This window comes from Falco punctatus, assembly GCF_963210335.1.
Source record: "Falco punctatus genome assembly, chromosome: 2".
In the NCBI taxonomy this organism is placed as follows: Eukaryota; Metazoa; Chordata; class Aves; order Falconiformes; family Falconidae; genus Falco; species Falco punctatus.
The window spans coordinates 29,073,174-29,145,262 of record NC_137581.1 but is presented as its reverse complement, the minus strand read 5'-3'; positions in this window follow the sequence as shown (position 1 = coordinate 29,145,262).

The following is a 72,089-nucleotide window of genomic DNA, read 5'->3' as shown; positions in this document are numbered from 1 at the left end:
AGAATTTTCTTTAGCTGCTGGTCTTGAAAAAATGAGAGAAATGGCAATGTTAGGAGGATGGGGAGTGGGAAGGCAGGCTATTTCTGGACCCTGCACAAGAGGTGGGCTGGTAATTGTTCGTATCTCAAAGATGTTTGAAATAAGCAAGGAAGTAAAAACTTCTGCCTCAGACCTGGATATGTGGTGAACATGAAAAGCTACGATTACAATATGCTTGGACACGCTGTAGGAAGCTCAGAATAAAAAGTGACCCTGAAAATGCTTCAGTAATCTGCCACTCCTTTGCTGCTGGCCTCGTCCCAACCATCTACGATTCTCTCTTGGCTGAACTGAAGCAGAACCTATTATAATCCACCCAAGACTAAATTGTCTGTAGATAATTGGACAGTAGAGAAAGTGAATTAGAAAGTACAAATGTATCCATGGGAGAATATAAAAAACACATTAAGGAGACCTGAACGTCTGTTCTATCTACCTTATTCAGCAGCATTTTAAAACTGTTTTTTTTGTTCTTCATTTCATATCATAGATTGTTGTGGGGAATATTTCTGAGCTGATAATATACATGGCCTGAAAGCACTATATTAAACCTTTCAGATTTATTTTTTTCTATTTCATACCAGTAGGCCAATGTTGACTGTGTATAAAGATGGATATGTGAAATTTAAAAAAAATATCTAGTTGTCTTTATAAGCTGAGAGAGAGAATAACAAGTGGTATGGACTACCAGAGCCCACTGGGGCTATTTCTAGGCTTTGTTTTGTTGATGTGAAATGTTTAGCCAGTCTGATGAGTAGTAGGGGGAGAAGGTATCCTGTAAACTCAAGGAACACCTTGCCATTCTATAAACATTCACTTATGAGCTCAAGAAGAAACCCTCCTTTGTCACCTTTTTCAAGTATTATCCTTTCCCACTAGCCTTGCTACAACATGCCAACTCTCCCAGACCAATAAATGTGAGAACAGTAGATGTGGTGAGGATAAAATTTCCTGTATTACTGGTGAGCACAAGGCTGAGCTGTTGCTTACAGCTGCCTTGTGTTCTCACCACAGGAGTAAATGCCAGACTGCAGGGCAGGCTGCAGCATGGCTCAAGGCTCCCAGTGCTGCTTCTTCTTGTATACAGTTTGTTTCTGACTGTTGACATTTTTCTGATCACACCCCTCTTTGGAAAAGAGTCATAGGGGATGTCTCCTTGGTGGACTTGTTTACCTGCTCTGCCCTGCTGCTGGGCACCTGTCTGTCCCTTTTGCTATTCCCCGAGTGACTGAAGCAATGCCCAGAAGGGGACTTGCCAGACTTTTCTGACAACTCTCTGAAAGCTTGCTTGTCTGTGCCTGCCTTTGTGGTAATTTATAGTGGCAATCTTTCGAGGTCTAACCCAAAGCCTACTGCAGCCAGTAGCAAGCCTGTGGGTCTATTCCTGCGGTTAAACTGAAGCATGTGCATGATGGGTCAGGGCCCAGATGTACCAGAGGGAGATGCCTGCAGGTCAGTAAGGATGGGATGCTGCGAGAGAAACAGTCAATGGGGAAGTTTAGATTGGTGTGAATTCGAATTCACTTCCCAGCTGATGGCAGTGGGACTTGATGGTGCGCTCATTGTACGTGCATGTGTAAGTGCTTCTCTGAACTGTGTCTTTTGTTGGTAGGGAAGGAAAAGCAGAGAGTAGAAAAAAGAGCATAATTTCCAGAAACTATTTTTGAAGCATTTTAAAACTAGCCTCCTTTTAAGCCCAAGAAGTTAAACTTCACAGACATATTTTGATGATTTACACTTGCGGATTGAGATTTATCATGTCAGCAACTTGCACTTCCTTAGTATTACTTTCCTAACTGTGCTGAGTCTCTATATCTTTAGGTTTTATTAGTCAGATCAAATTCCTGGTGCCTGGAGTAGGATTCGTGTAGGCAAAGAATGAGGAAGATTGAAGTCTGAATAATCATTATTATTTCAGCTCTGCTTTCATGCCTTCAGAGGTCATAAAAATCATCCCTTGCTGCAGATATTATTTTTCACACACTAAAAGGAAAGATTAAAGTAGGTTTTCTTTTTTTGTCCTGGACTTAGTGAAAGACTTCCAGGAAGTATATTTCCCTTTCTCAAGACAAAAACATGGGGTGATTGAAATGCAGGGAATCATTTTCATATTGTTCATTTCCCACTGCAGCTCAAATGATTGCACTTTGGAGCTCCCCAGATCATAGAGGTTTTGATAACGTTCAAGATATGCTCAAGATCCAGTCACCCTTGAGTTAAAAGGATGCAAACTGTCTAGCAAACATGGCATTTCCATAGGAGATTTAAATTGGTTTGCTTTTGTAGTGCTGTTGCAAAACAGGCACACAGAGCCACCTCACAAGCAAAACAGAGGCATCAAAAAGACAATATACCTTCCTTCCTGAGGCAGATATTTCAGGAGTTGGGGAAACACAGCTTCCTGTGTTCTCACACGGATTTAGATAATGAAACTCTTGACTGATTCAGAAAGAAGAGAGCATTACACAGTTGCTTGAAAATATTACTACATTATCGTACAATGTGCTGTAGCATTTAACTGCCAGATGTAGTGAAATCTTCTGTGTACATGTCCTAGAAAACAATCATAACCCCCAGGCTGCGACTGGTCTTTCCACAATGTACTTAGGCTGGGATGGGAGGAACCGAAGAAGAGTGGTAGATGGGGGGGGGGGGGGGGGGGAAGCGTAGCAATAATGAACTTAAAGAGGTTAGAAATGGCTGGTTCATTTCTGTTCTTTTAAAGATGTGATTATAGGTGGGGCTGGTAGCTTTGATTATCATTAGAGTCATGTGATACCTGGCAGCTCAAATATTCTGTTTTTAATTATTACTCACGTTCTCAGAGCTCGTGTGGGCTGAAGTTTTCAATGTGGTGTGCTCCCATAAGGTAGGCAGATGAGACCAGAATGACTTCCCCCCGTCCCCTCCCCGTCCCCCCGAAAGGATAGCTCAGGATAAAGTGTTTTGTTTTGTTTTGTTTTTAAATTACTATCACTTTGGTGATTTTTCCTTTTTTTCTCCTTTTATTTTTTTTAAATGCTGTCATTTCCATGCTTCCCTCTGTAGCACAGATTTAAAATACATAGGAAGTGGTTGCTTTTCTATCAAAGATGGCTCTTTTCCATCCCCCTGAAAATCTCTCCAGGCTTGATCAAGTTATAAGCCATGTGAAATCTGCATTTTGCACAAATTTGAGGTAGAAACTTGCAGATCTTTTTAGAGTTCAAATCTCCTGAAGATATCTTTCTCACCGGCCATCTTCCAGCCCTGGCAATGTCCTCATGTGCATGCTCCATCCCTGCAGAGCAGGGTGTATGGTGCACTGGAAAGCATCTCCTGTGGCTGTGTCTTGAACTGCTGTGGACTGAGCTGGGAAGAGCTGCTGGAAGTGAGATCAAGACGGAGAACAGCTCTCCTGTTCATGATATTTTCCTGGTGCCCCAGTAGTACGGAGGAGAAAGCTGTCTTACCCCAATATGGGGGAGTGAAATAAAGACCTCAGCAGGTAAAGGTGACAAGAAGGGAGAGGAACAATGTTGGGAGGTTGAATGGGGGCAAATTCAGTTTTGGTGGACGAAGAATTTAGCAAAGAGGGTGGTGGATGGGAAGGCAGCTGGCGTCAGATATATAGCTGAATAAAAGGGGAGGCTGGGACGGACAGAACAAGGAAAACTGGAAACAGTGAAGGAAGGGAAATGGTCTGGAATATAGACTAGGATCATTGGGATGCAGAGTCATGAAATGGCTAATGAGCATGATGTAGCTTGAGCTGGGGGTAAGGAAGTTGGCCAGGGACAGAGGCATTTTGGAAAGGTTTGGAGGAAATACTGGCCAATATATTCACACTCACCTTCAAATCCAGAATTCCTAAATTTGATCAGCTTTCATGCTATTGGTAGGTCATTTCTGTGCTATCCAGTCTGCATCATTTCCACCCTGTCACAGTTCTTTTAAACAAGGCTTATACTGTTCAAAAGGAAGAAAAGTTCTACAAAATTTTAGACTTCAGATATCTTGAATTCTAAATGATGATGATGTTATCTGAAAGCTTCTCTACCCAGCATATGTTATGCTGTACAGATGGATGAGTCCATCTCCAAATTTCTTTCAGTCCAAAAGCAAGATGAAGTGAGAGGCTAATGCAATGAAACAGCTTAGGAAGGTACATGGCAGGAGTGGCTACACACATGGTGATGGCAGTGGTTGCACAGGCCAAGTCTGTTTTCTATTCATAAAGAGACAAGCAGATATCTTTTCATTTCTCTCCCTCCTGAGTTTCTGCAAACCTTTTTATCCCTGTGAGGCAGAGCTGGAAGCAGCAAAGAGCACTCACAGGATGGCCATGACTCTTTGAGTTTGAGCAGAACTTAAAACTTCATATTTGAAGGCCATTTGGCCTGGTGCAATAGAAATATTCAGTGTCAGAGGCTGGATGCATTCTTTCCCACATGAATGAAGAGAAACACAAGAGACTTGTCTATTCAGACAGGACCCTGAGTTGGGAGATGTTAGCTCCTGCTCAGGGTCTGGGTGAAAAAGATCCACTAAACAGGTATGCTGTACTGCTTCTACTACGAAATAACCACTTTTTTTTCAAAGCATGTGAGAACATGGAGAACCATAACCACTCATGCTAATGTGGATTTGGCAGTATGATCTCTGAACACCTCAGGGCTTCCCAGTGCAAGATGGCAATATTGCAGTACTTTGGGAAAACAGCAGAAAAGGCAGGCTCTGACTGGAAATGAATTCCTAGACCTTCTGAAATACTTCTATTACTGCTGATACATATATGTAAGAGAAATGTGAACTTTTGCTTCATGTCAGAGCCTTGCTGGAAAGTGGAACACAACACAGCTGTTATCAAGAGACTTGAGTTCATATTCAGTTGAAACATTTGATATCCATGGTGGTGAGTGGTGCTGAGCAAGCATTGCATCGGTGACACTGCTTGTTGAGCTTGTCCGTTGCCCCTCAGCATCAGGCCTGAGACAGCTTTTTGGATAAACAATTTGTCCTGTCTTTGAGGGCATTACCATGTTGTGTTTCTACCTGAACAGAAACAAGACCTTGCTGAAAAACAACTATTGAACTTGGGTTAATGGCAAAATCATGGCACTTTAAAGCAATTGCAATTAAAAGATTGCCTCTGAACAAGCCATCCAAGGTAAGGTATGACAACATAGGTAGTTTGCTGGTGGGAATGTGAGTCTAAGGAGGATGGGGTACCTCTAATTTTAATGGGGGTTTCTGCTAGCTAATTCTGCTGTAGAATGAGGATCCCTGTTTAAATTTTCTTCTCCCATTTCCTTTTTCTCAGTTCAACAGAATTAGAACTGATGTGTAAAGTGCTTATATTACTAGGAACAACAGTAGGAAACCCTTTGTTAACCTTAATTTCCCATCTAATATTTCTCTGCAGCGTCAGCCAGTCTCCAAGGAGATAGGGTTGTTGACAATAACTCCAAATTGGTATGTAACTGTCAGGTTGTGCAGCTTCTAAAGAGCAATTTGTTAATTTTGCCCCTGCTCATTTGTTGGTGGTTGGTGCTTTTTTTTTGTTTCCCCAGAGGTTATGCAATATCCAGAACTCACATCTCTTGAATGTTAAGTAACTGACAGACCTGAGTTTCCTACCTAAGAAAGAGTGTATTTCTATAAGGCTAAATCCAGCAGGTTGCTGAGATCCTCCTGTAAAGGAGGAGTCTGCATTTTTTGAAGCCAAGAGAAGGTGAGAGCACTCAGTACCATAGGAGTTACACAGTTAGTTGCAGGATCTAGAATTTTTCTTTTAAGATTAAATTCTAAGATATGGAGAAACCCTACTTGCCAGCAAAAACCCCTGAAGATGTCTGGTATGATACACGGTCCTATTTCTGGACAGCATGGACGTGGGTTTGAGAGTCCACTTAGCTCCATGGAATGCACCCAGAAGTGCATATATTCTGTGTCTGTGAAACACTCTTGGTAATTACAACACCCCAAAATTTGTTCAGTTTTGCTGTTTTACGCAGTTGTGTTGATGAAAGAACCTCAGCAGTTCATGAAGGAAATGTTCAACTCAGTGAAAGTTGACTTTTCTAAACGTATTTAGTTGAACAATTGTAATCTTCCAACAGAGCCTGTGTCATTTTCTTCACCACCTTTCCCTCCTTCCTGTGGTGCCTGCTCTCCAGGGCTGTTGGTGTGACTTGCATTCTCCTGGCAGGAGAGAGTGTTAAGACTTCGAAACTATCATATATATTTTTCGTTCAAGAATGGTTAAGAAGGTGGTCTGCTTCAGATGTTTCACCCATTGCTGAGGTATGAAAGCAAAGCAGAGGCCCAAAATAAGAAGAGGTCTTATCTCTGGCAGAAGAGCTTTTCCACCGCCTGGAAAGTCGAAAGGTGAAAGAGGAGTAAAACATGGGTCTAAATTATCATTCAAGCTCCATCTAACTCCTTGAAAATAATGTAACTTCCCAGGAGACGCATTTCATGTAAATGAAAATGCAGTCAGGTTTAGCATTTTGGTATTTTGTCTACTCTTAACCATTAAACAGATTTCTGAAAGCTGAGAAATTCAGACATAGGTTTTGGAACATCAACATACTCTTGACAAGGAGAAATAAAATACATCAGAATGTGAAAAGAAGAAGTTGCAAGGTAAGGAAAAAACCAAGGTTGAAATATTCCTTTGCTTCACTCCTGAAGGAAAAAAGTGAGGCGATTCATAGAAACAGTGACTCAGAGCAGTAACGATTAGTGAAAGAAGTAATTAGTTTATGATTAGCCTTTTTTTCCTGTGTGTTCTCATGCTTGGGTAAAGCATATTGTTCTTGCAAATGTTGAGCGGACATTTATCACATCCTCTGTCATAATTATTAGTGACAAGTCAAATCTGAATGAAAACAAATGGAAGAAGTAAGTGTTTATCTCACTGTGAATTCTTTCTGATAATGTCTCATGAAATTCTTTCCATCTTGTACTTGCAGGAACTGAAAGAGTATTTTGGCCCTGGAACATACTGGGTGTATTCTCATTAACTGAAAAGATCATCCCCTTTAACTCCTCTAACAGCAGTAGAAAGAGGACAGTCTCATTCTTGGGAACTTTGCACTTCTATTGTTTTCACACATTTTTACCATTTGAGTTGCACTTAGATGAATTGTACAAGGTACCCATTTAGTCCCTTTGACCTGCTCATAGAACATCCAAAAGTGTCGCCTAGTTTTAGAATGGCAGAGTTAAGCCTGGATGAGTTTCCTCCCAGTATGAACTGATTTTCCAGAGAGAAAATTTTCCAGAGGAGCTAGGTTTCCCTCTGATGGATACTCGGTCTGGGAGGTGTGGGACCATGTTCTGAGGTGACCTAAAGGTGAAAAGAGATGAAGCCTCTGGCACTACTGCTCATTCACAACCTTTCCTAGTAGTGGTGCATTGCTGTTAGGAATTGTACTGGGTATCAGCAGAGGAAGGAAACAAACCCGTTCAACAGAGAACAGGATTAATGCTATTACCATGTGTTTGCTCCTCGAGACTAGACTGGACTAAGACAAAAAGTGCTCAGAGGGGGAGACCTTCAGAAGGACCTTGTAATGGTCACTCCTTTTGACCATTGAGGTAAAATGCCTGTGGATTTCAGAGACAGTTTTATTCTAAGGATCCTGAAGTGATTCCTTAATTTCTGAAGCCAGCTGGCCCTGCGGCAACCTGAATCTCACAGAAAATGGCTCCAAAATTATCTGAAAGAGAACTGCTTGTTTTTCTGAATGTTTAGAAAACATGCTTGTGGATTTTATTTTACTTTTTTTTTTTTATTTTAAATACTCTAAGAAGTTTTACTTTAGGTGCAGGCTGAATCAACTTTTCCCATGGGTTGAAGAAATGCAGTACATGAGCACTAGTAGCGTGTCTGATAATGAGGTGTGGGCTTGGTTGCTCTCCATGCTGTTTTGTGAGAACCACTGGAGATCACTGTCTGGAGCGCTGGGACATTGTAGGTGTTCAACTGTGGGGAGATTAGGTGAGTTCAAGGTGATCACGTGAGTTCTCCGGAGCTTTCATTACCTCTTTGTTGCAAGGCTTCTCTCCAGAACGCGCATGTTGGACTGGGGGGATACAGAGACAGGGGGAGATGAAGTAATTTCAGAGGAACAGCTCATGGTTTGGGCAACGAACCGCAGTGACTGGCTGTTAAAGGCAGCCTGCTTTGAAGGGGGAAGGACAATTTCATAGGCAGGCCCAAGAAAGCTGCTTTTCACCTGCAAAATGTGCCAAGAACATGAGCTATCTTTATCTGCTTTGAAACCTACCGATCAACATGAAACATATCACAAAATCAACATATTTCTGTGGCAATTGCTCTAAAGCCAAGTCCCTTAAACTCTCTGCAGTTTTAAAAGTCTCAGGAGCTTGTTTTGGGATCCTAAAAGTTGAACACACCAATGGTGAAGAAAGGTCTTTTCTCTCCTTAGCATGTTAAGAGACATCCTTGATGTCCTTTTAGATGCTAGTAAAGCTGACTTCTAGATGCCTTGTTATGGGGTGGAGTTGCTGAGATGTGGGGATGGGAGAGCTGAGACCCTGAGTGTAAAGTCTGAAACTTCAGGTAAATCAAGCCTACACTGCAAACCTGTGATTAGATGACAGTTTGAGCATGTTAGGTAGAGATTATGTACTCATAATGTGAACACAAAATCTGAATCCTGTCCAGCATAGTGGGCTGTTGTGTAGCCGTGAGATCGTGTATGTCAGGTAGTCTGTGGGTGATTATGGTTGGACCCCATCAACATGTCTGTGGTAAAAAGAAGCCAACTCTGGGACTTGGTTGCTTGTCTTGCTGCCTTGGGGCTTCTATATAACCCTATCCATAACATCGTTGTCTGATTTGGAGGGCACGCTGGTTTGCAGAAATCTGGTGCCAGCATTATGCAAAGGCATACTGACCTCGCTGGAGAGCAGCTCGGAGATTCCTCTCCCTGCATTTATTTACTCCCATATTCAGCGTCTTGAAGGTATGTTTATGTGACTGGTCATGCAGCTTTGCCAAGCCAAGGCCAAGGCTTGTCTCAGGGGGAAATGTACGGATGCGCCCCTGGATGCTACTGTGGAAAGGGGCCCTTAAGGCTGGCAGCCAGCAGTTAGACAGAGGTGCCAACCAAACTCCCAAATGGTCATGTGTGTTTGGGGATGAACAGAGGCTGAGAGGGAACCTTTCATTTGTAAAAGCCAGCTGCTATTTAGTTTGCTTGCTTTTGGAGAGGCTTCCTTAGCAGATGAACTGAATTGGGAAAAGAAAGCAAAGTCTTCTGGTTTTAGGTCACAACCACTCAGGAAAAAATAGGGGAGATAAAACTATTTGATGGTGAACTATGTGAGGCTGAAATCAAAGGAATTTGAGGAGCAATGAATTTGGCTGTAGCAGCAAGTGATCCTTGGTGAGTTTGTGGGATTGCACCAGTTTGAGATGGACAGATCCATATTTCAGATAATATATGACATAATGGCCCTTAATCAAACAACTTTCCAGAGGTGAATGAACTGAGATTGTTTTCAGGTCACACTGCTTTCTCTTTAATTTTGCAGTCCTTGCTGAGCTGAAAATACAGTAAAAAGTTTTTTCTCCCAGTATTTCAGTATTTCCCTCCTAGTCTGAGCAGAGGAAGCAGAGAAGAATGGGAAAATAAACAAAATGAAGTAAGTTTTTCTGGAAGATCAAAAGAGTTTAATTTGAGTTTTGGGGCAGAAGTTTGAATTGCTTTTTTTTTTCTATGAGTTTATTTTCCTTTCACCCTGGCTGTGAACACTGTGTACTTTCAAGATAACATTGTTCAAAATCATATAAAATTTACACATAAACTGTCTTAAATGAAAGGGAATATTTAAGTTTGGAGATAGTTGTAGAATGTCATGATCTAATTACAATAGCATTTTTGAAGGGTAACAAGCGTCAAAAGAAATAAACTGGATGTTATGGAAAATAAAAGTAAAGCCAAGAATCTAAGGCTAGCCAGAGAAATTAAACATTGAGGCTTTTCCTTTGGAAGGTTTAAAATCAATTTAGTGTTGGTGAAAAGTGCCAGATTCATAGCAGAGGAAAATGATGCCTTTTATTTATTTACAGGCGAGGCTGGCATGCGCTGGTGACAGCATCTCTTTAGACTATCGCTGTACTTTGATACTCAGCTGAACTGACCACCAGTAAAAGCAGCTGAAAAGTCTTTCTGTCTCTTCTGTCCTCTGCGTTTGCCAGCAGCCTGACTACACTTTACTTTTGAAAGTGGTTTTGATCATGTGGTTCTATCCATCAAGATCTATGCTGAGACAAACGACTCCTCGCATTCAAGTCCAGGAGCAGCTGTCAGATGGTTAAAAAAAAAATAATAGCATTTTATTTTTTTAATTTATTTTTTTATTTGCATGCAAATTTGAATGTCTGTGGATCAAGAGATGGACTGGGGCCAGAGTTTCTTTTTCTGGAGCACACACTCAATGCCTCAGTTTATTCACAATGTATTTCCACCATGCTTTGGGAATCGCAGGGAAGAAGACCCTCCACAAATATTAGCTGCCCTCCAGTGAGGCAACATGGTGAGGGGGCTAGTGAAAGAAAGTGGTGGTTTTCAAACCGCTCATGAAGAGTACAGATTTTTGATGGCAATAAACATGTCTTCTTAGCTCTTCAGAGCAGCTTTATTTCAGGGCTGAGCTTTCAAAACTGACTGATGAAGGAGGATCTGCAAACTTTGTACAGTGCCTGTGGGACTCCTTGCGGGAGTCCTCAGGAGGTAAGTTGGAAGACCAGGAACTGTTCCATAAAATATAATTTTTTTGCATGAGGCTTTGCCTCCTACTGAATGTAGAGCTGGGGCTGAATGAGGGAATTCAATTTTTGTTGGCTGTTCAGTGAGTAGCTGAAAAGAGGGTCCTTTCATAGGGCCCGGGGTTCAGTGGTGGGGCTCAGTCGCACGGTGAGGAACGCCTGGCTACCTGGAAGCCTCGTAAAGCCTGTCTCCTCTCTGAAACACACAGTTCAAAGCATCCTATGACTCATGCAGAAGGTGTTAAGGCATCAAACACGTCTCATTTTGCGAGAGATTCCCCAGCCTTGTAGGCTCAGACTCCACATTGCTGGCTGCTAAAGAAATCAGGCCAGAGATGCTTGATACCTTCATGCCATTTGGAGAGTTGCATGCAGTGGAGGGGAAAAAGGCAGTGCCTGTCTGCAGCTGTGGATGACACAGCTTTGAATCACCAGGGCTAATGGGATCCACTGACTAACTGGGTGTTTCCAGGAGGCAGCCACTTGCCAAGGAGGTGAGGGAAGGGAAGGTGTCTGTCAGGAGCTTGTGTCTCTTTCTCTCTCTAGCATGTGGTACCACAGGTGCTGTGAAATTTGGCCTGGAATCAGGCAAGGCAGTTGTGCAGAGCCAGTTTCAGGTCTGGGAGTCCAGGGCCTGGGTATTAAAACAAAGGCTGAAAAGGAAATGGTGATCTGGTTTGAAAATGAAACACAATAAGGCATTGCGAGGAAAGACCGGAGGGGAAACGAATGCTCAGAGGGCTGTTCTCAAGCATCTGAAATCAAATTCCTAGTGAAGGGACAAAAATAAAGAGCAGGGTGAGGGGGCTCTGGGAGCAGCTGTGGACGAAGGAGGGGAGGCTGGGGTCAGGTTTTGTGCTGCCCGCTGTAGCCGGTGGCAGGGGCTCCCTGCTCCCTCTGTGAGCCCCCTCGGGTCGCAGCCCCTTCCCAGAGAGTTTCTGTGCTGCAGCAGCATTGGCAGGCTCCTCGTGACTCACAGCTTCGGGGAACTGCTTCATTCTCCTGAGCAGAAAGATCTGCCGAGGGCAGCCCACAATTCCTGCGGGCGCTGTAGCTGGCTCGGGATGCTGGCCTGGGGTGGCTGGCCAGTAAGGGCTGGTGCCAGGAGTGGGAAGGGCCGATGGCTGGCAGCCTCCCATGAGGGGAGAGATTTCATGCAGAAATGTTGCTGCTGGGTCTTTCAGGAGAGACAGATGGCTCCCTGCAGAATTCAGGAGGAAAACGTGAAAATATTACCCCTGCCTCCAATAATAAACTTGAAATGGCCAAAGGAAGAAGTACTTAGCACTCACAAAAATGTTTGGATTATTGAAAACCCCCAGAGACAACATCACTTTGCTGGTTTGTATAGAAGCTCTGCACTGGTAAAGGACTTGCCAGCTTTTATGCACTGCCCCAGCAATCTAAATTAATTTGAGATCTTTGGGACTGACTCCAAAGGTGATAAAGTCGGTCAGCTTTCATTTCCTCTCATTCTTTGATCTCTCTCCTGAGGCTGCTTTCAATGGAACATAATGAATTGATTTTATTGTTATTCTTGATGATGAGATGACACAGACCCATTGGGAATGGAACAGAAATCATGAGGGTTTTATTCTTTTTTTTCTCTTTTTTCCTCCAAACAAGGTTTCAAGAAGTTCAATTTACTTGGGCTGTGTTTTAGGGAGGCTGCATTGCTCTCTGCTGCTCTCTCTCCATTTATGTGGAAGCTGGGGCTTCTTTGTGAGGTGTCTGTAGCTGGGTGGTATGAAACTGGACCTCTGAAATTCTGCAGCTGCCTTGTGATCCATCCCTCTTCTACTCTTGAAAGAAAAATGCAGAGAGTGATTATCAGACCCATATTTGTGTGTTTCTGTGATGGGCAAAATATGTATCTGTTGAGAAAAGAATGTATTTATGCACCGCCCATATACACCAAGTAATCAAATAATTTTAAACAATCTTTACATGCATTTTTTCCATGCACCTTATAGAAAACTTAAATTGCTTATTCGTATTTCATGTTTTAAGATTAATTAACAAGATCTACCTGTAGTCAGCTCTAAATCTTTATCCCCCTGGATGTTGGATTTTGGCTGGATGACTTTGGCACTAAAGCACAGCATTATAAGTAGTGTAACTAGACTGAATCTTCTGAGATCGTCAGTGACATTAAAAAGCCTGGCAGCTGTTTGACAGCCAAGGTAAACAGAGTTTTACTGGGCTGCTCTCACTCTTTTGAATCAGGGGTGCCATCTCTACTGGCAATTTAGTACGGAAGACTTCTGCTGTTCCTGCCTGTGATATAGGATCTCTGAGCATACGGAAACATCTCCTCCCAGTTTTCTGGCTTCCCAAGAGAAAAGAAATGTCTTAAAGTTGCCTTACACTTCTCTGAAGTGTGCCTGCATTATGCCAGGGTATACAATAATACCTTTGACTAGTTAACCTTCCAACACATATCCTCTAGTGTTTTGGTCACATATGGAGTGATAAGGAGGACAGTGAGTCTGAAGAGTTCTGGAGGCTCCCCCCACCTGCCCCTCCCTCACCTTTATGTGCTGGTAGTCTGAAGTTTTATAAATGCTAAGGCCAGTGAAAAAAAAATAATCAACCCTACCAAAAATCCCCTTATCCCAAACTAAAACAGTTTCTTCATCCATCCAGTTCCTAGTTCCCCGGTCCTTTTATCTGACCTATTATAAGCTCAGGTATTTGCAGTAATGGTTATTCCGAGATTGTCTACACAAGGAGCAATAAATGAGGGGTTTAGTCAATCCGTAAATAATTGCCTAAATGATTTAAGTATTGATTGATTTAAATCGTTAGGGATTATGTAACCTTCTCCTCCCACCACTTTGCTCTGCCACAGAAGGATTAATGTAGGTTTCTCCCTCCCCTGTACCTGCCTAAGCTAATTCTTCTTCTGGTAATGGCTCGTAACCCTAACCGGCAGCAAGCTTTACAGCCCGTCTTGCTGTTCCTCTGCTTTTGTTTCTTTGCTGATACTTTCAGTAGGTCTCTGGATGTCTGTGTGCAAAGAAATGTACTCCATCCTAAAAGGAAAGCAAGCAGCATCACCCTTGGGAAGGCCTGAATGGAACTGCAGAGGGAGTTGGTGTGAAGCACCTCATGTTATTGAATGCACACCTAGGTGGGGCCTTCCTGTGTTACATGTCTCCTGGTACTGCAGGCAACCACCCTTTCACAAGCTGGCTGTGCCCCATGTTGGAATTAATTTCATTTTTTTACCCCCTTTCTGCTGAGAGGCAGTTTCAGAGCCTCCCAGTCTCCAGCTTTCTTCTAATCACCAGTTTGAATATATCCAAGCCCGATTCACATTCAAACTCAATTTACATCTTTGTCCTAACACTGCTTTTCATCCCAAACAACTTTGCTCCTTGCCTGGTGCTTTCAGTGACAAGTACAGAGAGGAATTGTAGCTTTTCTTTTAAACTCAACTCATATGATGGACTCTTCATGTTGCTTATTGCTTTAGCCTGATTTTGTATTTCAGTATTCTTCAAGGTGAAGCTACTGTTTCTTGGGCACAGATGACTGAATTAAGCATGTAAATCAGAATTTATACTCACCAGAAAGCAAAAAAAAAAAAAAAAATCCCCATCCACATCAAATGTAGGAACTATTAGGAGTAGAATAGAGGACACAACATCTTTATGCCACTGTTTAAACCCATAACTGGACCATGCTTTGAATGTTCAGGGCAGTCCTGTTCTCCTTAGCTTAGAATGGGTGTATTGAAACTGAGAGCAGGGCAGCAGGGATGATCAGGGATATGGACTGACTGAATACATGGGGCCTGTTCAGCCTGGAAGAGAGGCCACTTGGGAAGATGTGATAAAGGTTTACAAAAAAATCCATTGTGGGTTGCTTAATAGTCAAACCACAAGTAGCGAAGGAAATCCCCTGAGCTGAAAATGTTTCGAGGCTGCGAGAGTACCAGAAGGAAGTCTTACATATGCTTGTCCTATTCTTATTCTTCCTGTTCTTACTCTGGCCACCGTTGAAGAAAGAGTAATGGGCTAGGAGGACCCTTGGTCTGAACTAGTACGGCCATTTGTATGTTACTACCGTTCCATGTTGCACCACTGCTTTATGGCGTGACAACAATTATCTGCCTCCTCTGGAAATACCTTGACTGACATATCCTAGGATCACATATGTTTTTTCTCGTAGTTGCATCACTTAGTAGCTTAAATCATCCTATAATTAACTAATGCTCCCTGCTACTTCTCCTCCTCAGTCATCCCCAGTTAATGAGCTCTAGGCTTATGGTAGCAGTTCTCAGTATTACTCCATGAATATATGATCTGTGTTGAGTAGCTTTGAATTTTGTTCCATTTTTGTGTCTCCAGTCACCTTGCTCCTCCAGCTCTCGGCTTTGCAAGCCTCCCCTTGGAAAATGGAACCTGTCTCCTTTATGCTATAAGCAAATATCAGCAGCACAATCACCTTGTATGTCAAGGTCACTTGCAGAAACATTAAACGAGATGGGGCTGAGGCTGCTCTCTGAGTAATTCTATTAGTGCTTCTCTATGGACTGACACTTCCCCTTTCATCAAAACTCACTGCTGTCTCTTCTTCACCTACTTCCTTCCCACTTTGAAGTTCTGCTATGCGGGGCCTGATTTTGCACAACCTGTGCATGTGGAGGACCTTCTGGGCTGGGTCTTCCAAGACAGGTAGCATTGGGTTGACCCTGCTCGACTGAAATCAGCAGTTTCCCCATGTCTTTGACTTCAGTGCTGGTGGTGATGGGCCAGCATTAATATTGAAAAAAAAAAAAAAAAAAAAAAAAAGCCAGGTCTTTTCTTTTTTGAAAGGGCAGATCTACTTTCATAGACAAGTATTTGGTTTCTTTCATGAAAAACATTGAAAACTACATTAGATTCAAATTATGATATTTGCTTCGCTCCCATTTAGAAAAATGACACAGTGGTATTTAGAACCTTTGCTTAAAACTTCATTTGCTTCTGAACTGTTTGCCTATGCAACATTAATTGCCAGGCTGTGGTTAAAACCAGAAGGCTTTGCTATCTCATGGGTTGCATGTAGTGGGAGGTAAATTACAGGGGCACTGCTATCTTCCTGCAAATTAAGAGACAATTTTAGGGACAACACACGACCCTTAAAAAAAGATGAGTAGAATCTGATTGTTTTGCAGATGAAAATGAGTACAGCACTTGTGATGATGTCATCCTCAGGAACTGAGGTTCATTTTGGATTGGAGTTGCGGAAGTATTTAGCATCTGAAGGTACCACTTGGGTGTTGGAGATGGTTCTGGGAACCTGATTTCACTGAGAAAGGAACCCCTCCTTTGCTTGGATACTCATTTCCTTCCTTCCAGCCTTTTCGGTACTTCTCTGTGTAGTGAGAGACATTTGAAATTGTCTAATTGATCTGTGTGTAGGTCCTGTGCACATGGAGTAGTGCTACTCAGGCACCAGCACTGCAGGGGTTTGTGTCAGAGGAACGTGGTAGTGTAGGCACTTCCAGGATTTTCTAGATGTTCACTTCCATGTGCCTCTTTTGTGGGATTGATCCCAGCTGAATTGAAACACATCTTTAAGACTTGGTTTCTTAATCTGCAAAACAGAACCAAGAAGTTATTTCAATATAAAGGAATCAGTCAGTGTTGCTCTTTGTCTCAGCAGAATGTTCCCTGTTTCTTGAAAAGTAGCACTTTGACAGAAGAAAGTTTGGCAGACCTGGGTTCTGCAGCCAGGTGCTCACTCCCCAAATGCTTTTTTTACAGGAACTGGCCAGAGAAAAACTAACTTTCTGTGGAAGTAACACAGGGCAGGACAAGTGCTGAAGTCAGAGAGCAAATAGAATTCTTTAAAATTTTGTCATGTGTCAGCTACTTTTTTGGCAGGAGTGTGTAACATAATTGTAGCATTAAAAAGTGAGTTCAGTGGAAGTGTGGTTAAGAAGGTGAATGTTCTAGAAACTCTGTTTGCATGCATGAGCAGAGCTGCTGGATGGCTTCCCTCCCAGCCAGCGCCTCGCTGTCCTGCCGGAGCTGCTTACTGTGTGGACTCAACCGTGTGGCCCCAGGGAAAACTAAATTACTTAGAACTTATCAAGAGGTTGCTCAGTTACTTAATCATTATAATGTCTCATTTGTAATTTCCTCCAACCTGTGGTATGTGTGTTTGCATTTTACAGAGACTTGAACAATGATATTCACGTTGGTTATAATTGGGTAGACTTTCTAGTGGCACAAATGGACAGAACGCCACAGGTCTTAGGATGTAGCAGTGCAGGGTCTGTAGTTTAAACCACCTGCTTGCAGAGAAAGGGAATTTTTCTACTGTGTATGCTCAGTAATTAATTGCCCTGTGGTTGTTCATTGATTGAATACAAACCTATTCCTTTGAGAACACTTGCATTTAATTTGCAGGAGTGTGATAAAAGCTGTTTAGTTATATTATCTGTCATTGCTGATGTGCATGGCAAGGGCTGTAATTTTACTGTCCCCAGTTTAAAAACAACTGTTTGGAGCATTTAGTGCTAGTGACACTGATTTCTAAACAACTTTAGAAACAGAATTTCTTCCTCACATGTCATCTGGTCAAGGGTGATTTACAATATGCTTTCAGTGACTGAATGAAAAGGAATTATGTTTTCCTCCTCTACTCATGGCAATGTTTTTCTTCATTGCTAAAGGAAGTTCCAGCATGGTGGCGATGTCTCTTCAAAGTGTTACAATCCCTCAGCTAATACTTAGCACTTATCTCATGCTTTTGTGTTTGTAGATTTCCAAAGAGGGTAAATATTTTCACCTCTGTAAATGAGGCCAACAGAGACCTAGTCAAGTTAAGTGATTTGTGCTGGAAAGAAAACACACTCTTCCTGATGTTTATGCACTTGCCATCACCTCCAACTCAACTTATTGTGAATCACAGCTCAACTCCTTCTAAGTGACTTAAAGTGGATGGAGCTCAGCACCTTCCTTCTGAGGTCCTTTATTCTTAGCTATCGTGAAGCAACAACTAATGGAAACAAGCTTTGCAAGGAGGCGCAAAACTAAATCTTACATGTAAGGCAATACCTAAGCTTTATGCACCAAGACAATTAGGAAATAAATGGGGAACTTCAGGAACAGATGCAGTCCATCAAAATGCTTGAGCTGTGATCAGGGACATGCACTGCACTGGCTAAGGTGTTCCCAAGGGCTGCCCCAATGCCTCGCCTGCCCTCCCCTCCCTTCTGGAATGGATGGCTCTAAGTGAGACCTTCTGAGTCCCCATGGCAGCCCCTCTGGTGAGGTCTGCTGAACTGTCAGAGGGCCTGGGTGGATCTGGGATCCTGCTTGTTAGTGGTCTGCTATGTGGATTTTGCCCTGTAATATCTGTCCCTCAGTGTTCCCTTTTATCTAACACAGTCCCTTCTTCCCTCTGTACCCCACTGTGACACGTGGGTAATCTCTGCAGCACCACGATTGTTTCCCAAACAAAAGGGCTTTCCCAAAACTGATCCTATATATATCCTTTTCAGGTGAAGAGGAAAGTATGGGATTTCTTGCAGGGCTATGTGACTCCCATAGGTTATGGGATGCCTTGGCATGATCTGAGCATCTTGCTAAGGGTCTGATATCAGGGACATGTGTGTCATGAGAAACACTCTAAGAGTTTCTGCAGGGATAAGACCAAAGGTAGGCAGGCAATTCTCCCCAGCAGGCTCATAGTGGGCACCTAAGGATAAGGACTCGAAGGGCGAGTGCACACATTCCTGGGGAAGCTTTCCCAACTGCCAACAGTTATCTGTCTAGGCACTTCCTCAGCTAGGAAGGAGGGGAGTTGCCTTGTACTTAGCTGTCAATAGATTATTTCTTTTTCCCAAGTTCTTAAAGTTTTCACAGGTTTTGTGAACTTGTTTGGTTGCTTTTTAAACTGTTTAGTGTAGCAGCCAATTATGAGTAGCACAGCTGAACTCGTGTGTGTGTGTGTGTGTTTGTGTGTGTGTGTGTGTGTGTATTGCCTTTCATTTGTTTGGAATTTGCCATCTGCTAGTTTTGTAAAATGCTCCCTAGTTCTTTGCATATGAGGGGACAAATGAAGAAAAATTCCCTGTTTTCTCCATACCACTCAGGATACTGTACATGCCATTATATATGATATCATATTCCCTCTCAGTCTCTGTTTTTCTGGACTGGAGTGTTCTTGTCTCCTTGGCAATTGCTTATACAGAAGTTGCCTATATTTTTTGCCTTTGTCTCAGTCCTTCACTGTACCCTTTCCAATTCTGCCTTATATCTTTTCAGATGGAAGAGCCAAAATATAGCACAATATTCAAGATGTAGCTACACCGTGATCAGGTCTTGCCTGGGCTAAAGATATTTTGCATAGGCCTGAAGGCATGAGATTCCAGGGCTACAAGATGTCCACACAACTGTGTGCACTATGCTGCACAGCTTTGCGTGGTCTCTGTTGGCTCTGCCTCTCTGTTGGAGATGCCTGTGCGAGGATAGATGTGACCAAAGAGCAAAAAACAAGAGAACAGTGCTTGCAAACTTTCCCACTTGGTGTAGCAAGAGACAAGTTCACTTGGTAGGCTGAGGAGTCTCCAGAGACTGGTTAAGTAGGTGGTAGTCAGGGAACAAGGTCTGGAAGGTGCTGCTGGGGCCACCATAACAGGGAAGTGCAGCACAGCCAGGGATACTTTCTTGCTCTGAGTAATCACGTCTGATACCATCAGCAGTCTGTAAATCACTGCGAGTGCTGCTCCTTTGCTTCCATGTAATCTGTTGGCTAAGACAGATGCTTAGAAACAGATAAATCGATTTCATCCTCTCCACTGATCCCCTTGTAATGAAGCCGAATTCTTTACTGTCAGTGAAATATACTGCCCATTGATGTGTCCTGCTATGGAACAACTTCCTTATTCTTTCAGCTAGTTAGAAAAGCATGCTGGGTTTGCTTTTCTTTTGAAAAAGAAGAGAAAGAAAACATTTCGTGCCCATGCACAATGCGCAAAGCTCATCTTGCTAGCTTAGATTTTGCTTAGTAAAGCAGACATTACTGTGCTCTGCAGCCCAGGGCTTAGAGATGGGGAACTGACCCACTGTGCCTTGATCTCATTAAAACACCATTTTCATGAATACTTGTAGTAATAACACAGGAGGCACACCATCTTTTTTGAAAAGCATAGTATTAGTCAAGGAAAAAAAGATTAGTGATTGAAAGTAAAGAATGAGCTCTGCAGTGAATCAGCTGAAACTATTCAAGGACATTTTTAGAATTATTGTTCCAGATTAGGTCTATGGCAAATAGTTGTCAGCCCGAGGGTTATTAATGCCTATTGGACCTATGCAGCAGGAAGTCTGTGTGTGCAAAAGAGAACGTGCCCTTCACGTTTCATAGTTATGCAAAGGAAATATTTTACAGAAAGCTTCATTTAATCAAGATTTCAGATCACTTAGCAGAGCCCATTTGGTAGAAAATCTGCAGTTTCAGGTGCTGCAAAATGTATGCCTGTATGCATTCACCCAAGAATAACTTCTGGCTGATGCTATTAAAATTGATTCTGCTGGTGTATTCCCTTGAAGGAATATCACGGGAGTGGATAGTACAAGCTCTTGGCCAGTTTGGCTGGGCGCTAGGTTTGACTCTAGGTCAGGTGGATCCCAGCCCTTTTCTGCTTCTTTGTTTCTTAATCTGTAAAATGGGACAAATAAATTTCTGTGCAGGAGAGAGTTAGTGCTGTTGCTCATATCAGCAGGAAACTACTTTTTTCTTGACAGTTAAATCCACCCAGCTGAGGCCGTTCTGGGATGATTCTCACAGAGCTGCTACGGTGAGCAGCTGGCTGAGGTGAAAAGCCTCCCTCAGTCCTGGGATCTCTGCTTCTGCGTGCCTGGGGCATGCAATGTCAGCTGTGCAAAGGCACTGTAGACAGATCTTCAAGGGTTATTTCCAGCAGTGCTGGAAACAGGGCTGTCCATTCCTCCATCGCTGCAAAGACTGGGGTTTTGTGTGTGTGTAACTTCAGTTGCGCTCTGCCTGTCGAAAACAATATGATGCTTCTTTTTCCTACTATCGTATGTGCTCTCTAGACATATATATTTCCATAGAAATACAATGTGGCTTCTTTCAATAGCACAAACCTTGAAAGTCAAAGCGGTAACTAGGAATAAGTCACTGGGAGCTGCACTTTATTTTTCACCCCAGATGACATCTGCGGACCATGCCCTTCCTGGGTAAGAGGCAGGAAGCCCTCATAACCCAGCTACATGCTCATCCGTTCTGCACACTATTTGTGTGACTTTCCTAAAAACACGTTGTATGGTTGTTTTGTATGGAGACAGTGGGGAGGCTCTGGCTGTTGGCTGCAAACAGCAGCCATGAGATAGGTTTGTCCACAGTGCTGAGGTTTGCACCAGTGAGATTAGCAGTCTTGCAGCCTCACCGCTAAGTTACAAAAGATTTTGTACAGTAACTTGTCATATGAGTTTGCATTGGAGCTGATATTCACAAAGATAGTGTACCGCATGTAGAAGCAGGTCCTTCACCTGACATACTTCTTTGGTAACAGCCTCATCTCTACTGCTTTTCCCAAGCATGGGATTGGTCTCAAAGCAGTTTTGTTTAAGCTTCACATCTTTTTCTGGCTAGATCTTTCAGTTTGACAGAATCAAACAGCTGAGGCCTTAATAGGGCCATTTCCTAATTTTGTCTTATTGCTGCATCTCTTTTTGCTCCTGACAGCAAAGGTGCTAACCTAGTGGGTTTCCCCTGATAGAAGTGGCTTATTTGTATTCTCAGGAGGTACAGACCCTCAACAACTCATCCAAATACATCTTTTAAGTGCCCCATGTGATGGTTCTTACAACACCCTGTGCAGGAGTTTCTGTTTCTATTACATGACCAGGGTAGCAAAATTTGCTGCTGCAGGCTGCTGTCATGCCCCCATTACCTAAAACCCTGAGGCAGCTGCTGGCAATTTGATGGGCTGGAGCAAGAACTGGGAACTGGGATCTGCACTAGGCTTCCTCTTTTGTTATTTCACAGGGATACAAAGCAGGAATAATTTGTCAGGGGGGGTAAGCCCAGTGCTGTCAAAGTTGCAAGAGCACAGACTGCTCTGGTAGAAACATTTTGGCTCATATGATCTCTCTCAGGAGGCTCTTGCATCAGGTGCAGATGCTGGACCTCTCTGTTGTGAAGAGGTTGCTTCCACAGCCCCTCCCAGCCCCGTGGTTTGTGGTTTTTCAGGTCTGCTGGTAGTGAGGGGAGGAAATGCACTTGCTGCTAAGCCTGCCTCCCTGGAGCTTGCAGACTTGGTCCTCGAACACAAAAAAGCGTGTGTGCTCAGGCAGCACATTAGTCGCTGGATCCTCCACAACTGGCCAAAGGACTTCCCCAGGCCCTCCACGGCTTCTCCTGCTCATGCAAGGGCTATGTTTCAGCTCCTTTTAGCTCTCTTAGCAGCACAGCTGTTTTTCAGAGACATGCCAATGAGAGTTCATGGTAGCAAGAGGAGAGCTTGTCTTTCCAGTAACTTCCCTTTGTGAGATAAAGCTGGTTTTATCATGCAGGGAGGGCTGGAAAATGCAGCCCAGACCATCCTGGTGACTGGCAGTGTTTGCTCCTGAACTCCTAGGATGCGCTGTCAGGAGAGGCAAAGGCGTGATCTTAATGTCAGCATAGTCTCCTGCTTCATTGCCAAGGTGCTGGGGAATCTGTATTTACAATGCATTTATACTCTGCTTTTCCACCTCCCTGAAAAAAAAAAAAGTAAGAAAGCTTACTGCTGCTGGGGAGCCTTTTGCTTTGCCTGTGGGGTTGCTGCAGGTTGGGGAACAGCAGTGGATGAGGGGTCCTGGACATCACAGAGATACAGGGTTGTGCCTTGACTACTGTTGGGTCACAGGGCTGCTCAGAGATAGGGCTTTTCTTCAAATGACCATGGCCTCCCACAGGTCCACAAGCACCACATTTGGGCTCAGGCTCCTGGTTTTACAAGTGGATAGGAGATGTGTTCCTTTTAGCTGTCCCTTACAGAAAGAACCCTTCTGTGACAAAATATATAATGTGCCAGGGTAAATTTCAATTTATATGCTACAATGCAGATATAGTTTCACCCACAATCGTTGGGTACCAAAAGGATTTGTTCACCTTTCATTTAATTTTTCACAATTTTAATGAATTAAAATTCATCACATGGGGCATTTAAATGAATTCACCATTCATTTAATTTTTGTGTGACATCAGTGTGCAGAATCAGACTACAAAGATCAAGGAAAGGAAGGAAGAGCAGCGGACAGGATTGGAGGTCTATTACGTTGCCTATCCCAATCATACTGAGGAAATCTGGCTCTTTGGTAACAAGTGGTGCCTTTAATCTGCCCTGGCAGAATAACCTGGTCATTAATTTTTATCTAACAGGGTGAATGGCGTGGGATCTGGGACAAAATGGGTCTTCAAACTGCCTGCCTCACAGCAGCAAAGAGAGAGCGTCACAAGTCAGAGGCAATAAAGGATGCTTTCCTAAAACCTGCTGATGTGAGGGACAGTGAGATCTCTCTGAGCTGGGAACAAACACCTGCAGCCGGTAGGATGGAAGAAAGGGAGGAGGTAGGCCATTTGACGAACATAGTATTTTGTACCAAGCAGATTGCTTCCAGGGGGGTACTATTTATTTGCCGTGATCACTAGGCTTTACCACACTCTTGCTGTAGGAATGAATGGGTATGTTTATGCTAAGATGCTTAGCATATTCTAGCAGCTTTTTATAAAGATCATTATCTATAATTAGGTAAGTGTGCATAACTGTTATTGCTCTTGTGCTAAAAATTGCTGCAAACGGAGCTGAGAAGGGAGAGGATTATAATTTAGATATCAGATAATTGGACTTAATTTGCTTAAGAGAACTACTCGTTGTGGCCACTTGAAACAGTAGGTCTTAAGTTCAGGAATGAAATGCTTTTCTAAAAGTATTTAGTGTTGCTGTTCATATCTGTGTCAATATTTCCTCTAGAGATAAATGGTTTTGTGACTGAAATGGCATATGAAAATGTCAGTCAGTGCACTGCTGAACATAATGGTCCTGATTTTGCCTTTTCTCACAGACACCTGAAAATAGAAACAGGCTGCCATTTCCTAAACTTTAGTCAGTTTTTCTGAACTATGGTGAAGTTCATTGGTCCTTTTCACACTGATCAGATTTTCAGGCAGGGTTTTGAGGTGCATTTGATGCTCCTGTGGAAACAAGTGTGGTAGTAATGGATTCAGATGTGGCTAATAAAGGTACCTATGAAGTTAGTGTCTGTTCCCTAAAGGCTGATCTTCACCTCTCTGCACAAGCCTGGCCCCTAGGTCTATATTTCACCAACTGTTTTATGAAAGGCTGTGCTGCCTTTACTTGATTTCAGAAAGGGATTGCTGAGCGCATGTAACCATCCACAGTACTGTCTCCTGCATTGTGTTGGTACCCAGCTGCCCTTACATTTCCTGAACCTGCTCTGGGACCAGCACTGCCCCTGTGTGGGGTGGCTACCTACATGTGCAGAGGGCTAGCATTACAATGTGTCTGACAGAGAGTCCTCAGGGCTACGTGGACTGTGGCCTCCAGTGCAGCCCAAACTTGCTGTGGACATCTGCATGCAGATGAATTTTGCCCTTACTCTCTGCATCCCAGGTCTGTAGCTTGTTCAAATGCTTTTTTGAGGATCCTGATACACTTCTTGCTTCCAGAAAGAATGGACTCAGCTCCCATGCTTTCAAAACAGTTATTTTTAAATGCCTGTACTGCATTCTTAGTTTTGTCACTGGAAAATTAGCTGGTGCTTTCTGTGCTCTGTTTTATTCTGAAAAGTCTGGAGTTAGAAATTGATTGCTTGTCTTAGGTGTTATGTGAAATACATAAAAAAAAAAAGCTATGCTGCTTATACAGAGCTGACAGTGTGTAATATTTGGGACTTTGCATTATCCTCTGGGTGTGGGTCAGTGCTGATTAAATAGTTGTTCATTTTCTTGGGTTCCTGTGCTGGAGCGTGTGGGCAGCGCGGGTTGATGGGCTTCATGGACAGGGCAGTGGCAGATGCCAGTGATCCCCAGGGATGCTGGCCTGCTGCAGGCTGAATGCTCTGCAAGCCTTGTGGCAAGGGCATGCTCCTAATGCCAGAATGAGTGAGAAATCCTGTGAACACAAACCCAGAGTTTTCACAGGAGATTATTCCAAGAAACGGGTCTATAGGAACCAAAGCTCTGTCACCAGATAAGCAAGCAAGGCATGGGCTGAAAGCCGTGGAGACAGGGGAGCAGTACTTGCCATGGTGCCTTTCCCACTATTACTGCAATTATGCATGAGGCCTTGAATCTAAAGGTATTTCAGCGAAGTTCTCTTGGTGTTAATCTTGCCAGTTGAACACTGTAAAAATGGGTTATGAGGAGGTTCTGATCCTCAATCTCTTGTATCTCTCTCAGATGAAAGCCCTGTTGAGCAGATTATAGAGTTGATCACAAATTGACATGGAATAAGGGGAGAAGAAGTGAAACATCTCTAGCCAGAAGCCCAGCCCAAAATGTCTGAAAGCTTAAGAGAAGATGTGTTTAGTCTGCCCCAGTTCAGGTAGGAGAATCTCCTACAACTCACCAGGTAAGTAACCAAAGAGACTTATGTGCAAAGACAGTTTTTAAAATACTGTCTTCTGAGAAAATTAACAAAAGTCTTCTGAGAATATATTATGCATGTACGTTCTTGCTAACTTGTTCCCCACCCCCCTATCAGTTTTAAATCCATTATCTAATTTCGGTCAAGTTCAGTAAATGGAAAGAAGTCTCAAAGATACCGGACTTCTTCAATAGGCCTTTACACCGTACAACCTGGAGGTGACGCGTGGCTCCTAGAGCCAGTCGTTTGCTCCACAGGAAGAGGCTGATAGGCTTGTTTGGAAAGTCATGACAGAGCAGTTGGACAGCTGGCGAGTGTGTGAGTGCTAACTGGCCAGCAGGTATGCACTGCTGATCCATTTAGCCTCTCAGGCTACGTCTGTCCTGCTATTACTGTGCTTGTGTTTTATCTTGTTGACCTTTACAAAAAAGATCCCAGGTATGAAGTAATATACATGCAGTATGGGTGGCGAGGGGACCAAGATGCAGGAGTAATTCTGGCAGCTGAAGCTATTAGACAATGGAAACAACCCTTATATACTTTAAGCACTGTCTCTTTCCTTTGTGTCTTTGTTAATTTAAGTGAATCCCAACTTGGCTGGTTTCCAGGACCTTTATCTTCAGACGATCCATACTCCTTGGGTATCACATGCGCCTGGGGATGAGTAGTCTGCCAGATACTGGGGTGCTGTGGGGTCAGACATTACAAAAATAAGCACGGAGTACCTCTGAGGACACAGTCCGACGTGAATGGTGGGATGAATTATGTGAACACAAACATTTAATCTAGAAAAAACGCTGCATACTCTTTTTTTCTTGCAGCAGTGGTTTCATAATGAGTCTTAACACACCGATTAGGTGTGGCTGTGGCACGGAAGGCTTCATCAGCCAATGTGAACTATTGCAGTCTAACAGAGAAATGACTGAAGATGTAAGATAACTGTCTACTCCAGAACCACTGTGTGTTACTATCACCTGTGGAGAAGGGAGATACAACTCGATATCCTTCTGCAATAGTCATTGTTGGCTTATCCACTTGACTATTCTCCTTGGATGTGTATTCACTCAACAGATCACAGCAACCCCAAAGAGATTAATTACGTATATTTTTAAATTCCCCAAGTGCACATTTGCATAACTAGCATTTTTAAATATTCATAAATACATATTTGCTTGATAGATTGTAGCGGCATCATTTGCAGCTTCAAAAGGGACCTTCACTTAATCAAACCAGAAATGTTAATCATTTCTTGAGACTCAGGCATATGATCAGCATATTGTAGCACAATAAATACATTGAGCATCAGCTGGGGCACGGTAATTGAGTGCATGCTCCTACCCTATGGCACATGGGAGGAAATCTGACCCAGCTTAACCCCCCTGTCACTGTGGTTTAGCCGGGCCCTCTTTGCATTTACTACAGACAGAAAGCAGACTCATACATAACTGCCATGGATCAGCTCATTTGGGTTAAGTGGATCCTACATCCTTGCTAGCTCCACTTTCCCAGTGACAAAAGCCTTGCAGGCATGCCACTGTGGGCATTCTCAGAGAGGGAGTGTGTCAGCACGGCACTTTCAGCTGCATAGGGTATGTCCATAGTGTTAAACAGAAAAGTCCAGGAAAGGATCCTGAGCACTTAAGCCATGACTGACTCTATGGCTTAACTCTTTCCCTGGCTCTCTTTTGAAGTCTTTCAGTGATCTGTCTCCAAGATACAGCACCGACAGAGTCCTGGGAAAGCTCATATTGCCCACCAGGAGGGCACCACGTGTGTGTGCCTTCATCCTCTGCAGTCATCCAGTGCCACCTCAGAGGGCTATGTGTCCTGAAACATGTCCACATGTCTTCTTGTCACCCCAGGAATATGCAACATAGACTCTTGGTGCCATGATGCTATGACATCCATCCCCTGGGCTGGAGCCAAGTCCTCATGACTTCAGACAGTTTCAGCTAAGAAAAGCATGAAAAATAATAATACTCACTGAAACAGGATCACCAGGGAAATGGGCATGGCACCAAGCCTGTAAGAGTTCAAGGAGCATCTGGACGATGCTTTTAGTGATACGGTTTAGTTTTAAGGTAGTCCTGCAGGGAGAAGGGAGTTGGACTCCATGATACTTATGGATCCCTTCCAATCTGAGATATTCTATGAGTCCATGGGTCTCTGATACTGATACGGGGCATCACAGTGACGGAGATCCAGGATATGTGCTGTGTAGTCCAGACATAGCTTGTCTGCCATCGAGGGACTAGTCCCAGAGCGTTGTGACTGTGGGTTGGTCTGTACATGCTTCCATTGCAGCAGTATAGACATTGCTGCTGAAGCTGATAGCAGCTGAGGGGGCTTGTATCTCAGGCTCTGGCTGATGTGCAGTTCCCCATTCCCCGCTCAGCTTGGCTGTATGCTTATTTAATTCTGGTTGCAGGGAAGTAGTCCTGATTGCCTTCAGCTCGAGAGAAAGGGGAGTATAATTTTTATTCATGTAAGCAGATCGTGACCAGGTGTTACAACCAGAAGGGTTCCCCCCCACCCCCCCTCCTTTTCCTTTGCGTCGCTGTATGAAGAGTTTTTGCAGTATCAAAGCAGGAAACCTCAAAGCAGGGTGACAAGGAAGTTAACTCCTTCTGGGCCTGCGTGCGAGGTGGTGAGTCAGACATGAAGGGTGGTCCCTTGGCAAGCAACTGAAAAGAAAGAAGAAAGATGACAGCTGTCCCCACCAGCTGAGTTTTGAGCTCAAGTTCAGCAAGAGAGGAGCAGGAATTCATAACACATAAGAAACGTCAAAGTTTGCACTTGCACGTAACAGCTCATGACTGGGAGGTGCGGGAAGTGGGGCCCTGAGAAAGGATTGAGAAGTGTCACTTGTGACGTGGGTCTGGTGGGAACGGGGTGCAGGGGGAGGGCAGAGGGGCCTTGGTTTTGGGGGAGGGAAGGAGTAACCCAGAAAGAGGGAAGGAGGATGAGTCATATGCGTCAGCTTCCCTGAGCTCACAAAGAGGGTCTCTGCTGTCTGGGCTGTTGGTCCCATACCGATGGGTTCATTCTGGGGGCAGCAGCGGCTGAGTGCCCGCACATCTGCTGTGCTGCCCTGGCGGTAGGCTACGTGGCACCCCCAGGAGCTGCCAGCTCAGAGAGTGTTTGCCTGGGAAGAGGGAGGCCACGAAGAGGGAACTGGTGACCTGAGCTTGTATGCGATCCCTCCTCACCAGATCACATCCCTGTCCTGCTGAGTCAGTGTGGGACACGTGCATTTTAGTTTTCTGCTGGGTGATATTGCATAAACTGTGACATCTACACCAAATCAGATCCTCCCTGCCTTGGCAAGTGGGAAGCAAGGCTCTGAAAGCAAAGCATGCTTGGCAGATTGCCCCAAAGCCAACGTTATGTCCCAGTGCTTGTATTTTGAAACACTTCATAACATCAGATCTTAGCAGAAATGATCTCCTGACTTTAATCCTTCAGGGCGAATTCATTTGGGGGTCCAAAGCTGTTTGGGGCTCAGTAGCTGACAGTTGAATTTCCTGTTGAGAAATTATTGTGCTTTGGTTCATTTCAAATAAGAGCCAAAATGCAATTGTTAAGTATATAATTTTATTTAAAAATGGGTACTGCTTTGTGGCTGGATACCAGCCCCTGCCCATTACAGTATCCCCTGTAGCCAGTCATTTATTTTGGAAACATGCAAATTCCAGGCAATCATAACAACAGACATAGAGAAATAAATAAACATTTTATATTAGCTGAAATCTTAATGGCTCAATCTGTGTTTGAGTGCATTTTTGTCAGGAATCTGCTGCCCTTTTGAACTTCTCAGCAGAGAATGGTGGAAGAACCTGAGGCATCAAAGTTTGTCATTTGTATTTCTTTGCCAACAGTTCCTTTTTAGAAGGATAAAACCACCTGTGTTTTTAATTGGAGCCATAAAGAAAACCTACCACTGCAGATTTGGATGAGTCAGGATTGTGGTGGCAATGAATGTTTAATATTAATTATTGCTTTAGTGGTACTGAAATAAGCACCTTACATCAAACAGAGAAAGCAGCCTCACATGGAAGAAGCTTATCTGAACTGCCTTCAGTGAGCAGCTAAAGGAGAAGGGAATACTGAAGCAGATTTTTGCTCTGTAAAGGTTTGGTATCTGCAGGAGAGGAATCTGGAGACTGAGAGTTACCACACCTGTTAATTAATCTTTGAGATCCCAGTTGACTGCCATTCTTTTGGATGTACCTTTTATAATTTGGATGTGGCTGAACTCACAGGGGACCACAGTGCTCTGACCCATCTCAAGTTGTCAGACCTGCAGCTGGGCTGGTTTTCACCAAGGATTTAGGAAAATAACTTAATGTTGGTTGTTCAGCATACTGTTTTGGGAAACTGGAGTTTTTTGGCCACTCTAAACCCTCCTAAGTTCCTGCCTGAACAGATCTATTGTTATCATTAGCAAGTTATCATGGTGCGAAGTGAAAGTGTGCATACTTACTCTCTCTAAAATGAGTTATTAACTCATTCTTGCTAGGATGAGGAACTGGCTCTGGATGACTTCATGGTGGAAAAGAAAAAGACAGACAACTTCAGTCTGTTAGTGCCAGGGCAATTTTTGCTGTTCCAATACATGGAAGACAGACCAATCGACAGCTCTAGGCTTACAATATTTAGTTATATTTTCAATCAATAAAAATTAATATCCCTGTCTAACCATAATATCCAGGTCTGTTTATCATCGAGAAATAGGATCTCGTGGCAATGTACAGATTGCTAATACAAAGCTTTTCTTAATTACTAGTCATGTGCAAGCTAAGATTAAATAATTCTAATTTCTTCCTTCTTACAGACTCAATGGTTTGGTCAAATTAACATCTGTGGAGAGGTGAGGACCTTCTGCTTTCCCTATGTTCACACCTGGTTGCTATCCCTTTTTGTGCTTAAAAGCAGTGGCTGGGATGGGATAAAGGATGGAGATGACAGGTAAGGTGTCTATGGGGCTGGGGCCACCCTGGTGCCCGGAGGGGAGAGCCCTTTGTCTTGGCTGGGTGCTGGGTCCCTAGCCAGGCAGGTTCAAGGCCAGGCTGCATGGCTGCAGCAGCAGAGCCCACTCACCCAGAGGGAAGCTCTCCTGCACCCAGGGCTGTGCTGCCTCCTGGGCCACGCTGCTCGGGGTGTGCTGTCCGCTGCCCTCTTGGCAGCCCTCTGTGAGGCAAACACCAGGGCTGCTGCAGCCTGAAATATCAGCCTTGGGCTGGGGACACTGAAAAAGGGGTAGTCTAACATGCAAGTGAAAAACCACAGGCTGAACCATACTGATACTGTGACTGTTTGTCCTTGGTAGCCTGGAACGGTTGAGTTTAAAGGATTAAGGGATGCTGCCACAGCCTCTCCAGGACACAACCTCAGCGCCACAAAGTGAAGGGGTCTCGCAGGGAGCCTTGGCTGCAGCCAACCATAAGTCTTTTTTAATGATCATGTCTGCAATGTGTGAACACTACCAAAATGATGACTAAATTCCTCCTGCCAGAAAATGAAAGGTTCAGTCTAAAACCTGGGGTGCATTATTTGGGGACAGTCTCGACTTCAAGTCTTTGGTGAGGAATCCACAGGGAAGTGCACATGCAGGCACTCATATGTGCACGAACACACAGAAAGCCAGAAAGTAGACCCTTAGCTAGGTGTTAGTTCAGTTTTGCTCTAGAACCTGCCCTATTGACGTATTCTGGTCACAGAAATTAACCCACCACCTGGCCTGCCAAGATGGGGACTATATGGCCAAAACCAGACTGAGCTTCTCTGAATGCTCCTTGCCTTTGAGGTCACAGCTGTCTTGCAGAAGTGGTCTGACATGCCCTCAGGCAGGAGGAGAGCTTGCCCAGGGAATCTTATGTCCACAGGGAGTGCTCTGGTCAGGGAGCTCTTGCATTGCCTTTCCCCAGCTGAGTCTTGAGGAGACAGGATTGTCGTGTTGTCCAGGTCCTGAAGAATCTCAAAGGGAGAAAAGCCCTTTCTGCACCCTGGGGACAAGCTCTGAACTACCTTAGAGGTTATTTCTTAGAACACCTTACAGGCCTCCCCTCTTTTTCATAAGTTCTTGTGTCCCCCAGTTGCCATCGTACGTTGCACAAGGCACTGAGTTGCTTAGCTAAGGTGCACTGTTTGCACCCCACCATGCAGTAAGCCCTGATTACATTCTACCTAATTCTGGTCACTGAAAGGAAACACCTAATTTAGGAACCTAGATGCTCCAAACTTCTCCTGTCAACAGAGGTGGAAGGTTGAGACCTCTGAGAGCAACACAGCTCCTGGGTGGGCTGGAAATAATCTGCCTCCCTCCCCTGACTAAGGAGGTCACCAAGGGTGAAGAGGCACTTCAATTACATGCCCAAGTCAGAGGGCATGAATTCAGGCACGCGTCCCCCGGAAGACCAGTGTGGGATCACTGAAAATCACTGCAGTGTTCGTCTGCTCTCGCATCTGGCTTTTTTCATGTGCCATCTGGTTCGTTGTTGGGGTCATAGGATTTTCCTGTACATCGTAGCCTCCTTGCATGTGTTTGAGGCTTCACGCAAGCACAGAGCTTGCTGATTTTCTTGCCAGACAATGGAAGCAAAAAAAGTAGGTGGCTCAGCGGGTTCTCTCAGCCATCATTTGGATGAGGACCAAGTGAGTGCTACGATTTGAATAGAATAAAATTTTAATGGAGGGTTTGTGATTGAGACGTGGAGTTTCTGTTAATTCTTTTTTTTTCTTTTTCTTTTTTAACTCTCATTATCTGGTTTCCATGGAAAGCTTTTTCAATAGAGCAGGAAAACAGCTTCAGTTTTTTTTCTTACACAAGTTAATGAAGAAATAAGATGCATCTCTGTCTCTTCCTTTTTAAAGTTAGGAATCTCAGGCATGGAAAAGTGAATTAGCCAAAACAGATTGAGTGATCGGTTTCTTCTGACCTCCATTTTCCTTTTTGAAATGTGCCCACCAAATAAGAGCTGCTGGTCAAAACACCATTGGAAACGTCTTTTCTCTTTTGCCATTAAACAACAGCTCTTTTTCTTTTTTTTTGCATTAGAAGAGCCATGCACGAAATAAGCATGTGTTCATGAGGCTGCCTGTCACTAAAGTGATTTGATTATGTTGCAGCAAGTGCCAGTTTAAATTGCAGACTCAGTAGGCCTTCTTGGAAGCTTCTTCTTTTTGCTTGTTGGCAAAAGAACTTGGAATATGTATTTGGCCTAATCCAGTCTAATCTGATCTGTTTCACAATGCCATCTGCATCTCATCAGGGGCTGGACACTTTCAGTATTTGATCCAGGCACTTTTTTTTTTTTTCTTCCCCTTAATGGCTATTCTTTAAGAATTAAGTATTTTGGAGAAGTGTTGGTCCCAGTTCATTCCTATTCATTGTCTGGAAGATATTCAGGAGCAGCCACTGAGATGTTTATTGCTTCTAAGGAGCCAATAGCTAATTGAACAAGAATCGGTTGCTATCAGTTGTCTTGGGAGTGGCTCAAAAACATTTCTGTCTTTCAAGGATGGCGTATTCCCAATGAAATGTTAGACCTAAGTAAGCACCTGGATTTGGATGACAGTACAACATTATCTCAAAGCATTTCTCAGTGAGTTGTCCGGTAGATGATCCCACATACTGGGAAGAAAAACTTTCTAATAAGGATAGTTATGCTCTGTCACAGGTTGCCAAGGGATATCATGACATCTCCATCACTGGAGGTTTTTAAGAACAGGTTAGACAAGCAGCTGCCAAGAACAGTTGATGTATAGTCAATTCCGCCTTTGGGCACCACTAGATGACCTCCTGAAAGCCCTTTAAATATTTTGATCACTGAGCTTAGAGCTGAACAATGAACCAATGAACAAGAAACTATAACCGGGGAATTGGAATAGATTTTTTCATTTGTTTAAGAGTTAAAAGTACAAATAGAATAAAAAGCATATTTTGTATATAATACTTCACTTAAAAAAAAAATCTGAATCATCAGAGAAAGAGGCATTTACAAAAATACATGGCTAAGAAGTTAGGTGCAAATGTGGAGAATTCTCATTTCCAGAAAAACAAACCGGGAAAAGCCTAATTACTGTCTAGAGATTTCATTTATAAGGCATAAGGGAGAGATATTCAGTCAAAGAATGTGTTTTTGAGATGGCTAAGTCAACATGGGGATACCTGCCCTTCACCTCTTACCCAGACCTTTCAGATATAGAGGGCTACATGTTACAGAGCTTTAGACTCATCATTTAAGACAGAGAATGATGGAGACAGAAATTTATTTCACAGCTTTCTATATAGGAGCCCCTCATTCAAAATATATGAAAGAAATAAAACATATTGAATCTCAGGAGGCGTTGACAGCTAAAGGGCACTGAAGTATGATACTGAAATATAGAACTGAGACTGTTAATGTGGCAATTGAGGTAAAATTCACCTTATGCAGAAAACCAGAGGTGCTTTGTGCTAAAATATGTTCCTATCCAGATCCCAGGGGATAGGATGACTCTCACTTTTATCCAGTGGCAGCAGAGCTTCGAGTGCAGGCTCACCTTACATGTGCCCAATGTACATGTCTAAGGTATTTTGGCAGTGGGCTTGAAGTCTTGTTCAAGAATATGTTGAACATATTTCCAGGGTGCTGTATTCATAAACTATTTTTAGTAGTAACCATCAACCACTGGACTAATCCTACAGCAAGAATTGATGTTAATTGTTTAATCAGTGAAGATTTTAATAGGTTACTATGTTTATGCTATAAGCAATGAATGTGCTTTGCAACGTACAAAACAATTTAAATCAGAATTAAGAAAATATATTTCAAACCATGTATCATGACAGATGGAATTAGATCTCTTTGAACTGTAGACCTCCAAATGAGCTTAAGCATCGTGCCTCAGTTTCCCTAACACGTCTTGCTCTGCTCCTCGTCCTCTTCTGGCCTGACCTGGCTCCAGCTGTGGGCCCCTCCCTGACCTGCTGCAGGGTATTTGGGAAAAACAACTAGTCCTGACTTGCCTTTTCCCCTTCCCTTCCCTTCCCTTCCCTTCCCTTCCCTTCCCTTCCCTTCCCTTCCCTTCCCTTCCCTTCCCTTCCCTTCCCTTCCCTTCCCTTCCCTTCCCTTCCCTTCCCTTCCCTTCCCTTCCCTTCCCTTCCCTTCCCTTCCCTTCCCTTCCCTTCCCTTCCCTTCCCTTCCCTTCCCTTCCCGTCTTTCTTCTCTTTTCCCCAGTTTCTTTTATCTCTCTTTTTCCCTTCCCTTCCTTTCGCCTTTCCTTCTTTTTCTCTTTCCTTTTCTCATTTTCTCTCATTTGTCTTTGTTTTTCCCCACCCCAAGTCTATTTTAACTGGCAATAAATTAAAATAATTTTCTCCAAGTCAAGTCTGTTTTGCCCATGGTGATAACTGGTGAGTGATCTCCCTGTCTTTATCTTGGCCATGAACTTTTTCATTCTTTTTTCTCCCCTGATCCTGTTGGCTGGGGAGCATCTGCCAGCTGGCCGTGGTCAACCCACCGCATTCCTGTGGGACACCCAGAGGGCTGTGGAAACTTCAAGCATTCAGTCCATTGTGTGGCCACCTGCCTGGGAGATCCCTCCTTTTAACTAGTGCTGGATGGAAATCTCAGCACTTGAGTGGAAGGGGCCCCCGCGCAATCCAAGAAGCTACGCAGCACAGAGGAGAGCCATGTGGGCTCCTGCTGGCGCGGCAGGGCTGGGTGGGTGCTCCAGAGTGAGTGTATGGCAGTACCGAGGTGGAGAAGGCAGAAGTGGATGCCCATCCCTATCCCTATTGCTTTCCTTCCTGCAGAGCAGGTTGCACCTCCATGGTGGATGGAGGCAGTTTGGAGGCGCAGACCTCTTCATCCTGGGCATCATGGGCAAGCAGAAAGCACTCCCTGGCTTAGGGATTTTTGGGTTTTGCTACGTTCCACTATATGTACGTATATTTTTATGTAACCTCTAAATGAAGAGTTTCCAAATTCAAATCTTCTGTTAAAAATGGTTATATTGCTTGCTTAACTAAAATTGTTAGCTGTGACCAGAACAGTTTTGTCCTGCTGCTTCTCACCCATTTCTCCTTGCTCCTGACCCACCTCAGCAGGACTTCCACAGGTGCCCATGCATAGCACAAATCCACATTTTACCAGGTTGCAAGAACTAGGTTGCACAGGTTCAGGGAGCTTTCCCATTCCTGAGCCAGGGCTCGTTGGTGCCGTTAGGGCTCCTCACCTGTGTATGTCTTCCCAGGCTGATCCAGCAGCAGGGTTGGGACACATGAGTGTAAATGACACAAAGGGAAGACAAAGTAAAGGACAGTCATGCGCTAAACACCACCGTTTAAAAGTTGCATATGTAATACCTGTGTCTTCATAATTCAGAAGGAGATTTTGTTTATTTTTTGTTTTAGGTAGCTGCTGTTGCTGGTTTTGTGTCAAGGCTGCAGCAGTAGGATGCTGAAGAGACATTTGGGTGGCAGGGTGGCTGTACCCCAGCAAACCAGATGAGCGATGAAATTCAGTGTTTATGGCTGGGTAAGTAAAATGGCAAAACTTCATGAGGCAAGAAAGGCAAAATCTGGCTGCTTTTGAACATCATGTGCTCACCGAGGGGTTCTGCGAGGTTAAGGAAAGGTGCTCCACAATACCTGTGTATTCTTGTTCAGTTACTAAATATATTTTAACATGCAAAAGGATATCTGTCTCGTTCTGACTGGATGGTGTATTTATGTTGGGTACAGTACCTATTCACTTGCAGGCACAGCTTGGCTACGATGTTTCTGAGGACTGTGATGGAAGTCCAGATGATCCATTGTTTGCTTCAGAAAGCGGATTTTGGCTCATGAAGCTTCTCTGCCTCTTTTATCCCTGCTGTTTAGATTTTGTTTTAAATAAGCAGAAAAGATTTCAACAAAGAACCCCAATTCTAGTGCAGATAGGATTATGATGTAATTTGACACTTACTAGCATGGGCAAAAAGCTCTCTCAGCATTTCTAAGATGATGGTGTCTCACTGCACAAATTCTTAATTCTTTCTCATATCACTGCTTTCTTTTTTGGCACAAATTCCAGCAGTTTTTAAATCTAAAAGGCCCATTTTGAGGGGACAGATTCATGACCAAACAAAATGTATAAACCTTTGTTTATAAATTATAAAGTGAAGAAGTCAGAAACAAAAAAGAAGTTATGATTTTTGTTACTGGTTGGATCTGGGCCCAGAGCCCTAACTGGGGTGTGTCAGCAGAATATCTATTTCACTTAGCAGGTGCATCTCTTTACCTTGCATGAGGTGATGGTCCTATTCCTTTTGTTTCCAGTCAGCAGGTGTAATGGCTCATCTGTAAAGCAGAATAGCAGTTCTCAGTCAGGTTTTCCTTTATCCTTTCTGCAACATAGATTTCAATAATTTAAGAAATTAATTAATTCTTGAATTTATTTCAATTCAGTTGAATTTCGTTGGGTAATAATTTCCATTTCAATTTTTTGTTCTCCTTCCTCTTGCACCTTCTCCAGTCCCCATCTTCCTAGGTAGATAACCTTTACTCTGCCTTGCTAACCTCCACCCCAAACTTTCTACCTTTCCCTGACTGTAGCAGTCAGTAGTATCTACCCACACTGCCTTCTCTCCCTGCAGTGATACTTGAATTCCTGTTCTGGCAAATCCCTATGTGGGCCTGGTCTCATATCCCACAGGAAGGTGGGGGATGGGACTGGTCCATGGTCTGGCTGCGGCATCCACACCATGCTTGCCTCTGGCTTCCTGTGGCTCAGCTAATCCTTATGATCCTCAGGGCGCTGTCAGAGAGAGGAAAAAGGAGTGAGGGGTAAAGTCTGCATAGTCTGCTCTTCTTTACCCTCATTCTCCATTATGAGGACCACTGAACCAGAGAATCCTTCACTGTGGTTGTGGTTTTGCTCTGACGTCTAAGATCCTTGGTTTGCTGTACAGAATACATAATCTCTTTTCATTAGTAACTCCTGTGTAAGTTGGAGGCAGTTAAAATATTTCTCCCAGCGTGTCGGTGACCTTCTTTTTATTTTGTTGGAAAAGCAATGTCATCTGTATTGCACTGATTTATTAGGCTCTTTCCTTGGCTCAGTCTTTATTCAGACTTCCCATTGACTCACTGAAATCAATGCAAGGTAACACTGTTTTTTTCTTTCTTATCCTTTTATGTACTTTTATACCTTCAAGGACTGATTGTACAATGAAACCGCTCCGATTAGGCCAGGCCTAACTGACTACACAAGTCTCAGAACTCTGTAGCAGTAGGTCTGATGAGAATTTAGCTAATTAGTGCCTAAAAAGATGTCAGGGTTTAGCATGAAGTGGATAATCCATTTTAATAAATGAACGTGATGTGTAATGCAGAGAAGCGTTGTTGCAACACTAAGAAAATATTTTAGGTGTTTCTCTCTTATTTAAGGAGTGTCAAGAGGTGAGACAAGGGATAATAGCACATGGACTCAGTAGCTTATGAGTAGGGTGCTCTCATCCTGGCTTCATAGTAGATCAATGGCCCCTGATTATGGACTACACTTTATTTCATAGCTCTTTATAATCATTTCATTTGTGTACTAGCATTTTGGCATCATTCGTCTGGTACAAATACAATTCTTAATGCTGTAAGATATAGACCAGAAGCATCTTGGGTATTAAAGAGGAAACTGATCTTCTTTCTATATGATGGAAATTTGAAGTTCAGCATTATCAAAGATATGGGTCTGTTTCCACTCAGTTTTATGTCCTGCACAGCTCATCTCAATCAATGTGATAACGAGGGTAAGGGGTGATACATTTGTTTTACAATCTGTTGCTCTTATATACAAATGATCCAGTAATGCAATTTGCAAAGGCCATTAAAATGAAATCAAATGCTTTTATAGGTTGTGTATAATTATTGCTTTTAATTAACAGGCAGAGCTAGGCCATATTTAAGGCTTAGATCAATCGGATTACTTCCTCCAGTGCATCTTCCATATTAAATCCCAGGCCCTAAGAATCAGTGGTATCTTAAACCAAGCCCTATAGTTTGATATAAATCTGCCAGTGTCTATTAAGTTTCCTGCTGCCTTTCATACCTTATAAATGTAAGGCTTTCCTGGGTGTACATAGCTTTGTCGCAAAGAAAATCTACTGAACCCTGCTAATGGGGTGTTCTGGGATACCAATGAAGACCTCTGGGGGTGAGGACTGATCAGGAAGGAAATAAGAACATTAAGAAGTGGAGGGGTGATGAAACTGAGGTTTCAGACAGGAGGCAAGGAAAGAAAGTTGGTTGCAAGGACAAAAAAGTAAACAAGAAACGCGTTGTGCAAGTGTCGTGTGCGAGTGGATGGACAGAGACAGGAAAGATGGTTTTGTAGGTTGGGTCTGTGCCCTGCCACACAGTTCTTGGAGCTGATTAGGTCAGGTACCTAATATTTCTGTCCCTCAGTTTTCTATCTATAAAACATGGATAATAAACCCTTGTCAACTCACCAGGATGTTTCATGACTCATTTGCGCTATTTACAAACAGGGTGTGGAAGAAGGGGCATCAGTGTGGCAGGAAGAAGGGAAGAAACAACCAAGACTAAACAGAGAGAAAAAAGACAGGATGAAGCTTCTGGAAGAATGAATTAAGTCAGACCAGGGGAAATCTGGCTGGTTCATCACCCTCATTATGGATTTTTCCTTCAAAGATCCAGAGATACTCCACATGCTCATTGTGGCTGCCTAAAGTGACAGCTGCTTTGGGGGAGAGGGAGGGTGGGAAAGTCAGGGCACTCAGCAGTTCAGCCTTTGCTTTACAACACACTGAAGTCTTGTTGAAAGCAGGGATACTTAAAGGAGTCTCAAGGCTGTGGCTCTCCCTCAAGGATCTTATGGATTTAACTATTTGCAGCACTAAACCCTCGTTTCTTTCCACCAACAGCAATCAATGCAAGTTACGGTTGTTGTTCCCCTTTTTCGATGCCCCTGGCTTCCCTTTCAGCTGACGCTGAAGATTAGCTTCAAGCTTTAAGCTTGTAAAGTCTTTGAGGAAAAGCCTTAATGAGGATCTGATCCTTCTAAACTCTGATCTAATTACAGTTAGAGCAATGTTTCTATTTTGGATGCCACAAACAGAGCAAGTTTGCATGTTTGAAGGCGGCACTATTTGGTGGACAAGAAGCAAACCCCACCCTGTAGGTTAAATAAATTTTCATACATAAATAAAAACATGAAGAGCACCTATGTAAAGCAGCTGGCATTATTTCAGAGGAAGTTTGGGAGCTGAACCTGGGGAACTACAGGAATACAGAAAGGTTTTTTCCCCCCTTGTTGTATGTTTACTGGTCACATGGTAGCAGAGAAGATTTGAGGCCACAGCGGTGCAATCTATGGAGTATAACAGTAGGGAAGAAGGGAAAAGAGGACTGAAAATTACGGATCCAGCCATGAAGAGTGCTCTGGAGTGCACAGCACAGAAGTATTACCCAGAGCATGATCAAAACCTCATAGGCTCTAACTCAGCGACAGCAAAGAAACGCAAGGCTGAGTCCTTTCCAAGTCAACACTTTCACTTGACCTGTTGCCACAGCTTCAGTGTTTTGTGTGCTTTTATCGTGTGCTTTTACCACTGTTGCAATTTGTGTGCTGAGCTCCAGACGGTGTATGAAGACTGGCTCCCCACTTTTCTTGTCACATGCACCAGGCAGCTTTGCTCATCATGGAGCAGATGTGTGCATGTCCCCGTACAGCGAATACTGGCAAAAAAGACCTATCTGAGCTGCAGACATGGGCATGGTCAATTCCCAGTCTTTGCCCAAATCCCCCCATGCTTTCATCAAGAGATGGAAGAATGTTGCCTGCTTTCCTGGCTGTACAACTGTCATTGCATGGGTCCCTGTGCTGGTGTTTGGCTTGGCTGGCAGCCTTCAGAGTGTGAAAGGCTACCGCTGGCAAGCCAGGTGTGAAGTGAATTTGCCTTGTTCTACTTAATGGGGTGTTACTGTAACTTCAAACCCTTGTGACCACTTCTAAGTTAACACCCTTCAGTAACTAACCAAAACACAAACATTAAGCAGGAGAAATGTTAAAATGCTATTACGAGCCATGGTTTTGTCCTATTAGCAGACTCTGCTTTAGGCTTAACTCAAGCGGCTTGTCTATATAAGGATGTATTAGTCACTTTCTTTTTTTATTTTTTTTGACCATAAAAACAACAGATGTGATGCTCTGTGGTCAGCAGAGACAAGAATGATTCATGGCTAGGCATATTAAAACCTCCACTAGAAAACTATCCATCTGAGACCTTCTCCACCTCTTCCCCCTCGTTCCAGACAACCAGAGCCAAAAGCACCTGTCACATGATACATCTCAAAATTCATCAGCGATTCTCTCCATATGTCTTAGTTTTGAGGTGGCCAGGAGATATCAGCTGCTCCTGCCTACTCTCTTTGGACTGCATGGACTCCAGCAGCATTAGGATAGTGATAGAGAAGAAATTCATGTGTAGTGATGATGCGGGTAAGCGAAGGAGCTGTTATGTGTGAGGAAGGATCAACTTACATGTGGTAACTTGGTCTTGTGTAAGGTGGCCAGTTTTTCTCCAATATCTGTTCTATAACCATCTCTGGAGCACTTTGGGGAGGAATTTGACTAATGTTGGAGTTAGTACTTTCAGCTGAGGATGTGGGAGAGGGTTGGGCTCAGAAGGTAAGGAAAAGGGGCTGTGGACATGGAGTATGGAGAGGTCAGAAGTCAGTGCTGCTTCTGTGAAGTAATTGTAGGAGCAGCTGGGAAGCAGGAATTGAGGGACTAAGGCTGTGTGTGGAGCAGTAGGAGTCTGGGAAATGAGTGAATCACAAATCCTGTCACGCATGTGCTGGGGTTCCTGACTTGGGGAGCTGCTATTTGAAGGGTGTTAAGAAGAGGGTTTCCACTGGAATAGGCAGCAGAGACGAAAAGGCCGTTATCTCGTCAGCATTTTGGTGGCAACACTGAGGCCACTTTATTACCCCTAATCCATAGCTAGGTCTGTGTGGAATTGCTTGGAGCCCCAAGAAAAGTGCTCTGCCCCAGCTGGGATGTGTCTGCACAGCACTGGGTCTGTGCAAGAAGCTTGGTCTTGCTTGTGAGGTAGGACTGGAAAGCTGGGGCTGTATGTACTGTTGCCCTCTTCTTAGTACTGCTGTCAGGTCTGTTCTCCTGCCGCTTCAGTAGTACCTGGCTATCTGGTGGCCTCTGAGACCTGCACCTCCAAGGAGTGGCCTGCTAAGGGCTCTGCTGAGTGGTGGCTCATGGATGAAGGTGACATCTTCAGAGGAAATGAAACTGATGATCTGAGCCCCATTGAGAAAAGAAAAACAATAAGTAAGAGATACATCAGTGTGTAAAATATGTGGAAAAACATAGCACAATTAAATTCAATGTAGGTAAAAATAAGCCAGTCCTCTAGAGGTGATGTAAGGTCTCCTCCCACAGAAAGGAGAAACTGGTGGAGCAGTAAGTTTAAAAAACTAGGATGGGGGACAGGTAATGGAGATGAGACAACTCTGACGAGCCTTGTCTGACAACAGATCAGACAGGAGATTAGGTGCTGTAATGTGGAGCACAGACAAGACAGGCCAATGAACTTTTCCAGCTGAAGACTCAGAAGTGGTAAACCACACAGCAGGAAAGCCCCAGTTTCGCACTCTTGGCTTCTGGCATAGAGTAGACCGAACTCATCCTGTGCTGTAAAGTCCAAATGTATACATGCACAAAACATGTAACCAGAACTCCAAAGCTACAAAATTCAGCTCTTCCAGGTTAGACCAAGATGAAGGCTCCTTCTGGATTTTTAACTTAATCATAATTTCCTATGTTTATCTCCTGGCACGGTCTTCAACTTCCTGATGGAGGGCTCAGAAGCACTGCTTACTTCAGTGTACCGGATCAACACATCCTTCTGCTTTGTCCTGTGCCAAATCTGGCTACTTGTTCCAATCCTTTTCTCCATGTCCAGGCAGCTTTGTTCTCTCACCTTCAGCTCTCCTATCTCAACTTCCAGTTACCTCATTGAGCAGGTCCTCCAATGAGTTCCCACTGCAGATTTCCCAGTTGGTTTTGACTGGAATCAGTCGTTCCTGCTCGGCCCTGCAGCACTTTCATTCTGCCATCCGTTTTTCCTTGCTGCTGAATTCTTTCCTTTTGTCATACCTCACCTTCACTTGTGCTTCTGGTCATCTCTCCAGATTATTCTCATGGGCTGATGTCCTTCTCGGGCTGCTTGTCTAATGTCAGCGTTTTGCCCAGTGTGAATCTGCCCAGTTAGGTCCAGTTCTTATGTGCAACATGGCTCTTTGTCAGGTTGTCCATCGCCTTCCCTCAGCTATCCAATTCACAGTCAATTGTAGGAAGTGAGGGGCTCTCCACAACTCCTTCTCCAGTCCCAGGCTTTTTTGTCATTCTTCGGCTTCCAGTTGCCCTTCCTATTTTTCTACAGTTTCAATTTCTGTCTCTCCATCTTAGTCAGTCATCAAGACACAGGAACATCTGATACTGCCTTACAAAGGGCAGGACTTTTTAAAGTGGAGAAAACAATAGGTAAAGTAAAAAAATCCATGCTCCCTTTTGCTCGAGGTTGGGTGGTTTCTCACCATGCATGGGTTCCAACGCTACCCAAGACTCCCTGGATTCCTTGTGATCTGTACCCATCAGGGCATGCTGTAAGCAAGGGCTCAGGATCCTGGTGTATTGTGGAGTTCATGCAGAATGGCTGACTGACATGACTTCAGCCAAGGGGGGATGTTTTCTTCTTGCAGATACCAGCCATGGCAGAGGCAGGGGTTCTATGGTCAGCGAAGCATTAAATAACATTAGACTCGCTACTTTTGAAATTAAAAAGCCCAGCCAGATACAAAGCTGTTCCTCCTGCCCAACTACCCAGAGCCTCCCCCCTGTGGGGACCAAGCAGGGGCCACCTATCTCCACTTGGTCCCACAACACTGTCTACTCTATTCCGGCCTACCTTGTGGCCCTGCTGCTTTTGGACTGGCCCAACTGGTTGCCCACTCATCACCTGGAAATGTTGGTGTTCTCCTCTGTCTTTCTGCATATTTAGGTTAAGGTCACATTATACCTGGCAATTTTGAGGGAAGAACTGGGAAAACTAATGATGCCATGACAAAACATATGGCATTGCATTTATTCTGGGAGGCTGAGACCCTGTCCCAAGGGAGACTGAAGATCTCAATTTTTGCATGTGTTCTTTCCAGTTGTTGTTAAAGTAATTGGGGTATAAATCAATCTTCTTTTAAGGTTGATATTTGAGTTGCTGTTTGTGTTTTTAATAGGAAATTAATTATATCTTGGTGGAAGGGTTAAGAACCACAATTTTGTCTTTGTTGATTGTAAAAGCTAAAAACTGGGGTCAGACGCATGTTTAGTTTATGTTTAGGTGTACAGAACATAGTTCAATTGATCAGAAATGGTCGTGATCACATAAGAGCTGTTTACCTTCTGAATCTATGCCAATAACAGCAAGATGGCACTCAGCACCTTGAGTAATCTCTCTAAATAGGTTTCTGAAAATGTTTGGTAAGTGTCTGTCAGGCTTTATTGATTCTAGATACAAATTTGGCTAAAATTCCACATTATCTGAATGTGGTCCTTCAAGAAGTATCCTATCTGCCTTTTAAAAAGCCTCACATGAGCTATGCTTACACACCAGTTGCAAACTCTGAGTTCAAAGGAGTTGAGAGCTGAACAAGCTGCTTGCTATCCAGGGCTGCAGAGGTGGCTTTTTATCCAGTCAACAGGGATGTAGGCGTTGTGTTTTCTAACTGGTACTTATAAAGTGTCTAATGTGGACACTGTGACTATTTATCTCTGAAGGCTTTCTAGGGAGCCAACACAAACTGCTCCTGCAAAACTCTCCTGAGCTTCGGCTCCAAAGATAGAGTGTTACGTGCTATTTTAGGTAGTCCAAATACAGCCCTAAGCAAGTGTTTATTATATTATCAGGTAGCAAATGGTTGGAGTTAATAATGGTACTAAGTACGAGCTGCAGTTTTTATAAACTTTCAGAAGTCAGCTATCAGCCTAGTACTGTCAGAGTTAAAAAAAAAAATACATTACAATATGCAAATATGGCCATACTTTCAGTCAGGTCTTTTGAGACAGTGGGCAAAGAGTGAAGACAAGGATGGGGTGCTTGGGTTAGTGTAGCCTGAGAGATAAACAACAGAGCAGATGTATCAGATATTACCTGCTTGACAACCAGAATGTTTGCCAGGTATCAAGAATGATGAATATACAACGATCAGTTAGGCTAATGATTTTTATTTATCAGCAAGAAAGCTTACTGTGCTGTTCCATGTCAATAGGCTACTGATGTAACATAAAGTGAATTTTGTTTTTGTACATGGGTGGTGACATCTCCTGTGCTCCTCCAAAGAAGCAGCAACAACAACAGCAGGAGACAGCTGGAGGCTGAAGTGAGGATCATGGCGGCAAGTGATGAGAAGGTCTGAGTGGGTCTTCACATCACGTCTGCAGTGGCAGACAGAGCGGGGGGACACAAGTGCCTGCCGTGCAAGGCAGCACTCTCCTATTTAGGGATCCCCACAACGCAGACAGCTCCTGAGCCAGTCCTGGGGGCTGGTGGCTGAGAGCCAAAAGCACACCAGGAACCATCCTTGTGGTGTAGTTGACTGAGGTTCTGTGCCTGGGAAAGTACCATGTTATATAGGTGCATCCTGCACGTCACTGTTGGCAGGGCTGCCAAAGTCCTCAGGACAAAGGAAGCTCAGAGAGCACCTCTCTCTTATGGGAAACATCTATATGAACCAGAGTTCGAACTTCCCCAAAACTGGTGTTATTCAGGTCTGAGGTTTTGCTTTGGGCCCCTCTCACTGTTGACTTTTTCTTGCATTTGGACTGTTTATGTCAATACTAGATTTTTAAACCCTTGAGAACACCTATTTTTAGTTACTGAAGGAGACGGTTTTGATTTATTTTTAGGAAAAAAGGTAGTATAAGAATAGGTTTAAAGCTGTCTCTCCAGGTACTGTCCTTTGGTGTTATTACAAATATATTAATGCTCAGTGTACTGACTTTTGTCAACCTTTCTGACCTGTTAGCAAATGAGCTGCGCCTTCACATACTAACATTGATTTGTTCAGCAAAGAAAGGTGATGAAGGACTATTTACTGTATTTTGGCTCAAAATGCAAGAGGTTTTGGAAATCTTCATTTTTAAAAGTCAGTTTTAGTTCCATTGTGCTTATTATTACTTTACTCTTATAAATTTTGGTACTATTAAGTAGGAGTTTTCATATGATAGCAATGTAATTAGTAACAGTAATAGTGTTATTGAAATACATTAATATTTTAAGTATCCTATTTTATTTTCAGAACATCTGGAGGTCCCAGATAGGTTGGGACCCCACTCCATGGGGCATTATGTAGATAAAGAACAAATTCTGATTTCTGTTATAAAAAACTTGCGATCTTTGATTAGGCTTTGTTTGGCAAAATCTATAATCTTGTGACAAACTCTACTTATGTTTTTTTTTTTTATTTTTCAATAGATGCAATATATTTATCTTAGAAAACATTTTACTGCATTGAAGGCAGGGTAAGTGCCAAGTGGAGGACAAATCTCCAAGCTATTCCTTTGCAAAATGCATCTAGCAAGGATGGGAAAGTGTTTCATGCAACCGTTAGGTGTGGTAGCGTTGATGGAGCCCTGGCAGATGTGTCCCGCATCACGCGTCTTTGCAGCTGGAGCTGCAGCAGAGCAGAGGGACCACAGCTCTTGTCTTTGCTGTCATGTGAAGCAGCAGCAGCTGGAGGAAACCACTACAGTGTCTCCACTTGCCTGAGTTCTGCAGGAGCAGAAGAGTGATTCTGCTCTCTGAAGTTATCTTCAGCTCCATCTGTTTCCAAGAGCCGCAGGTTGGGATTGCACATTCCTTCTCCCTTCCTCTCCTGATTATTTTTCTTTTTTGTGTGGCCAATAATTTAACAACTGAGAAATGCAGTATTTAGCTTACTCCAATGTTCTGTAAATGTGACTTAAATTAGCGAAACAGATGTGATGGAAAACTTTTCCTTAAGAGATACACAAAATGGCAGGGTGAGGAGCATGCCACTTTTCATCCAGTAGCTGTGGTTATTGCTCTCTCTGCTTTCTTATGGGACTTGAATGTTCCTCCAGTCACCGGGTCACTGAGTATTTTGGGATGTTTTCTTTCCAATTTCTCGTGTTCATTCAAGCTGTCCCACTTTGCACGGAGTGATTAACTGGAACAGTGAAGGCTGTCTGGATACCTCCAACCCTGCTCAAATGCTCTGATGCTCAGTAGTGTCAGTGCCTGGGCACTGTTTCCTCCCGTGGAGCACTGAGCTGTTTCACGGTGAGGAGCATCTCTATCAGGCACTGAGGGAGACCTCCCCATAGCTCCTCCAGGACCCTCAGGTTGCAGTGCACATCCTGGCCCCAAACTCCAACATAACGCCCAGCTGCAGGTCACTCCACCTGTGCGGCATTTTTCACTAGTTTAACTCCCCGCTGCTCTGCCAGTGTACTCTGGATTTTTACAACAATCCTTGAGTCTCACAACATTGACAAATGGCAGGTAAGTGCTTGACCTTGTTTGCTGCCTGGTCTCTCCTCCATTCGTTTTGCCATGTGCTGTGTAGTAGCTATACTTGAGAGACAGCTGATCTGATAAAAGCATTCTCTGTCTCTGCTTAAGTGGAGATTAAATAGAGGTACATCCATCCCCTATTTAAGCAGAGTTTACTCCCTGTTTATTGGTATAATACCAGATTCCTCCTTGAACAAAGGAATCTGAGGTGCATCTGAGTGTTTCTGTTGACGATCTGGCAGTCACTATGTGATCCCTCCTGCAGTCCCATTGCACCAACCTCTACGGTGTCTTGGCAGCTCATGTCCCTTTTACTGATGTCCTCTCTGAATTGCCCACATTGCTGTTGGCATATTTATCAACAAAATGACTCGATTCCTTTAATTTGAGTTTTATGGACTAGATTCAGTCTACTGTTCCTAAAAGTACATTTTCCTGAGATAAATTGTGGAAAATGATAGCAGCGAAATGTCAAATTTAGAAGAAAGTGGGTGGAAACCCGAATTTTGTCACTTCAACTTACTGCTTCAGTTGGCACTAAATGGGAGTTTTCAGCTCCCTGCTCCCTCCCTCACCTTCTTCATGGCAGGAGAGTGTGACTGTGCCTAAATATGATGCTGTGACAGGGTCACGGTGAACTCCTCTTCCCGCGGTCCAGGTGGAACACAGTGTACGGAAGCACTGTTGCACAAACATAAGTGCTTAACACTTGCAAGCGTTACACCCAGCTACGGTTACAGGGGAAGGGTTTCCATGATGCATTCCTGCTCTTCTGACATCGTTGCAACAATTTATATGCATGCTGAGGTTGAGACGGGGGGGTCTGGGTGAGCAGCAGGTGTTTGGGGAAAAGCTGCTTCCGCCCATGCACCTCGCTAGCCCCTGTGTGCAGGGGATGCTGCAGCGGGGGGCTGCCCTTCACTGGGCGGTGGGAGTCCGGCCCTGTAACCTCAGCACCTGCTCTGGTTCTTCGTTGCTTGAGAAGTGTTTTTTCTCTAAGACAAAGGCTCTGCATGTGGTTCGGAGAGAATGTGAAAGCCAATTTGGGAGTGTTAAATAAGCAGAAGTAGTGATATGCCAGGCCTTGTGGTTTGAGGGCATGATGTGAGGAAAGGCTCGAAACCTGCTGAAAACTGCTAAGTGTAGCCACACCAAGTACGTGGACGCCCTGAAAGAACCACTTGGCATGCTGCCCTTCTACGGTTTGTGGTCTGGATGCAGGTGCCTGACTAGTGCCATCAGGTGGGGATTACCAGCTCCCAGGGGAGGTCTGGTGGGTATCCTCTCTGCAAGGCACTCATTCCACATGCTGTGAACCAAAACCTAATGTCCTCCAACTAATCACAAGTGACACCTTGGGGCCTCTTAACCAGCGTTTTCTGACATCGGTCCAGGGTGCACTCTGCCTACCCATCTTCATTCCCTCCTGAATGGCTTCTTTCTTCTTTCTTCTTTCATTTTGCTTCTTTCACCACCTAGGCAGGCTAAGTTAAGTGCCTGAGTAAATATTATAACTCAGTTTCTGCCATACAACCTTGACAGAACTGTAAGGGTCATGGTAACAATGCAGACCTCATGGCAAGGCACATGCTATGAACTAGACATGATGCCACTCTGACGTGCATGGAGAAGTCTGGCCTGACCCACTCCGTCAGTTGTCCATCCTGCCCACTGCTATTGGATCCTCAGCTATGACACATATCCCAGTTTTGGAGACTGGGAATCAAGACAAAAGTAGACCTATGGAAGGGAATTCAGAAAAGAGATGTGCCAGTGGGTCAGTGGTCTAGAACTTCTGTGCTGTGAAGAAAATCTGAATGACCAGGGTGATTTAATGGAAGGAAAAGAGTATTGTGGAGTAGAGGGGATGAAAGCAGACTTCAGGTATCTGTAAGGCTGATGCATAATGGAAGGAAGCCATCTGTTTTCCGTGTCTGTGGTGGGGAAGATAGGTTGGATTTAAAGAGCAGCAAGGAGTGTTGAGGTTAGATCAGCACTGGAGATAGTGAAATACTGCAGGAGGTTGTGTGGGAAAACTGTGGTTCTCCAACTTTTGGTAGAGGTTAGACACTCAGAAGGATGCATACAGGAGTGAACTTACTTTGGAGAAACTGGCTCTGTGATGCTGTGTGAGAAAAATGGCCGATGTGACAGAGTGTGGGGTTTCATAGGTGTGGGAAGTGAGCAGACACTGGACTGGAGCACCAGAATACAGGGAACAGGTTCACATGCTCACATACAAGAAGTGCTCCTTAAAAGTATATGAGGATATCCTCCTAGCTTTTCAAAGTCCTTTCTTTCATGTCATCCTTGCACTCTGAAAAAGTTTTAGGAACATTACAGTGGCTTCTGTGGAAAAGGCATGCTGCAAGCCACTGTGTGTGGGTACTGAGCTGAACTTCCCCAAAATGTGGGTTGTGTGGACTCAGTGTTTCAGCTTACTCACATCTACTGAGTCAGGACCAGGAATAAATCAGATGAAGACCCAGTGTGGGCAATTTTTTGACCTTGTTTATGTAAGATTTGGTGTGACTGGCTGTAAAGTCCATCTCACCGTGAGAGCAGAATTTGTCTGTCGGGAAGCAGGGGTAGGAAGTTTTAGAAGCAATCATCTGAGCTTTGGAGCTGAATGAAGTTTGTAAGTAAATGATGCTATGCTATGTTTTATTAGTTGTGAACAGCAGTGTGAACAGTCCCACTCTTACTGCTGGATACAGTCCTCATAACCATGTCAGAATTTCATCTCCTGCCTCAAGTGTTTTACACTGATGTGCAGGGATGAGGAAGGAAAAAAACCTAGCCAGACTTATCCAAGAGGAACACTGGGGAAATAAATATTATTTCATTAATATTTAAAAGCTCTGTTGGCCTTCTCTCTGAAAACTTTTGCCTCCCTCATGCTGTGACATGGATCCAATATTTGGCAGCATAGTGGTCTTGCATTAGGGATGTGCCCTTGTATCTGTGTGGAAATCTGCCGGTGTGTGCAAAATTCTCATCCCTTTAAAAACAGCTGGCTCAGCGAGGCTTTGTGACTTAGATCCATAAAGGCTTTGCTCTTTTCCGTGTGGTACCCGTGTGGGGAGGGACTGAGTAAACAGGGATTCTCCCACAGCCTGACTGCTGCCTCCCCTGCCATGTCCATGTCTAAACAGAGACGCTGGGAGTAGCAAATGGACTTCTCTTACAGTCTTAGTGTTCTTGCAATGGGGGAGCAGGGGCAAGCTTTGGGAGAACCGAGTGAGAGGGCTGGCTGGGGAAACTTGGACTGGGTGGGCTGGATAGCCAGTGGGAAGGGATTGAAGAGGAAAAGGGAGATTTAGGAGGAATCACTGCATGCCTGAAAGGTTGGTGGGGTTGTGGGGTGGCTGAGGCTGGAAAAATGGTCACAGAAAGAGGATTGGGAGCTAGGAGGAAAGGCAAATACGAGCTGTAGGTCTCATTGCTTGAGAAGAGTGGGCTTTCTCTCTCTCTTTGATTAATGAAAATAATTTAAATATAAACAAATATATTTCCTGAATATCTGCACAGGAAACTAAAGAGCTAAAATAAATGCAGCTAAAGCAAACACTGCCCCTCACCACCATGAAGTGAGAGAAACTTTTACTATCTTCTTAAATGACAATAATATTGATAATCAAAACTCAATATTTATGTAATGTTGTACTTGGAGAAGATGTATCAGAGCAGGGTGGGTGTCATTATTGCTGGCCTCAAGATTCAACCAAAGTGGAGACTGACCAAAGGTCACCAGGGATGGAATTAATCTCATATAACCATATACCTTCACCTGAACTGGACACCTACACTCCCTCAACAGGCAACGGAGAGCAATCGGTACTTGTTGAGACTGACTTGACATATTTTAGACACCTCCTTTAAGGTGAGGTGAATCTCACCTTAGAAAGGCTTGTTTCTCTGCAGGGCATACCAAGGGCAGCCCTTGGGTGACTACTTCAGCTAGAAACATCTCCTCTGTAGAGGTTTACGGTTAGGTGAAATGAATCCCATCCCTCAATCAGGACTGGTGCCAAAGACATGGCAAAATGTCGCCCTGAGCCTGGGCACCATGCTAGGTGGGATGAAAAGTGTCAGTCCTGACAGACAGGCTGTGCAGAAGGCGGTGGGTGCCTGTCCCCACGCCCGGCTAGAGGATGCCATTCAGGAGCAGGGAGGAACACACTCCACATCAGGCTTTTTCCTGAGAGCACCTGAGGTCTAGGTGTCCTGGACCAGGTTCCCTCTCCTGGCTCCCTTCTCCAGCACTGTTTGTCTCAGAATGCTGCTTGTCCAGCATGAGACGGCCAAAATCTAAGAACAATCGCGTACTTCTTCCCACAGCCACCTCTGGGTACCAGTTACCAGGCTGGCTTGCTCTCTCTTTCACTCCAGGCCATAGCTGGTGTGGGACACAAACTGGGAGTGTGGGGAACACTGGCACCAGCAACTCAAGATGGGATGCTTCCCTCCAGGAGGGCCTGGGTCTTCTAGTTTTCTGTAAGATCCCTATCCCTTTAGGCAATTGCCTCAGCTAGAAGACTGCCTACACTGCTAAGTTCAGTTCAGCATAGAGGTTCAGAGCAGGGTTCAAATACAACCACACGGACCTCATGCCTAATTCAGTAAAATGACTACACCGAGGCAAGGCCATTCAGAAGAGCAAAATTGAACTGTCTTGGTTCAAGTGGCTTACAAATAATTTTCCAATCTACCAACTCCAGAGATACTATGGCTAGGGAATGGTGCTTGCTTTCCCTCTCTGTAAGCGTAAGGGGTGAAAGGAAAGTGGAGGCCAGTGTGCAGTCTTGCACTTGTTATTCTTACATTTGTTTGATATTTTCCATTAATTCCTGTGTTTAATGTTTCAGCGCCTTTGTTTTCCTTTCCTCTCTTTTGGGGAGGCTGATGGTGAGGACTATGTTATTATTAGGTTTGGCATTACTTGATTAGTTTTTTCTTCTCTGCCTCTGTGTGATTAGGATTTGGTTTTTTCCTGCCTCTGCATTGTAATGTTGTATTTGTTTTTACAGTCAGCACCTTGCTGTGCAGTTGCTTGAAGGAGAAGGAGAGGAGGCACGTTCCTTGGCTCTTGTTTCACGAGATTTTTCAGTTTCTCTCTGTGTTAGTAACCTGCCCTACCTCTGTCTCCTGGCCTTTTCCTCCTGCTCCATCCCCTTTGGGTGGACGGGAACTAGTCCCCTCTCTAGGACTGTGCTGGTGTTAGGGTTTTCAAGTCAGATTAGTTTGACTAGGAATAGTGGTTGCTGAGGGAAATGTTCGGCTGTGAAATGCCAACAACTGCCGCCACTACCACCACACAGCAGTCTGTAAGTAATGGAAACGGCTTTGATGCTGGGGACGCAAAAATACGGTGACATTTTGTCATTATTCACTCTGGCTGAGATGATTTATGAGCAACTGCAGCCAGCTAGAAGCTGCATTTTAGGGGTTAAACAAATTAATTTTCCCAGCCCGGTTCCTGGTGTTGCAGCTTTGGTCTTGCAGGGCTTGAGGGGAGTGCTGCTGCCTGCTCCCACACCCACGGGGAAGCACGACCACCCTAGCTTCACCCAAAACCAACTTTTTCAGCTCCTCATTTATTTCACACTACAGAACAGCATGTTCTCCCCACCAGCCCAGCCCTTGGGTCTTTGTTCAGCCAGACTTCCCCTGACTGTGGTATGAGACTCTTTGCATAGAGAGTGGGTGATGGAGCCTCCCACTTGCAAACCTCTCCCTGGATCGGTGCCAGCCTCCTCCATGAATCATGGCTTTCCTCCTCCCCACCCCTGGAAAAGCAGCCTTCCTTCAGACTGCCTGAGCACTGCTGGGGGCTGAGCCTGCCCTGAGCATCCAAAGAAGTTGCATCAGCGCTGGTACAACCCTGCTTGTCATTAGCAGCGGGGGCACAGCCAAGGTCGGCTACCTCCAGGCGCTCCGAGTGCTGCGCTGTCTAGACCAGCTCTGAGCAGAGGCAGGATGGAGGGGGAAGAAATTATTGCCACTGGAGCAAAACTTCCTGGTTTTGCAAATCCATCTACCTACTCGGATGACCCTAATCACCATAACATCTGTATAATTAAATCCTATTTCTAACTTATCTTTTTCTCAACCCACCTTAAACCCCTTGCCCTGCTTGATTTTTCTTCTTTGCCTATCAGTTATCATTTGGCAGTATAAAGTATCTGGGAATCCAGATTTTAGAAGGTGAAGTGTATGTTGTCCCCTGAAGGGAGAGAGCTCTGGGAGGCAGGATGGCAGCCAGCTCTTTCCTGGCAGTCATGGGAATGCCGATGTGGAGCTGCCAGTCGGTGGGTGGGCGTAGTGCAGCTGCCTCCTTAGGCTGGGTCCAGCCCGTTTGCAAATCTGGGAGAGGGGAGGAAGCTGAGAGTGACCGATTCTCTGTCTGTACCACAGTCCAGCCCCATCTTTCCCTCTGGCTCCTTTCTGATAACAAGCCGGCATCTGTGCTTTGGCGTATCAGAGACACATAAAGCCAAAGCAAACAACAATTTTCAGAAAAAGTTCTTCGCATGGTGAGTGGCACAGATTTCTCTCCCATTTGTCCCAAGCTGTATGTGTCAGATGTGGTTTCCATATGGCATCTATATCTCTCAGTACACCCACCCACATTGGATGTATGCATTGGTATACCAGTGGCTGTGCTGAACCGCAGATAAATGTTTAGCATTCCTTAGTCAACTGGAAACTCTGTGTGTGCATGGGGGGTGTGCGTGGGTGAAGCCCAAGGAATATAAAAACAGGCATATGGCATTTTTTAACTCATTGCACAAATAAAAAGGCGAAATAAATATAAGGCAACACTCTAAAATAGTATCAACGTCTTTGAAGTAAACCCACTAGTGAGAGAAACTGAAGCGGAGGCTGCTGGATCAGCCTACAGCTCCAAGCCCAGCACCTTGCCCCTGTGTTTTTTGGTGCTCCATGTACGCCAAGATTTCAGGCTGTGCTCCCTCAAATGGAGGCTCTTGGACCTGCAGCTCTTCCTGCCACACTGGCATGACCATGGCTTGGGTACCCCAAGATGCGCTTTGCTGTCCTTCCAAAGCATGTGGGTGCCTCTGGTTCAGTTTACTGAAGTTGTACTGAGCTGAGCATGGGGCTGACACTCTTGCCCTAGGCAAGGCGCCTGCTGCATACACCGCGTAGACCTGATTCAGTTGCCCAAACCCAAACATCTAGTGCCATCCAAGGCACGCTCAGGTGCCTGACATAGCCTCTGGCTGCCTCTCCAGTAGGGTACAGTTGTCCCTGTGCCAATGCCTCAGATGCTGTAGGCAGCTGGAAATAGTGCTGTTCACCTGAGCTTAGGCAAATGAATTAGGCTCTCAGCCTTGAAATAGCTGCTTGTGCTAGTGGAGAGGCTGAAGCTCGTCAGACAAATGCTTCAGTGAAGTGATGGTCCATGAGTGTTTTTTACTGAAGTCCTTCAGTGCAAACAAGAAGGCAGAAGGCTACTGAAGAGAGGCCCTTACACTACCGTGTGAATTTTTCTGTATCACATATGAAATTCTGGATAGACATACTGGTAGTCACAGCATTGCAGAGCTACCTCTTCCGCCTGGAGATACCTCCTTTACCTCCACCACTTAGAAATAGCTTCATCACATGTCCTAGTAAGACGCCTCATGGTGTGGTCTTCAATCAAGCAGCCTGAAGTGTGGGGAAATCCGTTTCTCCTCCAGCATGGAAGGAACTGGGAAAGACTTCTCACAGATAATGAAGTGGAAGTAGCCTGAGAAAGGGTGGGGGAATTCCAGGGCAAGAGCATCCCTGCAGGGTTCATGGGAGTCACGATTTAACGTGACAGTTGCACCGGCTGTGGATGCCCCAGCACTGCTTGCACAGCACCTGGGCATCTGTAGCCAGTGCCAGTGCCAGCAAAAAACTCCTAGGTCAGGCCTCCTTGCTGGGTGGTCATAAATATGACAGGGTCTGGGAGATGCTCTTCTGACCAATGCCACAGCAACACCTGCTAGAACAGCCCAGTATAACGTACAGCTGCTGCTGCGCAGAGCTAACCTGAAGACCAGCTGTGTATTTTTGAGAAGTGAATCTTGGTTTGTGGGAGACTCCTGCCTTTTTGAAAGGGAGATCTTCAGCCTAGGTCTTCCCCTTGGAGGGGAAAAAATGGCCTTTTCTAGGCTCTTCCTACTCCTGGTTGCCCAAAGACGTTTATCTTATACTACTTTAGGGAGTACTTGGGCCAGCTTGGGTTTTACTGGCTCAGGGCTAGCAGGAGGGAGAACCCTTTGAACAACAGCCTTTTATTCTAGGAAATATTAAATTATTTTTATTTGTTTGGGACAGGTGAAGCTGCTGGTGTTTGTTCAATGGATTTGAAATAGCAAAGGGAAACTTTTTATGCTTTTGTCCTGGAGTTGTTTTTCCAGGCAGAGAGTTTGGGGTTCAGATATGGGATGCCTATGTGAGGAAATAGGCAACCCATGTAATAAAGCACTGGCCTGTGTTATGATAAATGCAAAATGATTAAGTGGCGAGAGGAAATAGACTCTGGAACCTGTCTTTATTTATTTTGAAATGCCTTGGGGGAAAAATAAAAAGACAATAAGAGACAAGCTATTTGGCTGTCTTGGGGGAAACAGGGCATGGTGCCAAACCTGCATGCATTCCACCAACTGACTAGGGTAGCAAGCTCCCAGAAGCTTGCTGCCCAGTGCACATTTGTTCCTCATGTGTGTTGGAAATTGGAGGGGAAAAGAAAGCAAGCACGAGAGGTGAAGGATACATGCGTGAGCTAGGGCCCTGATGTCAGTGAAATGCCTGGGGCCAGGGTACATTGTCTGGCTGGCCATGAGGGCTAGGGTCTGGCAGGGCTAGCTGCTGATGCTGTTGGTGCATGTGTTTCCCTCCCCATCTGGTCCCTGTGCTGGTCAGACTGCCAGCACCCCTACTTTGGCTGGGCCAGTGCTGTGGCCTGAGAGAAAGAACCTTTTAAATGGCAGTGCGGTCACGTAACCAGGAGCAGATGAGTGCGTGTGGGTGTGATTACATAGCACTGCAAAAGCAGACTGAAGATGGAAACATGCCCCGCTTTTAATTCAGGGCTGTGTTGCAAAGACTGCAGTGAGGTATGGGCCTTGGGGTTCACATTTGCTTGTCGGGAGCAGTGCAGTGTGTAAGGTTGGAGACAACCCTACTGTGATTGGAGTGACAGCACGACTGCTCATCTGCAGCCACACAGCATGTTGTGTGTCACTTGGTGCTTGTTCTGGTACGACAGGGTGGCACCGCCTGGTGAGGGATTGGGGAGGATTCCCAAGGAATCTACAACCACAATATGCAATTATTAACCAAAACAGTTTTCTTTGGTTAACACAATCCACAATAATGCGTTAAAACTTCAAATGCAAAGTACTGAAACTGTAACTAATTGTTGTTACACTGTAAAACAGCATGACTTCAAATGCATGGATGAGTTGATGGGCCATTATGGGCCTATTCATTGGTGAAATGTCTAAATGCTTTTTCTCTTTTAATAGTATGTGATTTGGTCCATTGCAAGCAGCTGAAACATTTGAAAATGTCAAAGCAAACGAGGCTCAGATGCAATACCACTCAACAGTGCTGTAACAAGTTACTGCAAGTCATTGAAGGTAACTGTCCATAAGTGCACTTTCAGCCTTTGACAAATACAAAGTATTTTGATTTTCTGACCTTAGCTTACAACAAAATAGAAAACACTCAGATGACTTTGCACGTGCCATTGGCCAAAGGTGCCTGTTTAACTGATAACACACTGGTGGTGACTTGAGCCTGAGCCCACAGCTTTCACTGTCTAATTTTATGTGAAAAATTAGATGCTTCCTTTATTTTTATTCAAACCTGCCCATCAGCCCAGGTTCATTCCATAAGTGTGAAAACATTGGTGAACCTATGGGGAAACTTGCTTCTGAGTTTTGAGTTAGTAAGGATGGGCCAAGCCATGTCCCTCATGAAGGTTACAGAATGCAGTCTAAACTTCAATGTATCCTGAAATCTTTTTTTGAAGGGTCTGATCTTTGCAAAAATGCACTGCTGACAGCTTGGTATTGACTCAAACACATTCAGTACAAAAAAACCTGATAGACCAACACTCGATATAGTCATTTTTGGAAGAGCGGTATTCCTAGTGGGAATTTTTCTCACATGCTAGCAATTCTGTATTTTGCTGGAGTAGCTCCAGGACAGACGAGTTAATGCCCTGTGTAGTCTGTTTTCATATTGAGCAAAACCTGCTGAGATGCCGGAAAATAGTGATTTAAACTGATAAGCTTGCAAAAGACAGCTGACTCATCTAGTGCCATGAAACAAGGATTCCCACAGTGTGATACACCTGAAATCATTGAACTAGTACAAGCCCAGTCCCCCACCCTTCTCCTGGGGGTGTTGGGGAACCACCATATGCTTCTGCTTGGCCTGGGTAGAGCTGCTACCTTTATATCACAATACAAGTCCTTCTCCTTAGTGGTTGTACCCACACAGATGAAGATGGCCCGAAACACAGTGTCGGTGCTGTGTTTGCACAGTCAGATCGGACAATATGGTCCAGCAAGCTTCATAACTGCTTTGGATGAGAGCAGGATGGTGGTAGGTGACATTATTTAACTTCAGATTTTATCAAGGCTTAGAGTAGCATTTGGGTGTGGAAGGATTTAATTCAGGATATGTCCCATCAAGGATACTGAATTGCTGCTTTGAAACGAGACCCTGAAAATACAGCTTGCACCTTGCTCTCCATCAGGGAAAGAACAAAATGTAAAAACGGTGATTTGGATTTTGCCTGGAACACGGTCTGAAGCTCAGCAAGAGGGCACTCTATCTAGTTGCCAATGCCTCTGCTTTTTTCTTAACCTGACGGGAGCAGACTAACTAATCCCATGACAAAGGACAGATGGACAATGTCTGGGGTCATGATCAAGGGTGGCCTTTAGTTTGCAAATGAACGAAATGGTCACTGGTGGTATCTTGCTTCAGTTTGTGGAGCTTGATGGGTATGACCAGCCCCAGTGACTTTCATGCTCGTGTATTCTGGCTTCTCCTCAGAAGGGGAGCACACACTGGTCAGGGTTTCCAGCAGATGTAGTCAGGCTGTGGTCTCCTCACCAGGAGCTTGTTTGCTGTAACTTGGTCTTGCCCCTTTCTCTGGAGGTGTTGCTATAGTGGAGGGCCCGTGAACTCTCTTTGACTCTCTTCTTCCCCATGAACATGACAGTGTCTTCTTAGCTTATGTGCTGGAAGTTCATCTGGAGTCTGGACGCTTGGAAAGGAAGAAAAGCAAGCCTGTAGGCTGGGGTGTGTCAAAGGGTTTCCAGAGAGGGCTACCTTTTTTGCCAGAAAATACGGAAAGAATGTTTGGGCACTTCTTTTTAGGCCAAAGAGCAGCTTCTTCTGACATGCCCTTTGGAAGTTTTCCCTGTGAAATTATGGGTACAGGTAAATCACAGTCTTGGGGAGAATACAGCTCTTGGGAAAAACTGGAGATTTTCTGCTAGAGATGCTGCTGGCTGTTTTCCTAACTGCAGGTGCATGTAAGTGCTTTCCCCTCACAGCTTTGTGATCCAGAGTGGAACCAGCAGCAGTTAGTGCTGGAGGAGGCCAAAAGCCAAATGTCTGTGATAGAAAAAACTACAAAATTGACAGATGAAGGAATTTTTACTTAGAAAATATGCTGTGAGTGAAAATTTTGCCTGCAAATTTTTGCATTGAACTGCATGCAGCTGGTCTTATGGACAGAAAATATCAGTTTCGTGCTTGAACCTCTGCTTGGTGACAACAACACCTGCCTAGTAAAAAGCTGCCAGGTGATTGCCAGGCTCCCTTCATCTTCCCTGACAGCACCTGGCTATCACCAGGTAGCTGCCCTTGTGGATCTGCTGGGCAGCTAGCAGGCTGCTGCAGAGCAGACCCTGCACAGAGGTTGCTTTACCTACCACACGTCTCACTTGTGAGATAAATGGGAAGGGAAAAGGGGAAATTAACCACAAAACAGCAAAGCCTAAAATTGGACCAGAACTGATAAAAGTCAAGTTGGATGAAGATGTGGTGAGGGTTTGTAAGGGAAACAGGAGCCAGGGGCATGACTGTCCTCAGGCACACACAGGGCAGCCCAGAGTGAAGGAGGCTGCTCTGGCTCCAGACCTGTGATGCTCCCACAAAACACCCCCAGCTTGGTTAGTCCCCAACCAAGGTAATCCACCTATGAAAAATCAAAAAGGGCCTATCTCTAGAATGACCTGTTGAAAGGGACAAAAAAGGCTCTGTTGGCTCTATTTTGTTAGGTATCTTTCTGAGCCATCTGCACATCAAGGTATAAGAATATTGATACTATTTGGACCCAGATTTTCCTGTCTGTGATGTAAGATGCAAAGTGCTTTCCCTTTACTTCGTTGTATGCTCTTACCACTAACAAATCCCCAACACTTCCTGCATAAAAGGATTATTTTCTAAGTACTTCATTGGAAATTCAGGATACCCTGCCATGTTATTTAAAGGAAAACTCAAAAGTATATACTCTGCAGTCACCTCTGGCCTTGTTTTACTCATTAAGTCCAAAGAGTAAGGTGTTCCCACAGTTCATACACATGGCTGACAACTTATGGCTTGGATTATGTTTATGCAAGGAAGGGGACCAATGTTGCTAGTGTCTGAGGGGCTTGGGAGATCGATCACTCAGGGTTGTCTTCTCTGGGGAGGATGGGAACAATGCTGCTGCCAAACTCTGGTCCAGTAAATTCGCCTCCTAGATGACAGACATTAATTAAGAGCCAAACCCAGTCTGAAACAGTTTGGGACAATGACTAAACGTTGCAGAACAGTCTGTTGACACCTGAAAGTGGGTGAACAAAACCAACCACCTAGATCCTGAGCTCTGATGCTGCCACAGCATGGCTGGCACACTGTGTGGTGTGCTGAAGAAGATCCCCAGCAGCCCACAGCATTGGGCTGTGACCCTCCAACAAGGACCTTTAGGATGTAGGCCCTGATGGGACACATCCTTTGGCTGTAGCTGGCTGGCAGAAGTTCCACCAGCTTCACCTGCCAGGTTTAGGAGTTATGGAGCAGGATGGAGGCTTCAGCACTTTGCTGCAAGTGATAAAGGACATGCTTTGCCTTGGGGTACCTTGGCTTTAGGGCAGGTGACATACAAAGGATTTCACGTGACTACCTCTGCCTCCATGACAAGCAGTAGCTGATAGATGGGAAACATTTTGTCTCTTATCTCTTTTGAGTATATTATAATACACACATACCTGAGGCTTATAGTTCAGTTTTCTTCAGGATATTGGAACATCTGTTCAGAAAATGTACAAGAAGTAGGGAACATGTTTCAATGTTAGTACTGAACATACTGGGAGAATATGTACACAGAATTTAATTATCCAGAAGATTAGGAGGCAAGGGAAGTTCTGAGGGGTTTAAATGCCACTGGATTGATTTGCTGATCTTTTATCAAATGCACTGAAGAAACCTGGAATAGGATAAAATGGGAGCTTGACCAGTCACCTGTGCTTGTAGACAGAACTACAGATCCCTGTGCTTCAAGAAATAGATGCCTGTCTGTGAGGAGCTGCCCATTTTGAAAGAATACAATAGGTCATTGTTACACGGTTATGGGGTGCAGAAGTGGGTGGAGATTATGGATAAGGAGGCCACATCAATGAATAGCCAGCTGATTGCATACTGTTTCTTTCAGTCTCTTATTGGTGTCCCTAACTGAGCTAGGCAATGGGGTTTATGTGTCACTGTGTACACAGAACAATGATGTTTAGCTAGAGCCTCAAAATATTGATGAGGAAACCCAGGCAGCGTAAGGGATCAAACAGTCTCCTGACAGGTTCCTAAAGCACTGCTGACTTCTGACTGTTTTCACTAATGAACATAATTCAAGCCTGCAGAAACTCACAAGTTCTGAGATGGAGGAAAGTCCTCTCCCCTGGAAGGATTTCCTTTTGACACTGTGCTTCTGTGGAGGAAAAGCCCTCCCGCAATTAATAGTAGTTGATAGAAGATTTTGATTTTGAGTCGCCTGTGGACCATAATCCAGCCCTAGCTGCTGTTTCTGGAGGGTTTGTTCTCATTTTCTGTACCACCGGTTCCTCCAGAGAGGACTAAACCATTAATTCTCCACTCTTCCTTCATGCTTTCCACATTACGGCTTGTGTGTTTCAATCCACTCTGAGGGTGGGAAAGGCAATCTTTGGAAATGCAGGATGTAATTGGAAGAAGCTGGTGATGACAGGTTTCTAGAGTTGTTTTCTGAATCAGTTAGGACTCTGACTCTGAAAGTAGGTGGGTTTTGTGTCTGTTTCTGTCCTGAGTCATTTTTATGTCATGGCGAGCTCACTCCAGGGTTATGTCTTCACCAGACAAGCCAGTGACAATGTTGAAAACAGTGCAGTGCTATTGGTGATGAGGACCAAGATTGGGGTCTCAGAGGCACCCGCTCCTTATCTCTGCAGTTAGCACAGAGGGAGAGCAACCTTAACATCTGGGGTCCCAGAAGATGTAGATACATAAAAATATGTGTCTATCTGCTTCTTCCTTCTTCCATCTTCAAAGGCTGATGAACCTATGTGCTGTTTTGTTCTCATAAAATTGCCGTAGAAGAGTGCAGCATAGGTGGGAAGAGAAGACAAAACACTGGAACCCAAAATGTAGATCTTGGTGCTTCTGCTGAGGCAGTGTGAGTGCATTAGCTTCCTTCAAAGAGCATGAGAGGCTTCCAGAGACCGAGAGCTCCCAGAGGGGCACAGTGACCAGTGGCACAGGGCTGCTCCTGCCTGCACTGGAACTGGTGGGTCATCTTCCCCCTGTCACCCTTCAGGGAAGGACACTACAAGCTAAAGGAGAACCATGCAGCTACCCAGCGATAACCATATGGTGTGTTAAGGAAGGTGAAGGCGGGTTAGGAAAGGGATCCCAACCTGTGTAGCGCTGGATGTCTGATACCTGCACTTCATGCCATCCTACCTTACAGCTTGGTGGGCTGGACAGACCAATGCCTGGCAGTGGGCAGGTCCTCTGTGCCAGATCAGGTGCAAGGAAGACCTGCAGCTTAAAACCAGAAAAAGTGGTAGCAACAGCTGGTGTGCTTCTTCGAATTCCTGCTCATGAAACCTCTTTCCAGATGCTCTGGGTTTTCTGCTGAATTAAACTCCAATTAAATTGACCATCCATTATAACCACTTAAACTGTTAACATTTGCTCTAGCAATAGAGGAAAACTTAACAGTAAAATCCCCCCCTCCTTTTTGTTTAACAGAGGTAATTTGCTTTTCTGGGAAATCTTAGTGATCTGTATTGGAAAAAAAAAAAAAAAACCAAACAAAAAAACAACAAACCAAAAGCAAATCGTGCGAGACATCCCAAAGGAACACCAATCCAAGCTTCCTGACACACCATGTGCTCAGCGGCTACAACATGTTTTACACAAAACCTATTATAAAAATGCTCAGAGTCTTTTTAAAAATAGCATTCTCCCACTGTTTTTTCATGAGCCTTACTTTCTAAGAGCCAAACGTTTTTCCCCCTCAGGCTAACTATCTCAGTCTTGCAGGGAACAGTAGTTTACGGCCAGTAAAAACGTTAGCTCAAAATATCTATCAAAGCTTTATATGTATATAATAAGATTATGGTTTTAAGGTCTTCTAGATCTGTCACCTGAAAAAGTGCCTTCCATTCTGAAAGTCATTACTGGTTTATGAGAAATTCCTTCTGATTAAAATAGACTCAATTAATTTAAAGAATGTCCATTGTATTTTGGGAATATCTAGGGGGAAAATGAGTTGTAAAGAATTTGCATCTTTCACTCATGTCTGATCTCAGCTCTGAGTAAGAGCTCAGGATTTATCCTAGTGCCAATTAGCAGCTTGTGCGTAGTGGATTACTGGATATGAGTGCTGCCTGACTTTTGTAGCATTGCGAGATACTGAAATGGAACAAAGGAAATCTTGGCAGGTGGTTATTTGCTCTATATTTGTGTTAAATATCAGTGACGTGAAGCTGCCCAGATTGAATTTTAGTAAAAATGCTGTGTAAGTGAATTATTGTACGAAGAGCAGCCGAGGCAGCCAAAAACAAGTGGCTTAACACACACGTTGCATTACTGTGCAGTGTCTGCCTTTTGCCTCCATAACCCCAAAGTGTATACCTAGAAATTAATCAATTAATTCGCACAAATATTTCTGTTGATTTCTTATATATGCATCTATCAAAATGTAAAGACATACTTCTCTGTAATTAGAAATGTATGTATATGTGTTTACTTATAAATGCACACAACACTTATTTGTAATATGCATTAAATACATGAACTTTGTAACTGGTAATATGTTTACCTATGCCATCACTACTGCTTCAGCCCAGCATAGTTGTTTTTCCATGAGGCAATGCATACTTTTTATTGAACTTACCTCTCTCGATCATTTCTGCTTTAAAACGCCTCAAAAAACACATCTGGGAAGTTCTGTTGAAGCACAGTCCGTTGCATAAGAGAAAAGCACAGCTCCTGGCTGAAACCGAGTTTCTGGTGCATTGTTGAACTGGGAATCATATCGCAGTGAGCAGTGACCAAAACTTCACATTCCAGGCATAGCAAACCTTCCCGTTGGTGGCAAAGAGGCTGAGGAAAAAGCCAAGAGGGAATTGGGGGAAATAGCTTAAAACTAGAACAAATTGCTGGATGACTCTGCTGTCAAAAGGTCACATTCTTTCTTTAGGCAAACCTGCGCAGCTCTGCTGAGTTCAGGAGTATGAGGAAGAGGAAGGCATACCGGGGAAATAATCCTTCCTGTACGACCTCTGGGCGCTGCTGCTTGACCTGAGCGAAGCATAGAAGAAGGGAAGAACTGGAAGAGAGCACACGCAGCACTGTCAAGTGAAAAATTTTCTGAGATGCTTTCAGCTTCTCATAGAAATGCTGGTTGGAAGAGACCTCTACAAGTTCATCTGGTCCAGCTGCTTGCTTAAAGCAAGGCTATCACTGGTACTAGATCAGGTTGGCCCTGGCTTTCTCCAGCCAAGCCTTGAAGACTGCCCAATATGGAAACCCCAAAACTCATCTCGGTAGCCTGTTCCAGCGCTGCATGCCTTTCCTAGTCGATAAAGCTTTCCTAATGTTCTACCTGAACCTGTCAAGATGTGATTTTTGGCTGTGGCCCCTTGGTATACAATCTGGCACTAGTAAAAATTGTTCAGCTCCGTCATCTTGGTAGCTATCCTTCAAGTAGGCTGCTATTAGGTTGTCCCTTAGCCCCCTTCTGAAAGTGGCTGTTGTAGGAGACTGCGGAAGGCAGTTGTGAGACCACTCTTAGATGTCAGCTGTGTGGTAATCGTTCCTCCCAGCAGGTGGGTGCTGCAGGTGAACCTTTCTGAGGCAGCACTCACAAATGAAAACTGAATGACTGGAAGGTTACAAACATAAAGGCAAAAGTCATAAAATGGAAGATGATGGAAAATGAATCCATCGTATGAGGGATGAGAAAAGCTTTGCTTCTCTACATCAAAATACATGTGCTACAAGTATGGAAATGCCACTTTCATCATGGCTAGTATACTTTGAGCTGCACCTATATCTAATCTTCTCAGGACCATTCGCTTGCATTTGGGCAAGCTGACACACAGTAACATATGTTGACACTGTTAAGCTTTCTTACCAGTTACAGATTGCATCAAAATTCCCTGTTGGGAATGGATCCTAGCTCATCCTAACTCCCGCAATCAGGCCATGGAGAAAGTTATCCTGCAGGGGCATGAGCCAGGCCAGGGACTGTTTTAGCAGCAGAGACAAATAAGTTCTGATGCTTGTGAGCTCCCTGGCACTGTTTAGACACGTATGCCTGGACACAACCTCAGCATCTAGTTTGGTTCACAGCAGTGTTCTTCGTCTTTTGTGCTTTCTTAACACAGGAATTCTTCATAAAAGCTTAAAGTCTCCTTCTTGGCCCTATTAAAAGCCAAGGTCTGACAGGGTAGTTGGTGGTTTGAATGTGGATCTTTGTTAGTGGAGATCGCTCCTTTGTGTTATGAAGGACTTTAAGTCCTGACCAAAGCAGAGTTGCAATTAAACTGGGCCCATGTACCATATGGGTGTGCATGCAAATGGAAAAAAAGACTGACTGGCCTCAAGAAAAGGGCCACAGCAGCTGATTTCTTCCATGAAGTCCTATTGAACGTGTGTCAGTTAGCAAAAAGGTAAGTCATTAATGACTAATCTGACTTAGCAGTGTCTTCTCCAAACTAGTCATCTGTTCTCCCTTTGCAATCAAGAGATGCATGTATCTCCAGGGGTGGTTCATCATCCTCTAAGGGGTGTCTAATAGAGACAGAATGAATTGACCTCTGATGGTTCCTGTTTCTCTCCATAATCTGCAGAAAGTTGTTTTAAATGACATGCTTAAACCGGCTACTTAACTTTTAGAGTGCTAGCATTAGGTGAAGCAGATCTCTCCCAGCAGAGCTGGATGAATACCAAAGAAAATATTTGAAAACAATGATTTTCAAACTTACTTTGGCTTTCAGAACCCCTTTTATCTGGTTTCCATAAACAGTATTTCAAGTAATACTTTATATGGGAATATTTTACAAGCAAATGCATTATTGTGGTGCAAATAGTTGTATGATACCTGCCAAACTGCAGGTGAAAGCTTGGAAATCGGTGAAGTTTGCAAGCCCGGCTGCTGGCTCTAAAAAATTGGTTTCAGTCCTACCCCCTGAATAACTCTGGAATTTTTACCATCAGAGTCAAGGAGGAGGAAAACTACTGTATGTCTCTGAAGGCCAGTCACCCTCTGCAACTTGCCCATAGTGAATTCTTAAGTCACTACCCACAGTCCACAGGCTGACATTTGTTAATGGAAAATATTTACTAGGTCATCATGGATAACATGCTATTTTCAAAAAATCTACACCCTCTTTCTGATTGCTATTCAAGCAGAACAAGAGGTTAGCTTAGTTAGATAGCATGCAAGTGGCTCACCTCACTCCTGTTCTTGCTAACCTTGATTCTGTCTGAGTTAGTTACTGGAAAAAGATTAATATTTCCTTGTCTTCTAAGCCATCTGTCCTTTCTCCTCCAGCTAGTATTTTTATTAACAGTTTTTATTTTATTCTGTTTTATTACATTTTATTTTATTGCATTTTATTGCATTTCAAACCTAGTGAGTCTAAATCTGTCGAAGAGATTGTTCTCTGTAAAACGGATCATTACACTTTCAAAATTTAGTATCTCCACCATCCCAACACAGCCTGGAATTTAAAGTAACCCTCTATACTTTGGATTAATATATAAAATTTTCATGATTTCTGAATGGATGTTGGTGCTGACATAAACTAGGAAATATGACTTCTTCCAGTACTACTGCTATCACTATTGCTTATGTACTTTTCTGGAACTAGCTTACATTAATATCTATCTCTGTTTTTATTACATCCTTATTGCATTGATGGAAATAGCTCATGCACAGAGAGCTCTGCTTGTAAATGACATTGCAATCATCAGTATTAGAATCAGTTTGGAAAAGAGATTTCATTTCCCTTGTGAAAAAAATGTAGTCTCTGGACTTATGAAGAATTTTAAGCTGCTCTTAAAAAAAACAAAACCCAAATACCAGCATATTCTTGCTCTGAGTTGTCAAAACTTCTCTTCTTTTTCCTTTTCTGCAATCAGTCTTGCTTTCTTTTTGGGAATTATGTACCTTTCCCAGCTAAGATATGATAAATTTTGAGGAAAATCTTCTCAGGTATGTTTTTTTTGGACTTTTCAAGTTTTATTCCAGTGAAAAATAATGTAAAAAACCCAGTACTTGAAAATAAGTATTACTAATTTATAAGAGGGGCTCATCTTGTTTCCCATTTGCTCTTAAGCTGTCCATACTGAAAGCTGTTTTCCAGCAAATTGAAACTGTGTTAACTTCCTCAGCCACATATTTCTTCCATGTCCTTCTTACTTCCCTTCTTTTTCCTTCCTAGTTAACTTTCCTCCTTGCTATTTCAGATAACTGGTGTATTCCCACTCATTCAAAAGAGGCAAGTTATCAAAAGCAGGTGAAAAATCTCAGGTTTATCAGTCTTCTAGTAAGTATAGCACATGGAGCTCCTGGATCTCTTCAGCTTCAGCATCATCTGTCAGCCACCTCTGACCATAACTGTTCTCTCTCCCAAGACTTTCACCTGTGAGGAGGTTCCTACCCTACCAGGTCCCAGCAGATCAATACTCTTTATTTCCTGAGCCAAAGCTTATGTGGCATCCTTTCTTCCTCGCCCCATCCCTGTCATGTCCACCTCATTGTTGGTCCTGCTTTCTCTGTCCCCGAGGGCTTTGTCCTCATGGTGCGCACCAAAGATTTGTTCTGTGGAGCCACGTGCTCAGTGTTTGAACTATGATAGCAGTAGTTCTGAAACCATGCAATGAGAAAGCTAGTGGTTGAGCATATCCCATGGATTAAGAAAAATCCCAAACATGCCTGAGAACTGTTGACAGAGGTCATTGTAGTCATCTAACAAATAATCTGCACTTGAGGCACATAAAAAGACCTAAGAGCCTCATGCTTTTATTTTTTGCTGTTTTCCTTCTACTTAGTATGCATGATCTCTGATTTGGAAAAAAAAAAAAACAAAAACCAAACACCAGCTTCAGAACAGCAGTTTCACAATGCTGAAGGCTTTAGTGGCAATCCCTGTTTAGACAGTTCCCTTTCCCAGCCACTCCTTTCCTTTCACCAAAGTTTACCTCTCCTTTTGCCATTTTCCTCTCTAAAAACCAGAAGTAGGGAAAAAAAAGAAAGAAGGCAGTTTAACCTGGATTATGTCATTCATCCAGGGCATCACACTGTTTTACAAACAGTCGTGTTGGCACAACTGAGAGGTCAGTGACCTGCAGTGCAAAGGCTGGAGAAGGGAGAGGGGAATTTCTTAAGCTGATACTGCTGCCAAAACCAAATTATTGTGAAACTGCACTGTCACATTACATAAGCACTTTCCTTCAAACCTTATGAGACTATAGCAAGTGGTGGAAATCAGTGGAGAAGGCCCCTTCAGACCAGGCTGAATGCTTTTGAAGGCCTGATGGTAGCTGCAAAGGCTTGCGAGAGCCACTCATAAGCCTAAGCTGTAGGTAGTAGTTCAGTGCTGTGTTAAGACAACATGAATTCTGATCCCTTCAGAGCAAAGCCATGGCTCACACAAACCAGTTCAACTCCTACAAAACTGAAAAGAGTGAATTATATTCTTAAATACACACACGACCACCCAAGTGAAGTAATCCCACTGGTTGGAACTGTGCAAATGAGGCTGACATCTGACCACAAGGGCATAAGAACTGCCAGCATATCCAATTAGCAGGATAAAAGTAACTGCCCTCCTGGCTCACTAATTATTTTTAGTACACACGGTGTGATGAAAACCCTTCCAAAAATCAAATCTGTCTTACAGCAGTTTGACTTACAGCCGGTGCAGAATGGAATGTTATTAAGTGCATTGCAATTAATTATGCTTTCAAATGCACCAACTAAATTTGGCTGTGCAATTAGATAAATAATAAGTGAAGGGAAAAGTTATATTTTGGAATTACACATTAGAATGGATGAATACACCCTTTGCCTTAGCTGCTTGCTCCTGTTTAAAGCCAGGCATCTTGTTATGAAGCCCTGTCTGTTGCAGATAAAATGCTTGTACAAATGAAGCTTCCACATCCACTGAAAAGCACAAGTGCCATTTTCATGCGCTCAGCATAAACTTACCCTTTAATTCATTTGCATATCTGCCTCAAATATCAAAGAGGATGACATTTTAAAAGAACAACAACCAAATAGTAACATCAAAGAGCTTGGCATGGCAGCCTCCACTCTTTTCAGGGAATATTGACTCAAGCAGTGGATGTCACTGATTTCAGTCCAGGTGTGCTGAAGTGACCCCTGTATTCTAAGCAAGTGGGTAAGGGTGACTGTCACACTCGCCTTTTCTTTTTCTGTCTTCAAATTACCCTTCCATTTATTCTGCAATTCCTGAACATAGCCAATGTTAAAAAATATCCCACATGTATTCAGCAAATGAATTTGAAAGTATAATTTGAAATTATAGGTTTAGCTCACACAGGTTAAAGCACTCAGAGTAGGAGAGTATCCTTGGATAAAGGGGAAACCACGTTGATGGGAAATTATGTCGCTATCACTAGGCTTTTTGTTGGTGGATTCCCACAAGAACCATTCCTTTTCTTACCTCCTTTTAATATTCAGAAGATGAGTGGCTTCGTTGACTTGGTAATCCAAGCACTAGCAGCAGGGGATCGACACAAGTGCATATACTGTCACCCTGGTAACCTTGTGTCTTGGAAGGGCTCAGCTGCAAGTGAAGACCAATTGGCTGAAGGTGAATTTGAGCAAGGCAAGAGTATCGGTGAGCAGAGGGAGGGCATTTCATCGCCTTGGTGAAGGTTTGGCTGGATAAAAGGGCATGCTTGAAACTGGTCACATCTCCTTGTAGTTGAAGAATGCACTTGAGTTCCTGCCTACACAAAGCAGCATCAGTCAATAAGTGGTGAAACACAAATAGGTTGCCCAGAGTGGTGGTAGATGCCCCATCCCTGGAAACATTCAAGGTCAGGTTGGTGGGGCTCTGAGCAACCTCGTCTACTTGAAGATGCCCCTGCTCATTGCAGGGAGGTTGGAACTAGACGACCTTTAAAGGTCCCTTCCAACCCAAATTATTCTATGATTCTATGAATAACACTTCCCATGGGCTTGAGCTGGCTGAGAGCCTGCATCCCACATTTGATAATAATAAACTCACTTCAGTTACCCATGCTTTCACTATGTCTTGGATGGACTGTTGTGATTCAGATGGTCTGGGAATGAAGACTTCTGGACCTAGCCCTTTGCAGAACAGAGCAGTGGGTCTCTGCAGCAGCACAGGCTTTGCAGAGCACCTCAGACCTGCTCTCCATGTTCTCCACTGGCTTTGCGTAGTCATCAAATCAAACTCAGAATCTTCTGCTGAAGCCCAGAAGGGTACTGAGATCCCTGACTCCTACAGAGTGCCTAATTCACACTGCCTCCAAGCATGGGACTCATCATTCCTTTAACTGCCAAACAGCTGGGCGTCTTGGGTAAGCAAATTCTCTGTAGTCAGAGGGTAGAGGAAGAGACATCTCCTCTCTTTGTTCCCTAAGGAAGGAAGCCTGTCTCTTTCTGTGGGCATCTGGAAAAGCATAAACTCTGAGCTCAGATGAGGCATCAAGCCTTTTGATGGATCAAGTGAGGAGACAGGACTGAATCTCAGCAGAAGTCTGTGAATGAGATGCCTAAACTTGCCCTTTCTGGATGTTCTTGAAGGCTGTTTGAATTGCTGAAGTTCCCTGGTGGTCAGCCTTGCCACAGATTTCACCCTGCTGGAATAATGAAATTCCTAGCCATTGAAACAAGCTTCAGCCTGTTACATGAACATCTGGAATGAACTCCTCCAGGAATTAAGGCAAGTCACAAATCGCACCTCCTTCTGCTCCAAGTGTAAGGTCCATTTCTTTGCTAGGTCATTTCTTTGGCCACCCCTGTCAAAAATCCACAACAGTGTGCCTGCTGAAAAATTAAACAGCTCATTAAAATGACTGTGCAACGAGACAGAAGCCCCCAAGTCTAACAAATTAAAAATCACAGCTTACCAATGTAAGACATTCCACTACTTGTATTTTACCTGCAGAGGGGATGAAAGAGAAAACACCTCAGCATTTATGCTGTTGACACTGCTGAAGGTCTGATGGGAAGTTATATATGTGCAAGGGAAGAACCCATAAAAATGGAAGAGGTACTGAAGATGGGAAAAGGCTTGATGTCTTTCCAAGAAGTATGAACTGACCTGGAATGCATGTGAATTTGCATGGGTAGTTGTGGAGAATGGTTTTCTCTACTTCCAGGGCTAAGAGCTGTCTCAAGATTTGACAACAGTTTTGACTGAAACGAGTAACTGCCCCCCTTCCCCAAATATTCCAACTTTATTCTGAAGCTTAAAGGAGTTCTGTCTGATTCTGTATCTGTGGAATACATTTCCAGGATGAAAGACCTGGAAATGCATGAATAAAACCTTTTGGGTGCCATGGTAGTTTACCATTCTCTCTCCAACTGCAAAGAAACTTGAATGTTTCTAGTACTATGATGAGCAGAAAGCTCTGGCTGTTTAACTGCCTCTGAGCACTTCACTTTAAAAATGGACAGATTTGGACCATTTCCCAGATGTCGCATTGTCACTTCTGAATGACACATTGGAAGAGGAAGTCAAATGAGGAAGCAGGTTCAGGAGCGGTGAGTGTGTAGCGCGTCCCTCTCACTTGCAGGAACCAGCCAGGAATCTAGCAGCTGGCTGGGGGTGGGAGTGTGGGGGGTGTAGTCAGCATGTTGATTTTAGGTGCCTAACTTAGATGCCTGCTTCTCTCCATTGCCTATATAAGGAATAGAGTCTGGCAGCCACAGAGCGTGGGGAGCCCGAATTGCCCATCACTGTCTTACTAGTTGTCATGGCAACGAAGGCAAGCACCTAGGGGAGATGGTCTGAACATGGTCCCAACCGACTTGCAAATACACGCCACAGCTTGTGTGTGAGCGAGACAGCTGTACTGTACGTATCCCAACTTGGAGTTCACCCTCCTGCACACAGATGACTGGAAGGAGCTGCGGTTTGAAGCTGCCCTTTGAGACCCTCGAACAACAAATCTTTGTCTCTCCATTTGGTTTTGCTCCTTGTTTTTTGGGCAAACTTGGTCATGGAGGACACATGGTGCTGCAGGAGGCAAACTTTCTATCCGTGCTCCTCTGAAGCTGCCTTACTGGTGGGAGGGAAATGAAACTGCTTTATTCATCGGACACACTGCTACATGGGGAGCTACCCTTGTGAAGGCAGCGCTGCATCCTACGCCTGCCTTTGTAAATTACAAGATACACTTTAAGCTCTTTATGGAAGTGATCAGCTAATTAATCAGTTTATCTGCCTCTGCCCCACATTTAAATGTAGATCTTTGTGGCAATTCCATTCAAATCTCTTAAGCTCT